The following is a 72,089-nucleotide window of genomic DNA, read 5'->3' on the forward strand; positions in this document are numbered from 1 at the left end:
GGCGCCAATAAATCTCCCATATTTGTTGCTGCCAGTGAATAGAAGAGGTGCTGGACCAGGAACTAGGGGCTCCCCTTTTCCTTGTGGCTGGTATGAGGAAATAGCAGCTGGATGCATTGAGCCTTCCTAGAATGGGTGGCAGAAAAGAGACATCAATCTACATTTGTACCTTATGGTGATGGTGGTGGTGATAGTGGCACAGTGAGCGACTTTTGGATCTGTAGAAACATACATATATAGACATGTATTTATAATACTAAGTTGACCAGTTGTTCATTGTTCATTCCATGGTGTGCAACCAGTTCTAATACATATGCAAAATGTTGTCATTACAAAGCTCTGAGTTGATATTAAAAGAAGAAAACTACGCAGGTAGTGTTGACATGGACTACCAGAATCTGCGATTTTCAGCCAAGATCCCAGGCATCTCTCATCTCACACTTTCTTTCAATGGGCAAGAGCTCACTGAAAGGATTGGTAGGTAAATTAGCCTGTACTATGTAAGTCATTTTTCTCCCACTCCCTGACCCTCTCTCCTGTCCAAGATGAACAGATGAATTTGGGGAAATTAAAAGCTCGCATGATATAAATTAAAAGCCCTGTGCCCACCAGTAGGAAGGGTCCAGTACACTGAACCTGCTGCCCCAGGAGCAGACAACCTAACTCCAGAGCATGTGTCTGCTCCTAGCAGAGAGCACCGCCTGGGGCTGCTTCACACCCCAGTTCCCTGCTCAGATGAAGCCCAGCCTTTGCTGGCCCTCTCTTCCCAGGGAGCCGGACTTGGTCCTTGTGCCACTGGCTAAAAACGGGAGCCTTTCCCATCCAACTTCTCCTGAATCGAGGTGTAGTCATCCACCTCACTATGGCCACCGCCTCTGCTGTGGACTCCTGGCTCCGTGCCCTGCCCCTAGAGCCAAGGCTTTGGGAAGTGATGTCATCTCAAAGTGGACATGAGGTCATTCTGCCCATGAGCAGCCAGCAGCTTTTTGGAAACCAGCCCTACAGCTCAACTAGCTCCCTCGACCCTGGATCTAGTCATGGGGTAGCAGGAGGCATTCAGTACAATGAAGTTCAATGGCTGATGGGCTGGCTGGGAGCCCATGAGTGACAGGTTTCAGAGGATCTGCAGCTTGACCTCCTTCTCCCCACTTCCTTGGTGGCACAAAACTATAGACGAGAGCAGGGTTAGTCAGTCTGTGTGACCTCCATACATATGTTGGGTAGATAACTAGGGAGAAATGGGAATGTGAAGAGAGCACCATGAGAGCAGGGATCATGGTACTCGTTTTCTCCCTGTTTTCCTAAGTCCTCGCATAGTGCTTGCAATGTAGTAGATGCTCACTTAATATGTGTTTAATGAACGAACAAAGAAACTAATAGAAGTGATGAGTGTTTCTTCATCTGTGTTCCTGCCTGTCTCAATATCCTCTGAGCCTTGGCTCTGGAGGACCAGCAGGTCACGCCTGTATCTCCAAAAGCAACACTTCTCCTTTCAGGCTTTCCATGCATTTATCACATCACTTAGGTGAGTCTACACATATAATTGAATTACATCACTCCCAAAGCCCCACTAATGACACCCGCCACTGTGGGGCCAGTGCTGGCATTCCCAGAGGCGCCTGGCTGATCTGAGTGACATGGCCTCAAAACATCCTTCACATCTCCAATGAGGAGTGACAGCACTCATCCATCTTGCCTTTCTTCCCTCCTTCCTGCCACCTCACCACAGCTGGCAAGAATCCCAGAGTGTCCTCAAGGTCTTTCTAGGTCACACGTAACCCCTGGGCTTGCTGGGTCCTGGGACTTCCTCACTGTCCTTTCGACCTCTAGCTCAACAGCCTGTGACTCTGTTTCTGCCAGCTCCATCCTGCCTTGCTCAGCCTGTATGGGGCTGGATCCAGGTGAGTGATGGACATTCACTAAGCACCTACTTTACAGGCTTTACGCAAACCCCGGCTCCTCGGGCACTACAATCTGGTGGAGTCTCTCCTGAGATTGAACATTTCCTTTCCCTCCAGTACAGATTATGCCCAGAGCACCTTCTAAAGGGGCTTTGCATAAGCCACATTCTGCCCCACCTAAAACATTCTATGCAATGAAACTAGGTTAAAGGAAACAGAGGGCACCTTAGGGTAAAGGCAGCTGTGGGAATGCAGGTAAGAGGAATGAGCGTTCCAAAGGTACCTGACTGCGGGTGGGCTGGCTGGCTGTATATGAGGGTACAGACCTTTGGAAGCACCTACTCACAAAGGCAACTTGCCCAAATGGCTTTGCCTACCCAGGCTCCTCGGGCATCAAATCGCATCCACCCCGGACCCTGTCTTACTTTATTTTATTTTTTTAAAATATATTTTATTGATTTTTTACAGTGAGGAAGGGAGAAGGATAGAGAGTTAGAAACATCGATGAGAGAGAAACATCTATCAGCTGCCTCCTGCAGACACCCTACTGGGGATGTGCCCTCAACCAAGGTACATGCCCTTGACGGGAATCAAACCCGGGACCCTTCAGTCTGCAGGCCGACGCTCTATCCACTGAGCCAAGCCGGCTAGGGCTCCCTGTCTTACTTTAGAACTCAGACCTGCACGACGCCTTTCAGTGGTCACCTGCCTACCTTCTGGCCCCATGCAGGAATCCTAACATCCCCGACAGCCAGTCAGTTGTCTTGTGTGCCCACTCAGAACCTTTCCAACATGTCCGATCATATGAATCATGAGGACACTTGTAAAAAGCTCACCAACTATTCACACCCTGCATAAAAAGGGCCTGCGCATCTGAATATTTCACCAGCATCCCTAGTGAGTCTTACCGTGAGTCTTACAATTAAGTACGTTTCTTATGTGCCTATAATGCAGCGGTTCTTGACAGTGGCTGAATGTTAGAATCAGCTAGGAAGCCTTAGGAAAAAAAATCAATGACAGGCCTTTACCCCTAGCTATTCTTATTTAATTTGTCTGGAGTGAAGCCCAGGGGGTGTAAATTTTTAAAGCTCCCAGCTGATTCCAAAGTGCAGTCAGGGTTAAGAACTACGGCAATATCTTTCCAGACCAATGGTAAGTTCTTGGAAGACAGTAACCAAGAAATATGTACCCCTTGGTACCCCTTACCGAACCCCACCACCACATCAAACCTGTTACAGAACATACTCCATAACTGCTGAGTTGATCTGATTTAACTAGCTGTTCATCCATCCAATACACGTTGTAATTTCCTGTATTAAGAAGCTGTGTACTTCCACTTAGCAAGTGGCCAGAAAATGGAGGCTAAGATTTCCCATGATTGAGTACACACACACACAGAGGCACGCACGCTTGCACACATGCAGGCAGATCCCCAGCCATCCCTTTCCCCAGACGAACCAGCCCAAACAATGCAGAAGCCTCATGCCCCAATTCTGTCCTCTGCCCCCGCCCCTCGCCAGCTCTACTCACATTGTACAGCACGGTGGTCCACCCTTCCATGGTGATGCACTGGAAGACAGTCAGCACAGCAAAGAGGATGTTATCAAACTGGGTGATCCCGTCGTTGGGGCCGATCCAGTCCCTGCATTCATAACCAGCTGGGCAGCCCTGCACACCACACGGGTGAGGGGGGTCAAATCCTTCTAGAATACCTGCAGGCACATGTGGAGGGAGGGGAATAAACCACGTGGTGTTTAACATGAGCTGGAAATGACCTCAGGAAGCCACAAGCATGCAACTCGATTTCCCACAGAAAGGTGTGCCCTTCGTTGTCTCAGGCTCCCTCCCATCTCTGGCCTCTCTACACCTCACGCTCCGCATACCACGTGTTCAACCCGGTGTTTCTCAACCTCCTCTGAAAATGGAGTCATTCCTGCACGTGGCCCACCTACTCTCTGCGGCCACAGCCTCCACCGTCACCTGCGTACCAGAAATTTACAGGACGGGGTCACACAGAAAGGTCTGAGGTGAAGGCAGAATCTCACTGATTTTCTAAACCTCAGACTCTAGGATAGATCCTGAGTTCTTTCTGGGCCTCTTGGGGACAATCATAAGCTACAGTCCCCTTGGTGAGTCTTAACTCTTTTAATTTTTCTGGCCTAAATTCCTGGTCTTGAATAAAACACAAAAATCAGAAATCAAAATCCAAGCATAAGGTGTCCTTTAAAGATTCTGTTCATAAAAAAAAAAAAAACTAACACAGTACCTAATTGGGCTCCTTCAACCTCTCCCCATCCTCTTTCCTCCTAGGGCACGCTACTCAACTTGCCAAGAACAATGAGATACAAAGAGATAAGAATTTGGAGTCTGGGTACCCCACCAGTCCCCAAGGCCCCCTGCCAAGCCAGGCTCAGAGCTGCCTCCTTCCGTCCATACTGTGTGTGGGTCACAGCAGAGAGGAGGAAGGTCATGAGATGGGCCACGAAGGAAACACGTCTCCATGGAACTCCTAGGTCTCCCTGGCCTGTGGGTTGAAGAGGCCACTGTACACAGGGTCTTTCTTCAGACAGACAGTTTCTGACAGCCTCCTGATAGCCTTCTGCCATGCACAGGGGAGCTGAGACCTCCTGTTTGACATCCTCCAACTGTAAACCTAGGAGGTTATTAGCTTTGCAATCTCAACAGGGATGCTTAGTCTGGGCTGGTTGGGCCTCAAAAGATCTGCTGACTAGGAAGTTTCTGGTTCTCTTTGTAGGGTTGGAATAGAACAGACTTTTCCAAGCTGTTTCTCATTAAGGCCCTGAAATGACCAGTGACCCGAGGGGAGAAGAAGGGAAGAAGCAGGGGACAGCCTAGGAGCGCACCTGAATTGTTCATGAAGCATGCGCGGTGCAGCTTCCCGCTGTAGAACTCCAAGCCGATGATAGCGAACATCAGGATGGCGAAGAAGAGCAGGAGGCCGATCTGCAGAAGGGGCACCATGGCCTTCATGATGGACTTCAACACGATCTGCAGGCCTGGAAGGAAGGGAAGAGGATGACAAACGGAGCCTCACTTGGCACCCCTGCCAGCGCGGGCTCAGTCTCCCCTCTCCCAGGAGGAGGGCAAGTGGCGTAGGGAAAAGAACCATTGGTCCTGAAATGGCAAAGACCGTCTGCAAAGGGATAACCAGGAAAGTCAAGCCAAACTGCCATCCTGAATTCCCCCACGGATCAGTCCCTTCCTCCTCCTCACCCTGACCTTGTACATGCCTATTGCCCTTCATTTATTTCACCCGTGTTGTCCTTCAGGCTCCTCTTGTAGGTTACACTCATTACAATGAGCCTGTGAGTCCTCGCCCTGCTGGGCTGTGAGTCTTGTGAGAGCAAGGTCAGAGTTCATCTTCCCCATCCTCCTATCTCAGCCCCGGCCATCCCAGTCGCTGCTGTGAGAGCAGACTTAGTGTAACCAGTATTCATAAAATATCTCTGACCCGGAAATTGTACTTCTAGGATTCTAGCCTAAGAAAATAACCAGAGATGTGAATAAGATCGAAGCAAAAAGATGTCTGCCCCAGCACTATTCCCAGTTGGGAGGAAAAACTGCAAATAGCCTAAATATCCAGCAACACAGCAATGGCTAAACAAGTCATGACCCCTATGACAGACTATAACACAGGTTTTAAAATTATATTTTGGAAGAATTTTTTAATGTCAGGAAAATTGAATACTTATGGCAGGATCTAAAACTATATGTACAGAATGATCACAATTATATTTAAAATGTACAGAAAAAAATATACAGAAATGTTAAAAGTTCTTTCTGGCCCTGGATGGTGGCTCAGTGGTTAGAACATCGGCTCTCGCACCCAAGGGTCTGGGGTTTGATTCCCAGTTAAGGGCATGTATCTGGGTTGCAGGTTTGATTCCCAGCCTCAGTCAGGGCGTGTGTGGGAGGCAACCAATGGATGTTTCTCTCTCTCTCTCTCCCTTGCCTCCTTCCCTCCCTTCTACTCTCTCTCTAAAAAAAAAGTAAGTCAATGGAAAAAAATATCCTCAGGAGAGGATTAACAAAAAAGAAAAAGTTATTTCTGATAAGATAATGGGAGCTTTTCATTTTCATGTTATATCACTTCATGTATTTTCCCAAGTTTCTATAAAGATCTTTCATTATGTTTAAATCTAAAAAAAAAAAAAAAAAGCTGCTAAGTTTCAAAAAGAAATGTTATATCCGGTTGTTGCATCCACACTGTTTATTACCAGGGGAGCCAACTCCCAGGAGACACTGTCTCTTATTTACCCCACATTCTCTTAGACGAGGATCAGACGAGGACGTGTCAGGAGTCTATTAGCAGAGTAGAAGGAAGAAAGATGGTGCTTACTGGGTATCCCTGACACAAGCTTCAGGGGCCTCAGGACACGCACGGCCCGGAGGGTCCTCAGGTCCACATGTGTGTTGAAGTGGGTCCCCGCAGTGGCCAGGATGCTGCAGACGGAGACACAGAGGGTCAAGGTTAGCAGGGTCTGGCTCTCTTCCCTGTCCCAGGGGGGAAGCTGGGTTAAAGAAGGATCAGGCGGGAAAGCACACTGAGCTGACGCCAGCTGTGTGTGGGCGCACCTGTGCTGGGGTGAATCACCAGTGGTTCCAAGTGGAATTAAATTTAGCCCCATGGGTTTCGCTTTGCAAAGAAGGAAAACGTATCATCAGGTCAGAATCCTAGTTCCAAATCATGATCTCCAAATCCAGGTCTCCAGCATCTGTCCCATGCCTGTTCCCTGCACTGCTCTCTGCTCCTTGCAAACCTCCTTCCCCGCTTTCCAACCCACCAAAGCCCTCACATTTCTTATTTCAAAATTGTCTTAGACGCCCCTGTCTCCTATCTCCTTTAGAAAATTCCTCTGGATTAAGTACAATAAAGGAGTAACTCACCCTTCTCCACCTTGACACTTAAATTTAACTAGACAAATCAGTCACACGGATGGGATGCTTATAATTAAGGAATAACTCTACTGGTCCCCATATGGCATATTTATACTTGTTTAGAATCACTGTGTGACCTGGGTTTGGTTTCTTTGCTTCCATTTTTCCACATTCCACAGCCATAGCCAGAAAGAAGTGTGCGGGCATGCACACACACACACACACACACACGCTATAAAAATCCTATTAAATTGTGGACACCAAGTTCCTTGTCTTGAGGAGACAATTTATTTCATATAACCTCATGACACTGCAGATACTTTGGAGAGACAAAGACACTTAAGTATTAATGGAAAACTCAGCAAAAGGCCCAGAGTCAAGAGAACTGGGTATTAAGTCCTGAACTGGGCAACTTTAGGCAAGTCACTCAACCTCGATGAGGCTCACTAGCCTCGTCTACAGAACGGGGGAGTATCAAGGCCTAGGTATAAAAATAAAATGACAGGGTATTGAATATCAAGAGAGCTCTGTACACTATAATGTGCAAAACAGACATTGCATCCAACACAAACATTAATGAAATTGCTTTTGCAACTCTAATTTTAGCCTTCTCTCTGTGGGATAGTCCCTGACCTCCCTCAGAACCACTCTAGGACAATTTCAGCTATCTGGAACCGTTGGGGGATGAGTCATTTAGAAAAGTGAATTATCTACATAGTCAAAGGGTGCCAAGAATACTTCATTCCACTTAATTATTTTTGGTAGAATCCTCTGAAACATTTCAAATATTGAAGAAGATACTTGAAGTGCCTTCAGTACTTGAAAGAGAATGTGAATGAAAGCCTTATGCTATACAGTATCTCTAAGAAGCAGATAGAGAGTCCACAGGAACAAAGCACAGAGATCCAGGACATCAGAACCCTGAACAATAACTTTGAAACAGGAAGAGCTGCCCAGAACCAAAGCAGTCTGCTTCCTAACATTAAAAGTACTCAACTATCTATTAGGAAGTTAAGAGGGTTCCCACTTGGGTTGAAGAATATTTTAAAGGACCAATGGAGATCTCTTTGAACTTTAAGATTCTGTAATTCTATACTAATCCAACCTCAAAATAAGAACCAGAAAGATATCCTACTCTCATTAAGGATCTCGGGAGTAAGGCAAGACTCCCAAGTCTTCTCCATGTCTCCCAAACTTCCACACCCTCATCTGAGAAGGAGAGACTCAGGGAGTGGAGTCTCTGCTTTTGACTCTCTCTTCCAAGGCCAATGAGGGGGTTTAAGGGGGAGGGGGGAGTGATGTAATTTCTAATAAGTAAGGAAATTCTGAAGAGATGAGAGATCAGAGAGAAACATGGAAAATAGGACAGAATTTTAAAAAAATAATAAAGAGGCAAAGAGAAGCTTCAATGATAGGTGGAGATAGGAAACTGGAGAGGCAGAAATGGGGTCATTGTTCAGTTGATTCTGAACAGGGGAGGGAACCTTGAACTTGGGGTCTCTGAGGTGCACATGGAGCCTCTCCTTCACTCTAGTTCGCTCCGTCTTAGTTCGCTCCTGGGTAGAATCTGCCCAGGTCAGGGTCCAGAATTATGTTTCCTGGGACACGCAGACACACAGGAAATGTCCTCCCCAGCCCTTGAGTTGAACAAGATACATTTCAGAACACGGAGGTAGGGGCAGAAAGACAAAATTAAAAGGCAAAAAGGCGCAAGTGTAGAGAGAGAAGGAAATGGTAGAGGGAGAGGAGAAAGAGAGGAGAGGAAATTGAGCAGTGAAAGGAAACATGGAAATGGAAACAAGATAGAAAATAAAAAGAAATCAAAGCTGGTGGAGAAGCAAGTGTCAGAGATAAGAAAGCTCACGCGGGAAAGAGAACAAGAGTAAATAAAGCTAACCTACAGAGAGAAGAGGAAATATGGTGTCTGTCTGGAGGCCTCGGGTAGCCAGCCAGGAGATAAGTTCTTTTCATTAAGTGCAGCCCTCGGCTGAACTACCTGCTCCCCAAGTCCTCCCAGTCCCACTTCAGCCAGGGCCAGGTAGCCTGTGGCCCGTCTCCCCTGGCCCTTACACTTGATTTTCTTCCAGTGCAGGGGGCCTGTCTACTAGGCTGAGGCAGTCTGGCCACTCGCTGCTCCCTACCTCCCAGTGTTCAAATCGTCCTTGAGGGTGAGAACTACGATTTGGTTCCCCTGTCCATCTGTTAGAAGCGGGAGCCATGGGATTCTTAGGGGGAGAAGATAATTGAGGAAAAGGACTCTGATTCTGTGGGTCCATAATTTTCTGTGCCCACTGCCATCATGGTCCTTACCGACTGGGAGAGAAATTCTCTGTTTCCACATCTGTCTCTCCCACGAAATTGGGAGCACCTCAAGCAAAGAGACTGTCTTCCTCATCTCGAGGTCCCCCACACCCAGCCCAGAGTGTGGCAAGTACGAGGCTCAAGGGATGACTGAGCACTTGGACTGCACCGATCGAAGTAATAAAGGCACACAATACCACAGAAATCCTGGAACTCGCCAAAGAGAGGAGCGGGGAGCACAGCTGGGATGCTATTCGAACATAGACCTGTTTGGTCGTGCAGGAGTGTGCTGGAAATCTGTCCTTGTGCATTTTAGGGCCTAATGATCACGGCCCAACATAGTCCTAAGACCCCTGCCGCCAAGCAGATGCACAGGATGGGCTCTGCCCATAGTCAGTGGAGAGTTAGAGAAAGAGAGGAATTGTTTATAAACAGCAAGACCAGGGGAGAGCAGGAGGAAGACGCAAGATGTAAAGGCTCGTCATCTTCAGGCAAAACCCAAGTCCTGAAGTGCATACAGCACAGGACGACTCCGGGCCTCGGAATTAGCAGGCCCTAGGCATGCAGCCAAGGGAATGTGAACGGCAGAAAACGGCCCTGGCCCCGTCTAGTGGAAGTAGGCAGACACAGAAATGAAATAATTATAATTCACCGTGAAGAGTGTCATAACAGAGGAGTTTCCAAGGTCCTATGAGCATGGGAAATGCTGCAGTGACAGACACAGTGCTATCTGCTAGCACTTTCAAATATTTTATCCCATGAAATCCCCCAAAATATCCTCATATTACAATTGCCTCCATTTCATAGAAGAGGAAACTGAAGCTCAGAAAAAGTGACATTGTTTATAAACAGCAAGGCCAGGAGTTACAGTGAATTCTCTCTTGATATCAAAGCCCATCTCTTTCGGGCTCTGCCATGATGCCTTGCGAGGTCTTCTCAGCACTGAACAGCTCCCGATTCCTGATCCAGCGTGTTTCCCAAATAATACCAAGGGCACAATGTTTGGCCCCCAAATAAGCCATGAACTTGGTTCCCTTCACTGCAAGGCCGCAAGCCAGAACCTCCCTTTCCCCCCTCCAGACTTGCCACGAATCACTCTCAAGACAGGAGGGTGGGGGGCTCCATGCACCTCGGGTGACGACTATGGCAATTATCTACACATACACCCAGGAAGAGACATGCGCCCCAGAGTCAGAGTGAGGCCACGGAGGATAACTCCAATTCTGAGTTAATGAAAGCCTAAGCTCTCTGCCGTCCCAACAGGCACATGCGAGGCTGTGTTTTCCATTTCTTTTGTCACCATGAGCACAGAGCCTGGTGGAGAGCTCTGTACACAGGAGTGGGTGCTTAATTACTACTTTACCCCCCAAAGCAGAGGATAGACGGAGAACAAACATGAACCTCTAACCACCACCAGCACAGACGCAGTGTTCTGCACACGGTAAATGTTCAAAAGCTGGTTCCTGAAGGATGTGGTGGCTCAGCCCTACCTCCAAGGATTTTGCTTTTAGTTATCAGCAGGTAAGAAGAGAATGGCGGCTGCTATGTCCTGAGGGTGTGGCGTGGCCATCACTATTGTGACCTGGCAGGGCAGATGATGGCAGGGAGGCTCTGGGCAATTAAAATCAAATGGTCTCTCCCCAAGACCGTCGCCCAAAGAATTCTTCAACCCTGCGATCCTTTTGACCTTGGGTTCTGTCTTAGCCACCTTGTCAATCCAGGTCTAACAGTCTTTTTCCCACAGGCATATTTCACTGTACAAGTCCATGGCCGAAAATACCCTGAAGCATTATACAAACATTGCACTACAATTATCCATTGTTTATCTGAAATTCAAATGTAACTAGGCATCCTGTATGTTTATTTAAATCTGGCAACTCTATTTAAGGGATGAGCAGGAACAACCAGGTAAAGAGCTTCCCCCTCAGTTGTTACTCCCGCCCTAAACACATGGGCAAGTCTCTGAGCAGAGACACAACCACAGGTCTGCTAACATTAGGTCCAGGATTCCCTCCTGAGCCCCACAACAACCCGTTTTGTCTCTGTCCATACAGACTGCAAGGGAGAAAGAACCTTATTAGCATTCAAAAGGCAAGTTGCTGGCATCTGTGGAGAAGGGCTGATTAACACCAGCAAATTTCCAACACAGAGTTGAGTCATTTCCATGGGTCAACATAAGGGAGTTGCTGTGTCCACTTAAAAGTGCCCCATAGATGGTTGGTGTCTTCTATTTTACCTTCAGTGAGGCACCAAAGTCTATCATCTCCTTCCGTTAACACATGTCTTGGATTCACCTCTTACTCACCTGAGCCTCCCTCTTGCCTTAGATGCCCCTCCCTCGCTTTCTCTCCCGGCCTAAATAACATGACCCAGACTCCAGAAACCAGAGGGCAACCTACCTGTCCCTGGAAAAGGTTTACAATCAAAAGAGACTTGCACTGGGGTTCTGAGAAAGTAGGCAAACACACGCTCTCACTGGCTGGTTTCAAATCCCAGTTCCATCAGTCACACTAGCTGTCCGGCTTATGCAGTGGCGTCTCTGAGCAATAGTGCTTTCATCTATAAAATGGGAACAGTGCCTTCCAAAGAGGGTTGATGTAAGAAGTGATTTTCAAATACTTTTGGGCCATAGCCAACAGTCGGAAGTATATTTTACATCACAAGCCAGAGTGTATTTACATATATAATTACATAATGCTTTATAAAATAACTAGAGGCCCGGTGCACAAAATTCATGCACAGGTAGGGTCCCTAGGCTTGGCCAGCGATCAGGGCTGGCTGGGGCCTTCCTTCGTTCTGCACCACCCCCTGGTGGTCAATGCACATCATAGCGGGTGGTTGAACTCCGGATAGGTCGAACTCCTGAGGGGACGATTTGCATATTAAGCGTTTTATTATATAGGATACTTTTTCTATGTGTGATAATGCTCATATTTTCTCTTAAATTCATCTTTTTCTATTTTTTTTTAATGTTGCTTGCAACCAACTAAATGGTTTCCATGACTCTCTAGTGGGGCTCACCCACAGTTTGAGAAGCCCAGCCACAGAGACCAGACAGTGTACTGCTCATGCTCTCTAGGGAGACTGTTCTAAAGAAGACAAAGTGGACCCACATGAACTGCTGCCTTAATAGCATCGTGCACCTCTTGGTGCTTTCTCAGACAATGAAACAGTTTGTCTTGAAAGATTTTGCACTTTTCCAAGAACCACAGACATATCCTGGGAGAGCCTGATCCAGCCAATGGTACCTGAGGCAGCGCCAGCATCTTGCCCTCCTCCAGAATGGTGCTTCTTAAAGAGATCTCACACCCCCCCCCACCCGCCAACTTCAAAACCATCATGAGACTGTGTGTTTATGTGTGCGGTTGAGCTAATATATGGCCAAAGTAGAGCATGGATAGTCTTCTAAGCTCACAAACAATGCATAAAATATTTTTCTGACTATAGCAAATTATGTTTGATTTGGTTTAAGTTATTATTTAATAGTGTTTTTTATTACCTATTTTTTCCTCTTTTTGTCCTTCCACTATTTTTTTTTTTTATTATTGATTTCAGAGAGGAAGGGAGAGGGAGAGAGAGATGGAAACATCAATGATGAGAGAGAATCATTGATTGGCTGCCTCCTGCATGCCCCCTACTGGGGATCGAGCCCACAACCCTGGCATGTGCCCTTCAGTCCACAGGCTGATGCTCTATCCACTGAGCTAAACCAGTTAGGGCTATTTTTTTATTCTCATACCTCCAGCCTTCTCCCCTTGGTCAACCATTTATACACACACACACACACACACACACACACACACACACACTAGATGTAGCCAGGAAGCCCTAATATTTCTTAGGAGGATGGGAAGCAGGGTAGGTCAAGTTGTCCTTTCCCAATAAAGGAGATCTGTGGCCTTTCCAGGAGGGAACAAGTGGTTCTGTATTTAACAAATGTGAGGCAACCTTTTCAGGAATTCTAAGTGGGGTTCCTAATTAAGTTTCATGAGAATCTTCGTGCATATGCAGTGGTCTCAAAATATGCCTTTTGAGGAATAGAAAAATCATGGCCTAAAAATCCCCTTTCCTTTCTCGCCAAAAAAAACAGTTCAGCAATTGGACCATGTCCACCAAGGAGAGGAGGTTGTATTGACATTTGAGACCAGATCTTTGTTGGGGTGGGGGAGGGGGGAGCTGTCCTGCGCACTGTAGGATGTTTAGCAGCATCCTTGGTCTCCACCCACTAGATGCCAGTAGTAACTCCTCTTCCAACCCCCCCTCCCCCGGTTAGGACAATGAAAAATGTCTCTAGATATTGTCAAACGTCCTCCGCGCGGCACCCCTGGCTAAGAACCACTGTTGTGGGAGAACCTCTCAAATAGCAATTCCTCCATATGTTAAATGCCAGGCACCTGTTTCACACCTAGTCCCTACCCACTCTCAGAGAAACACTCACAGCCCCTCTCAGGGAGAAATGAGGAGGTTGCCGAATGACCCCTGGCCACAAGTCATGGTTTTGAGGGACTGTCAGCAATGATGGAAATGCCCTTCTGTTTTCTTCTTTAAACATCATTTGGAGTTGCATGAAGCTTAACCCAAGCGCATCTCCGAAGGAAGCCTTATTCCAAAAGAAAAGTTTCCCCGGATGATGGGAGGTCAAGAACAAGAAAACATACAGAGGGTTTTAGTTGCTTAACCTCAGTATAATGGAAACAAATGTCGAGTTCCTACCAATGGTTCTGCGTTGCTTTCTTTTTTTGTGAGAAAGTCTTGATTATTCCCTCACACACAGCAAAGAGAAATGCCAAGTGATGGGCAGACACTCTACCATTGCCATTCAGGTCCAGAAGATGATGACGACAACGATGATGATAAAAATAAAACTACCGCATTGTTGTTTTGGTTTCCATAGTTCCGTTCCATACAGATACCATTACCTATTGTCTTATAAGTTTGAGAATTCAACCTCAGAAAGAGAAATTGGCTAGCCCAAGGTCACTGAGGTAGTAAATGGTTAAGCTGAAGACTCAAACCCAGAAATTTAGTTTCCAAATTTGGAGCACTTTCAGTAGCTACAAAAGGTAACGGCTAGAAATATATCCCAAAGGCACATGTATTTGACAAATGCCTTTCTACAAAGACCACAGAGCTGCCTCTCCGCAGAGCATTATGGTGCCCTGTGATTGCAGCATCATTTGGGTGTTACCAAAACTGTGCTTCGGAGAGTCCGAAAAGATGGAGAATTGCTGGAGAGGGAAATCCCACGTTATAAGAACTCACCCACATAAATACATGTTCTTTGAGTTGTTTTGTTAGTAGTGGTGTGGGATTATCTGTTAATCTACCACCCACACACTTTCTCTCCCCAGGTCTCCCTCAGGACCAAGATGGCAAATCAGGGGTGGAGACCAGCTGAGGCAAGAACCCAGCTCACTATTCATTCACCCAGGCCCCTAATAGTGGCCTCTTGGAAGAACGCACTGGTGAACTCCGGTATCAGATCACAGAGACCCACTGTAGAACCCAACACTGCCACACACAGCGGCCACCGATTGCACTGCCAGTTCCCCGTCTTCCTCTGATAACCACACTCCATCCCCTTGTCCTTTTCATAAACTGCAATGGTCTTAAGTGTCATTGCGGGCCCGTTCACAGGGCAGAGGCAGGGGCAGGGGCAGGGAGCTCCTCCCCTAGATGTTTGCACAGAGTTTGGTTGATCTCTTCAGAAGCAGCTAAGGCCATGATACAAAAGGCCTCAGGGGCTGTCATGGGTCGTGTTCCTCTTACAGAATAAAGCTGGCTACAGTGAGAGAGGAGAAGAAAGCTGCCCCTGCGCAGGGAGGAGGAATGAAAGAAGGAAGGAATTCCACTGGAGCCAGCACCCTGATCCTGCGGTTCCTGAAGCCTGACTACTTCCTGACATTTCTGCAACTTGGTGGTTCTGGGAGATACCCCTTCCTTGAAAAGCCTCTCTTTCCTAACACTCAGTTTCGGTTCCTCGCAGTGACCCATTACTCACCCATCCTGTCCAGACAATAACATTTGGATAAGAAACGAAGTGAAAGCTTAGACAACTGGCAAGGCCAGACAAGAGCTAAATAAAAGACATGAAAAACAAGGAAAAGCTCAGAACCATGGCCCTGGCATGGAGCCGATATACCAATTAGAGAATGTGTAAGCTTTTTCCTTGATGTCACCTTAGCAAGTGGCGAAGACACTGAAACTCTGGGCTCTCTCGTCAGCTTCAGAAAGACCGAAAAATTATACGCATCCCTGACCCTGGAGAGAGCCAGAGTCCTCTCCTCAAAACTTCAAATGCTGATGCCAGTGCCATCAGGTTAACACAGGTGGAGGGTTCACTGGGGGGATCCTTCAAAGTAAAAAGTAAAGAAAAACCTAAGCAATAAAACTCTACCTTCTCACAGTAGGGGGAGGGGCAGTGGAGGGCTTTAAAAAATATCTGGGAAATAGCTGGCTGAAAGAATATGAGTTTATCAAACCTTAAATCAATGACTTTCAAACAAATCATGGGTCATTCATTTTAGAAAAAGTACATTCGCCCATCATTCCACTTCCCTGCCTACAATGTCCGAGAGATTGATCTGTGTGGCGAACCTATGCCATCTGTCTGCTAAGATGTCAAGTATTTTTTAAAATGCCCAGATTATTTCCCATACAAACCTCCAGTTTCAGTGTATGACAAAGAAGCGGCCATAAACTTGCTCTAAAATGCCCACTGTCTACAGAGCAGCCGAATGGACCAGAGCCATTGGTCAGAGAAAACAAAATGATTTTAACTTTTTAGAGCAGCCGTGGGCAAACTACGGCCCGCGGGCCGGATCCGGCCCATTTGAAATGAATAAAACTAAAAAAAAAAAAGACCGTACCCTTTTATGTAATGATGCTTACTTTGAATTTATATTAGTTCACACAAACACTCCATCCATGCTTTTGTTCCAGCCCTCCGGTCCAGTTTAAGAACCCATTGTGGCCCTCGAGTCAAAAAGTTTGCCCACCCCTGTTTTAGAGTCATGAAACCAAAATTCATTCTCGTGCATCTGAGTCATTTCCCATCCCATGCCACTTATTTGGAATACAATAAAATACACACCATTTTAATAATTAAAAAGAATGGTGTCTATGTACTGGAACTCTTTAACTATTACCCAAATCTATTTGACAAAGATAGGAAAACACGAGCAAAGTAGATGGTTTTCTTTTAATATATTTTCATTGATTTCAGAGTGAGAGGGAGAGAGAGAGAGAAACATGGATGATACAGAAAATCATTGATCGGCTGCCTCCTGTACGCCCCACACAGGGGCATTGGCCTGGCATGTGTCCTGACCAGGAATCGAACCATGACCTCCTGATTCCTAGATCAACGCTCAACCACTGAGCCACACCGGCTGGGCCAAGGCAGGTGGTTTTAATTCTACTCTCATTGTGAATAAATAAGATGCTGAGCTGCTGGAGGAACCCAGAGGTTGCTCTCCCAGCAAAGGAGCTGAGTGGCATGGCCATTTTCTCCGAAAGGAATTTAAAAGAGCACCTTTTCTATTTATAAGGAACAATGGAGCGCGCTTATTAATAAAGGAGTCCAGACGAAGGGGCCGCTGTCCTTGTGGAAGGACTGGCGCCCAGGGTCCGGTTTAACTTGACGGCGGCGATCTTTCTTTTCAGCTCCGAAGTTATTTTTACCTTGCCAGCTATGCAAATGAGCTCATGGCCTCTGAGCATGAAAGAAACCAGGCTGAGACCAGGTTAATATTTCATGAAAATATTGTAAACCGCTGTTCCTGGCACCGAGCTTCGCATCCTCTGTAACTGACCCTGTCTGGGTACAGCCGCGGCTAATGTCTGTGCCAATCTGGCATCAAAAAGAACAAGGTTATCGACAATTCACGAAAGAAGAAGCACAGGCTGTTTAATGATTGTATGGAAAGGGTCAACGGCAAGAAATTCAAATGAAAAGGACACAATCGCCTTTTCTGCTTATGGAATTGCTACCACTAGAAAGACAGTGAATTGGTATAGCCATTTTGGAAAAGCTATTGGACAGTGTGTACACAGGACAATGCAGATGTTTACTCTCTTGGATGCAGTCGTTTTCAGAATTACTTTAAGAACACACTCACTGTGTCCTCACATGGCAGAAGGGACAAGGGAGCTCTCTGGGCCCCTTCTTTAAACAGCACTAATACCATTAGCTAATCACGTTCCAAAGGCCCCACCTCCAACTACTGTCACACATTGGGGATTAGGTTTCAACATATCAACTTGGGGGGCACAAGCATCCAGTCTATGGCAAGGCACGAGTAAGGGCTCAATAAATGTATGTTGCGGGAAAGAGTAGATCAGCTTCAAGTTGGAAATGATCTTGGAAAATATCAAGCCCCAACTCCCAGCCCCGATTTAATGTTTTGGGGCTCACATCATCCCACCCTATTGAACCCTTGCAGGAATGGGCAGCTCTCAGCCTCCCGAGGCATCCCCTCCCCAAGCCTGGCGTTATACAAAGAGTGTAGGGTCCTGAACAAGATTCAGGCTGGTTCTACTTTTAAACTCAATCCTGGTTTTTGAAACAGGCACTGCCTTAAAGAGACAGAAAGGAGTGGTTCCAGATAAAACTGTCCAGAATAACTAGAGATTGGCTTAAAGAAACATTACAGGGAAAATGAGAGAAGAAACCGGGAGGTAAGCCTGGAAGATTAAAATAATTCCAGGAGCCCATGATGCTTACCTTTGAACATGGGAGGGACAGTCTTGCAGCTACATTAAGAGGCGTTTCCTCTGTAGAACTCCAGCAGCGGGGGGCAGCCCAAATGCTTGTCTCCATTCCCGTGACTAGGAATCTGAGCCCCTCAGACCTGGAAGTGTCCCTCCATATGACCACAGTACCTGCTCATCCACCCCCCACACACCCCTGCTCGACTTCTTCCCATCAGCCCCAAACGTGGCCAGGCCATCCACCCTCCCAACCAATGCAGTATTGGAAGTGGATCTGCAGTTCAGGGAGACCCTCCTGGGGGAGAAGGTCCTGGTACTACCATTATGAAAAGTAGTGCACTCAAAAGAGCAGGGTCCACAGGGGTTCTCTGAGGGCAGCTGTCCAGGGGGATGAGCCAGCTGCTCCCCCTCCTGCCTCCGCAGTTAAGGTCTGTTGTCGTGCTGTGACCTTGCAGGGAGCCCGACTTTCTGCTTCTTCGGGATATCCTTGCTTTCGAGGTGGCTATTATGGGGACATGGGGAGTCAGGGGGATCTCTCAGGGGTATCGTGAAATAAAAATGTATGGGAATTCACTGTCCAGCAAACCCTGCATGAAGGTGTACCGTACTCCTTCCCCCCAGAGGGATAAGGGGTGTCTATACCACACTGCAGGGCATCTGGTGAGAAGACGCCCTGGACCACTCCAGTCCATAACCATATTCGAGGCAGAAACCCATCCTGCATCCTTACACCTGCAGTGCCCTTCACTGGTGACAGTTCACAACCAAAATCTTTCGCTAGTTTAGGCGCATGTTTCCACCAGTCTCAGAACATTCACGTTCTTGCTGACAGATGTAAAGAGTAAAGATTAGTGGAGCTTCTGATGAACTCTTTCTGGGAGTCCTCCTCACAACGCTTAAGGGCTGCATATTATCCAGATGGGGAGGGGCCACAGTTCCCTTGCAAAAGAACCTCCTCCCCCCCCCCCATTCATTCCTTCATTCCCGCATGTATATTCGCTTACACTTCACATGCACCGGGTGCCAGACAACATGAGCAACTAGGTAGGATGCAATGGTAACAAGAAGGCCGTGGTCCGGCCCTCCCAGAGCTTACAATCCAATGGACCATGACTTTGAAGGGGTGGAACAGGGAAGCTCCTGGCTCTGCCCATGTCGTGGCACCATGGACGTCCTTGCCCATCCTTTTGTGCCTTAGTTTTCCCAATGAGAAAATAAGGCTGCTGGTGCTGCAGAAGTAAAAAGCTAGTTGCTCCCTCCCACAGAAGAAACCTCAGTGGGCACCAGACCATCCTGCTGACACACAGAGGGAGGGAGGGAGGAAGGAAAGAGAAGGGAATGAAAATCAATGCCTATGGCCCCTCCTTCCGGGATTGATGTGGCTTGCTTCTAGGAGGACTTCTGCTAAGGAGAGCAGGCAGGGAAGCTGTACTCTGGTCCGGAGAACTCTAACAAGAATACCCTCTCCCACCATGAGTTTGCAACTCCCATCCTTCCACCTTGAGCACACGCCAGTGGGGAAGGTGGCCGGTAGGTAGCCCTCTCTGGGTCTGATAACCAACATTCAGCCATACTTCTGTGTGTCTTATAAGAATATAAAATAACTTAAAAGGGGTAGGACATAGGACACATTCTGTGCAAAGTGAAACCCAGATATGAGATTGTATGAGAGACAATACCTAACCATGTTAAATAATAACAATGGCCCAAACAGGTCTGGAACTTTGAAGTCTGGGGGCATTTTACATAAACATTCTCCCACAAGAGCACCTCCATATCCCTAGACATATTCAGTGAAGGGATGACTGTCCCCATTTGAAAGGGGAGGAGGAGACCACAGCTCCAGAAGGTTGAGAGATCTGCTGTGAGTCCCATACAGCAGCAGAACTGGACTGGAAGCCAGTCTCCAGCTCCCAAGGTCAATGCTCATTTAGACTCAGCATTGAAAGGACATCCAAATGGGCAGCTTGTAAGAAATGGGAGATAAAATCAAAGACCTTAAAAACCTGAGCAAATATCTTGATTTCCAAAAAAAAGAAAAAGAAAAGAAAAAGAAAAGGATGATTCTAGAATAATAACGAGTGAGCTCACTGATAATCCCAAAAGAACTCGGTAATACTTTGGTAAATAGTTTGTGAGCAATGAGAAAGCAAGATGATCAAATCATGCATGGGAAGAGCTTAGCTCAGTGCCTGGAACAGGTGAGGGCTCAGTAAACGTGAAGACTGTGACCATCACTATCAGCATTATTTCGTATTTTTAGGAATCAGCATGGATTGCTTGGAACAAACCCATCTGAGCTAGTTTTGTTTCTTTTTTTAAAACAAAATTATTGGAAGAACAGATCAGGAGAATGCTAAGGATGTGGGATCCCTGTATTTCAGCAAGCCCTTTGACAAAATCACTTATTCGATCAAAATGGTGCAGAGTACCACTGGGTGAGTTTCTGACATTCGAGAAACCTTGCCTAAATTACAGTGATCAGTGAATGAAACTTATAGTTCAAATACTCACATAGCTATTTAGAGCCTGTGAAATCTTGGACAATTTACTTAACCCCTCTGTGGTTCTACTACCCCATCAGAAAAATAATGACAATAATAGCAAACATCTCAGAAGACTAGTGAGTATTGATTAGCTAGGTAGACAGATAGATAGAATGTAATTATGTTACTAATTTCAACCTATAGGGTGGTCTCTAGACGTGTGTCATGGAATTCTATCATCATTTTTGTCCATTTCAACCTATTTATCAACAGCTTAGATGACCACAGAAAAAGAAAAAAGAAAAACCCAGAGGACAATGACAATTGTTCAAATGTAAAAGATCTGGGATTGACCAGCACGAGCCTCCTGTCTGCCAGCAGTGCGATGAGGGGGCTAATCAACAAGCTCAGACTGTGCACAGACACGTGGGATCATCTGAAAGAATCTCCATGAGGCAGACCAGCTGGCACACTATGTGCAGTACGAGTGCCATATTTCTCTACTGAGAAACTTTGGGGAAAGGGGCAGCGCAGGAGGTCTTGATATGATGTCAGGTGAAAAGTATGAATGTTTTGTATGCTAGTCCGTGGCTGTCACTTGAAGACTTACACTGTTTTCCTGGCATTACTTGAGCTAGTGGATTACATTAAAAGGGGCCAGATTTTGTCCAGAAAGACAGACAGGGAAGGAGGAGGGAAAGATGGGAAGGGGAGAAAAGGGGGATGGAGGAGAATGGGAGGGAAGGGGAAGGGCCTAGGAGCTACCCAACAATGGAATGGTGTGCCTTGCCCAGTAGTGAGCTCTCCATCATAGCGTAAGTCCAAGCACCTGCTTGGCAACCAGCTGTCAGGGATGTTGTTGAAGAAACTGATGAACTAGATGCCCTTAAGTCCACTTTCAGTTCCCAGAGGCTATGGTCCCACCCTCTCTGCCCTGCACAGAGCTCTCCTCCACACACTCCTTCCCCGACAAGGTCACTGTGAGGCTCCTAATCTCCTGAACACCGGACCAAATGTGGCCTGTGAGATGCACATTCAACAATGGAGGACTCAGCTGGCTGAACTGGCCAGGCTGTCTGAAGATTTCAACCCGGCAGCCCGTGACCTTCTGGAATCCTAAACAGTCCACAGCATCAGGAGCCTGGGCTCCTAGCATCCTGCATGGGGGACCTCAGCCACACCAGCCAAATGCTGCATCACCACCTCCCCCCACCCGCCTACCATCACCATAGCAACCACTGGGCTGACTACCTCACAAGGCATTTCAATTCAGGCAGAGGGAGGCCCAGATTTTCCGGCAATTTCCCAAAGTAGTGAGCCCTAAGGGTGTGTGGGTAAGAAGGAGCGGTTCTCCCACCCTTCCCAACAGGCCTCCCTGAGGCCACTGAGACAAAGCCTGTCTTCCATAACTTGACCTTGGCATCATCTCACTCTAACCAAAAAAGAAAAAAAAAAGAAAAAACAAAACAGGAGAAGGAAAGAGAACCACTGGGAAATTTCATTATTTTTAGAAGCACAATCACTTAGCAACCTAAATGTCCCATTCCTCCCCACCCCTCCAAAAGCCCAGGGAAGTAAATACAGTATCGAGGACCTCAGTGTTTGGCTCTGAAACAGTGTGAGGATGTAATAATAATAATACTTGCTATTTACGTAGAAACAAAGCCTGCCTTCCAAGGAGCTCAGATTGTCTGGCTAAGATTAAGGCACGGATCCCTCCCACCGGGCCCCTCTGCCTCTTGGTGCAAACTGCCCCCAGGCTGATGGTTCTCTGCTCTTGACTGAAGCCTAAAACCGGACGAACTTTAGGTAGGGAATCTAAGACAGAAGCAAAAACACTTGCATGCAGAGGGGCAGAAACCTGTACATCACTGCCTGCTGCACTGATTTCTGGTGAGAGAGCAGAAAAGGTCAGTTCCTCAAGCAAATGCCACCATCTGACCCTGTGAACCATTTCCCTCTGGAAACTCTTACTTCATTTCCCTGCTAATGGTCTCCACTCATCTGCCTTCCCATCTGCCTGTTGCCTTGCAGCCTGGCTCCCAGGTCGCCTGGGTCTTCCCTACCTGTGTAGTGAAAGGTCCCCTGAATCTCTGCTGGGTCTCTTCTCTCTGCCCCTCTCCTGGGGCAGCGTGACCAGGTCTGACCCAGATCTACGATTTCAACCACCAACCACACCCCAGATGTCCACACCAACCCCTGTGCTGGGCTCCACACCCACTGGTCCGACAACCATATCCCACCCAATGAAGACAGGATCCTCCTCGCGCCCCTCTCCAGACTGCTCCCCATCCCGTGCGTTCTCTCCCAGTTTGGTGGATCAGCAAACTGAGATTCATCTTTGATTCTTCCTTCCGCTTCATCCCCCGATTTAAAGATCCCTAAACTGTATCTGTCTCCTCCTCTCTGGTCCCACTGACATAAGCCACGTTCACACCTCCATCTTTTCCTAGACAGTAAGACATGTAAAGGGTAGGCCCTAACACCCCAGTCTCCCCGATTCGTCTCTAATCATCACCCCACCCACACATACACCACAATAGGAATTTAAGCCTCTGAGAGTCGGGAGGTCTCTCTATCCAGGGAGTCTACCACTCTCTTGCTTTAAAAAAAAAAGAAAAATCATTTTTATTGAGAGAGAGAGAGAGAGAGAGGAAGGGAAAGGGAGATAGAAAAGTTGATGAGAGAGAACATCGATTGGCTGCCTCCCCGAAACCCAGGCATGTGCCCCGACCGGGAATCGAACCAGTGACCTCTTGGTGCATGGGTTGATGCTCAACCACTGAGCCACACTGGTTGGGCAAACACTCTCTTGCTTTAAACCCTCTATTGCTTTGTAATAAAATCCAAACGTGTTCCCATGGTGCACAAGACTCTGATGTTCCCACTGCCTGTTCGGCTACCTCTGGAACCACTGGAACCACCCTCTCATAGGCTCCCTATACCCAGCCCTGCACGCAACATACACGCCATTCTCCAAATGCAGCGCCTCTGCTCTGGCCTCTGTGCTTTGCTTGTGTTCCTTCTCTGGGGCTTTCATTTCCCGCCCAGCACACAGTCAGGAAAGCCCTTCTGAACAGTCTCTGCTCAAGCAGCAGGGTAAGTGGCCTCTTCCCGGACTCCTCCGTGGGATCCAGATGCCTCCTCCCTCATGCTCCCTGAGCACCTTGTACTGTCCTCCTTACAGTCTTTTCGCCCTGGTTGCAATGGCTGGATTCTTGTCTCATTTCGGACCCTGCATCCTACAGGAAGAGGCTGTGTCTTCCATCTTTGTGTCCCCTGAACTTTTCACAGGGGACTTTTTGCTATCTATACATATAAAAGCCTAAACGACCGAACAACCAAACGACGGGTCGACCGGTCGCTATGACATGCACTGACCACCAGCAGTCAGATGCTCAACGCAGGAGCTGACCCCTGGTGGTCAGTGTGCTCCCACAGCGGAAGCACCGCTCAGCTGACCAATGGGTGCCAGATGCCAGGCTCACGGCTGGCAAGTGCAGCTCCAGTGGCACAAGCCTCTCCTGCCTCCGTGGCAAAGCTAACAAGCAGCGGCAGCAGGGCCAGGATCCCTGCGCCGAAACCAGCAGTCCGAGGGGTCCTGGATTGCAAGAGGACGCAGGCCAGGCTGAGGGACCCCACAGGCCTCTAGTTTATTAATAAGCACTTAAAAACTCCTGTTAACAGAGCTCTGCACTGTTGTGCCACCTCCCCTGAGGGCATTCCAGATGGTCAGGATCCTCATACAGCCTGGCACCTTCAATGAGCTGAGCACATCACTTACGTGGGGTATGAAGTCAAGAGAGCATGTGTACTATTACTGCCTTTCCACTGGTCTCCATCCTTCTACTATTGCGAATAACTGCAGTTAAACCATGAAAACACCTGTCCTTCCATCTGCATTGCTGGGAAGTCATAGCTCTGCCACCTGGCTCTTGAGTGATTCAATTATGAAGTCCTCATTCAGGACTTGACAACCTATCATTTAATCGTTTATTCGGAGATTTTGTGAACTAAGCATGGCTACTCTCGCCCTTCCCCCACCAGAAAACACATGTCCAGCCCCACAAGGCTCCAGCTACTATGATGGGAACCCAAGGGTCATCCCCCTTTTCCTTCCTCCCCCTTTGGAGAGTTCACTCCCAGATATTTCCAGAAAGTTCTAAAACTGAGGCAATACCATTTTAAGGAAAAGAGATATATGAATCTGGAAGCAGCCTGGAGGTAAGCTGCTGTATCTACACCTCCCCACCCTGACCTGACTCCTGACCCCTGACCCCTATGACCTGTGGCATGATCCTGGCCGTCTCTTATTCTTACTTGTCTGTCCAGAGAGGAGAAGCTTCCTGAAGCAGAAGCAAATACCCCGACTCCCCTCCCTCAGCCCTTCTTCCCGCTGTCTCTCTGGCCCCTCACTGATCCCTACATTCCTATTCGTATCTATTGACTTGTTCCTTTCTTGGTGCCTCCACAGCCTGATAATCCAGTTGGGAAGGAAAGCCATGCCAGCCAGACAGAGCGGTGGCCCCACTCTCAGATCTCCTTCTGCTGCCCTCCACCACACCCCTTCGCCTCCTGAGACTGGCTTCAGGCTGCCCTAGGGTGTAGGCGGCCTTTCTTTCTTTGGGCCTCCATTTCTTTACTCATAAAATGAGATTGGACCTTCCAGCTCTTAAGAGTTGAAATCCCCCTTCTGTCTGCTTCCTCCAAAACATACCTCTCCTTCCCAGACCATTTCAGCTTGGGAGCCTAAAAAAATGATGCCTGTGCCCAGTTACCTGGGAACGTGCCTCATTCTCTGTGCCACAGAGCAAACAATTAAAATGTCCTCTTTTCTATCTGGGCTGATGGAGGGACAAAGAGATGAAGCCAACTAGCCATGGTGGATGAAACCAAAGTAATTCATTGTCTATTTGACTTTGAGAGGCAGTTAGAGACACATTCAGGGATGTACAACTGACTCTGCCCATCTGGAAACCATCCCAAACCTCCCACCCTGGCCTTCGTCCCAGCCTGGGGTTTGGCCCTAGGCTGTGCAGATAAACCACATGCGGATACGATGGTGTGAACCGTGTCATTATTTATAACATTCAATTTGACAACCATATATGGAGCACAACCCCATGCAAGAAAATGTGTGGCCAAAGAAACCCAGGGGCCATACAGAGAAAGACTATTGTCCCCAGAAGCTCAGAATCCAGGAGGAAGCAGGCCCTATTCATAATGAGCCACACGATCGAAGCAGCAATCAAGGCACTAATAAAGAGCCATGAGAACAGAGGGGGCACCTCATTCTAACCGCAAGGCTCTGAGCTCTAGACCGAGGTAAGGCCAGCACTAGTGTGGGTGGGCAAGTCCCTGTTACAACTAATGACTCAGAGGTAAGCCTTGCCTGAACTGTCCCTGAAACTCAGGGAATCAACAAACAGGTAGTGAGCTCTGTTCCAGGCCCGGAACTGTGCAAGATGCAATGGGCTATAAAGAATATTTAAGACAGTTTTGACTTCCATGCATAAAGTAATTAGTGAGCAAGGCAGTGTTACATTCTGCTATAATAAAGGGCTCGATGCGTGGAAGTGACAATAAGAATGAGATCAGACCATGATAAAGCACTCATTGCGTGGCAAAGGCGATGAATAAGAAACCCTCCACGAACACTGCTATTTACTTCCACTGTATTTCCACTGCTGCGGACAACCGCACCCCAGCCAGCTGTGGGGGAGAACACTGCCCCGTCTTTAGGCACCTGGGGCGCTGGACAGGGAATGAGAGGCCCGGTCCGGGAATTACCTGGTGTGTATCGCAGGCAGGTGACGTCCCCTCTCAGGGCCTCTGGGGAGAAGCTGGACTCAAGGATCTCCAAGGTCCTTTCCAGTTCGAGTGCAGTGTGGTTCTGATGCAGAAGCACCGCTGTGTCTGGAGGAAGGTTGAGAGCGGAGAGAGGGAGGCTGCCCAGGGGAGGCCGCGAGCAGGGGTGTGAGAGTCAGTCATGAAGGTGTGTTTCAGAGAACAGAGGTGAGCGGGTGGGGGCAGCATCACCCCCTGAGGAAGGCAGAAGAGGTCAGACCTGAGACCGCAGGACACGCAGCATCCCAGGGCTGTGTCTTGCTGTGGAAGGGGCTTTAAGGAGGTTCTCGTGACAGTCAGCAGACTGAAACCGGGGAGGAAATGAAGCCAAAGAAGCCACCCAATGAGCCATTAAATCACCCAGGTGACTGAGATGACGAGGGTGTGGGCCGGTGGCCGGGAGGATGACACTGGAGGGAAGAACAGTCGCTTATTTTAAAAGGACAGACAACGCTTGAGAAACTTGGCACGGAGAACGCAGGAAACTGAGGAGGCTGATACCTACACCTCGCCACTTCTGACCCCAGGCTAACACCCGACCCTCAACCCCCGAGTCTGAAATAATAGCCCAACACCTTTCCCCAGCATCTCATGCCCTCAGAGACCGGCGGTTGGCATGAAAAAGCAGAACAGGATTGCTGAGTGCGCTCTGGCCGCCAGACTCCTCTGAGTGGAGAAGAGGCGCCTGGAACATCGTATCTCCCACAGCAGCTGGCTCAGTGCTTGGCCCGGAATGGAGGTCCTCTGCATGATGTCCATCAACTCAGAGCCCCTTCTATGTTGAACCCCAAATAATCCCTCAGGGAACTTTAGAAACCTTGAAAGTCACCAACCCCTGCTGTGAGGGGAAGGGGACTATTTGAGGAAGAAAGCAGAGGGCACAGCCCCGCTGGGGGCTGAAGTGGAGAGATGGGGCAGCGGGACGTTGGGAGGGAGGGAAGTCGATAGGCTAAGACCTGGTGCATCTATAGGGTTGCAGTCAGCAGTCTTCGTGCGCCCTAACTTACCCTCCTCCCGCCGGGAGGTGGACGGAGGACACTGCCTGCGTTCAGACAGGAGGGCAGAGGTTCAGGGAGAGGAGGAGTTGGCAAGGGCCCGAGTCCCTTCCTTCTTGGCCAGTGCTCTCGCCAGACCTCCCTCCCTCGGGGATGGCACTCACTGGCAGGCTTCCCAGTTGGCCCGAGACTGCTTTAAACTTGATGACTTGGCACACATCCCCTTTCAAACCCAGCTTTGCATCTGCCAGGCGTGGAGTCTCCATTGACCCAACTGTCAGAGGCCAGCCTGCCGCCTCCTGGCACTCCCGTGGCTCACCCCGAGCCCCAGGTCCCTACCACAGAGGTGGCCGGCCCTCTCCCCACAGGGAGATGCTTAGAGCTGAGAGCTTTTCATTCGTCCCCACCCCAGCAGGCAGCCACCCTGGAATATATTTGGTGAGCTCCTCTGCACATCAGCAAGTGCACAGCCATGTCAGCAGGGACCAAGGAAAAACACACCTGAAGAAAACAGCAAAGAAAGAGACTGGATGAGGGTGGGGGTCTCTGAGGAAGTCTTTGGCCAAGAAACAAAAACCCTTCTCTCCTGGACATGGGAAGGGCAGGGTCTTGAAACTGATGAGGGAAAAGGAAGGAACGTGCTACTAGAGATGTCTCCTGGGAGGCAGCAGGCAGGCTGTGGTTTGCTCCTGCCTCCTGTTCTGTCAGCAGAAATTCTATCCTGAGGCTCCAGCGTTCCTGCCTCCTGCCCTGTACAGCGCAGCCGGGGTGGAGCCAGGAGCAGCCCCACAGCAGCCCCAGAGGCGGGTGGGAGGCTCACAGAAGTGGGGCCGGGCCCAGGTGGCCCCCCAGCCGAGTGCTGCCAGGCCCCCAGCCCCCCAGGAAACACAGAGCCTTCCTTTTTTCTGACTGAGAAACTTCAGATATTCAGAAAATAACAGAAGGCACAACGTACATAGGAGTGCACAGTCCCGTATGCAATGGGGTGACCATTTCCTGGTATTGGCTTCAAATCAGGTTTTAAAAGATGTGAACATTTCAGGTACAGCTAAGCCTCCGCCCCAACTGTGTTCTCCCCACCGTCCTAGAGTAAGCAGTGTGCAGGGCTTGGCGGTATCGGTCGCATGCAGACTTATTTACTCTCCCAACACAATTGAATGCTATTCGAGCTCAAAGGCTTTCTACCAGGTCCATGAACCACCTGCATGAGAATTATCTGGGTGCCTGCTTAGCATGCAGATTTCTGACCCTCACAGGGTAAGGCCAAAATTCTGCTTTTTCAACTAGAACTCCCGAGGATTATCACGCACTCTACAGCCCCTGTTCTGACTTAGGACTTTCAGCCTTTTTAAAATGCAAACCAAGAACAACAATGACCAAAACAAACCAATTAACCCTGGGAAGGGTGACCCTTGAAATTGCTATCTGTCACTTACTGCCCTAAGTGAAGGACAGCTCAGACGTGGGCTTTGTACTCTCTTCAACAACTATAATGGCCAGGGTCAGCTGCTGCTTTGCCACCACTTCCACAGCTCACTCAGAGCCACAATAAAACAATGCACCGATAAAACAATGCCAGCTATGATCTCCCTGGGGGGAAGGAGGGAGAGGAGAGTTAAGGGCCCTTCATTCCTAAATGTCCTGTTTGCATCAGCCCAACCACTGCACCATGTAGCACGTTTCTTGCACCTTGTAGATTATCATGGATGCTCTGGATCACTGGTTCTCAACCTTCCTAATGCCACGACCCTTTAATACAGTTCCTCATGTTGTGGTGACCCCAAACCACAAAATTATTTTCGTTGCTACTTCGTAACTGTAATTTTGCTGCTGTATGAATCGTAATGTAAATATCGGATATGCAGGACGTATTTTCATTGTACACGACCCACAGGTTGAGAACCGCTGCTCTGGATGGCTATTTGGATTTTTGTTGCTATCCTGATTTATAAGCTACGCATACTTCTATATACCAGCTTTACTGAGTTTGTCTACGGTCACAAAATTCTCCCATTGAAAGTGCACAATTCAGTGGGTTTTAGTATATTCACAGAGTTGTCCAGACAAAGCCACTATCTACTTCCAGAACATTGTCTTCACTCCAAAAAGGAACCCCGTATCAGAAAGTGCCCACTCAGCCTCCCCCGAGCCTTAGTAACCTCTATTCCACTTTCTGTCTCTATGGATTCGGCGACTGTGAACTTTTGATACAAGTGGATCAAACTTTCACTTATCATGATGTGTGCACGGTTCGCCCATGTTATAGCATGAATCAGCACTGCATTCCTTTTCGTTGTCACATAGTATCCCATTGCATGAGAAATCACATTTTGCTTATTTATCACAAATGGACACTTGGTTGGCTACTTTTTTGTTGCAATTATTAATAATGCTGTTATGGGCATTCGTGGGTTTTTTTGTATGGAGATATGTTTTCATTTCTCTTAACGATATATTTAGACGTGAAATGGCTCGGTCACATGGTTAACTCTATGTTTAACAATTGAGGAACTGACAAACTGCTCTCCAAGGTGGCAGCTCCATTTGACATTCCCACCAGCAATGTGTAAGGCAGGGCTCCTCAAACTTTTTAAACAGGGGCCAGTTCACTGTCCCTCAGGCCGCTGGAGGGCCGGACTATAGTTTAAAAAAAAACTATGAACAAATTCCTATGCACACTGCACATATCTTATTTTGAAGTAAAAAACCAAAACGGGAACAAATACAGTATTTGTATTTGCATGTGGCCCGCGGGCCGTAGTTTGAGGACCCCTGGTGTAAGGTGTCCGTTTCTCCAGAGCCCTGCCCCACACCTGTTGCTGTCTGCCTCTTTTATTATTACCATCCTGGTAGGTGTGAAGGGGCATCTCGTTGTGGTTTTCATTTGCATTCCTTTAAGGGCCAAGGATGTCCAGCACCCCTCCCTGTGCTCATTGGCCATTCAGATACTCACTGTTTAAAGCTGGAACCCCATTAAACAGTGCTTCTCAAAGCGTGGTCCGCTCCCCTTCACACAGGCACACACCAGCAGCAGCTCCGTCCCCCAAGATCTTATCAGAAATGCAAATGCCAGGCCCTACCCAGCTCACCCGAACCAGAAATGCTGGGAGTGGGCCCCGCAATCTGTGTTGAAGAAGCTCTTCAAGGGACTCTGCGCCAGGCTGAAGCCTGGGAATCGGTGCTAGAGAATAATGTTTCTTACAGGCGCCCACAGTGTCTCACCAAGGGGTACTTCACCAAAGAAACGTCTTGGTGACATAAGTTTGGGAAACACTGGGCTAACCCAGAATCCTTTGTTCGGGACGTCTCAGAGCCCTGACTGTGTCTAAGGGGACTGTGACTCTCCGCAAAGGAGATCCGTGTGCAGCTCTTCCCAAAATGACCTAAGGATTGCACCCCTTTCCTGCAGAGCATCTTGCAGGTCTAGTGTTCCATGGAAGTTACTTTGGGAAACATTAAAGTATTCTGCAGCAGAAATTGAAAGGGTATGTGACTATTTCTTTTATCAAATCAAGTCCGTTGTGAACAATATCCTTTATTTATTTATTTTAGTCCTTACCCAAGGACATGATTTTTATTGATTTGAGAGAGAGAGAGAGAGAGAAGAAAAAACAACATTGATATGAGAGAGAAAATATCAATCGGTTGCCTATCATACACACATACCCAGGGATCGAACCTACAACCTAGGTAATGCCCTGACCTAGAATTGAACCTGCACCCTTTTGGTATATGGGTCGATGTTTCAATCAACTCAGCCACCCAGCCAGGGCAGTGAACAACATCCTTTAAACTAGGTCTTTACAATGTCTTTTGTTCAGTTGTCTATTGCTGCACAGCGAAACTTAGTGGCTTGAAACAGCAATAAGCATTTGTTATCTCACACAGTGGCCAGGGATCTGAGAGTGGCTTAGCTGCACGGTTCTTGCTCAGAATCTTGCTGTCAAGATGTCAGCGGGGACTTACTATCCGAAAACTTGACTATTCGGGATTTCCGAGACATCTCGCTCGCCGGCTTTGGCAGGAGCGCCCTGGACCTCACCACGTGACGTTCCCCAGGGTTCATTGCGTGTCCTCATGACATGGCAGCTGGCTCCCCCCAAAGCAAGTGATCCAAGAGAGCAAGGCGGAAGTGGCCACGTCTTTCCTGACCGTGGCTCAAAAGGCACACACTTGCACCGGCCTGGACACATGTACAGAGCGCTATGCAAGGACATGAAGACCAGGAGGTGAGGGTCACTCCACTAGTACGTGGCTGGCCTGCAGCTTGACCCCGGCAGTCCAGCTTGACTCGAGTGGCCTCTCTGTTCTTCTTACCAAGTGTGCTCTCTGACGTTCCTTTAAGAACAGATAACTCAAAAAGACCAGCCTTCGCGGGTCAGAACTCAGCATGTGTTCCTCTGCGTGGTGTCAGCCGGTCCACACGCGTCTGCAGCTGCTGCCAAGCACTGCAGCTCGCCCAGAGCGCAGGACTGGAGCTGCTCATTAGCTAATTAGGCTCTTCTCAGCTAATCCGGGAGATGAGCATCCATGTGCGTCTGTGTGTGCTCTCAACAGTCCTGCCGCTGCTACCAGAAGTCCTGTCCCTTTCTCTGTTTCTCTCATTGTCCACCTACCCTATGGGGAGACTCACAACTCCTAGCACCTCTAGCTCCTAAAACCCTGCTCCTTAGAAGTTCCCTCCAAAGGTGCAGCTTTAACTGCCATTATTATGGCAGTAGAGCGTGGCGGAGAAAGCCCCGGCTCCTTTCCAAATGGAAAGCACAAGATTTTGCCTGAAACCATGGTCAATCTTGGGGCATGTAAGACCTTAAAAACATTCTTGAAATATCTGCCTGCCTTCCTAAATTCTTCCTCTTTTCACATCTGTTACACATCCATTGGCTTGTTCACCAAACATTGCTGGATGATCCTGAGTGCCAGGCACACAGGGCATAGAGCTACCGACATAAACAAAGTCAGACAATGCAGCATCTGCCTTCAAGGATGGCGACTATGGCCGTGAACCTAGGAGAAATCAGGTGCAGGTGCAGGAGGCTCCCGAGGATGAGGCACTTAATCAATGGCCTCTATCTCTGTTGTATTGTCTTCGAGGTGAAGGGAGTAAGAAGTATAAATTGGCAGTTATAAAAATAATCGCCAGGATGTACAGTACAGCATAGGGAACATAGCCAATAATATTGTATTAACTATGTCTGGTGTCAGATGGGCCCTAGCCAGTGGTCGGCAAACTGCGGCTCTTTGGCCCCTTGAGTGTGGCTCTTCCACAAAATACTGACTTCTGCGCATGGCCCACAAAGTTTCAATCGCACTGTATGTGCGCGCCCGCACGTGTTATTTTGTGGTATTTTGTGGAAGAGCCACACTCAAGGGGCCAAAGAGCCGCATGTGGCTCGCGAGGCGCAGTTTGCTGACCATGGCCCTAGGCTAACCCAGGTGATCACATTATAAGTTATAAAAGGTCTAACCACTGTGCTTATACCTGAAACTACTATAATACTGTATGTCAACGGTAACTGAAAAAAAAATTTTTTTGAAGATCCAACTCAACAAAGTATATAGGAAGCGTGGCTGCGCTGATGTGGGTTTGGTGAAGACAGATCCTCCTCCCTCGTTATCCACAGGCTCGGCTTGTGCTCTGTCCCCCCACCACACTTCAGGATGTCGCTCCCAAATAGTAGGTGTCCACTGACTATCTGCTGATGGTCATGATCGGGAGGATAGAGACCAAACAGGGACTAACTGGGAAACAGTTTTATTTGTTGTAAGAATGAGGACCTGACATCAGACATCCTGGTTTCCAGTTTCACCTTTGTCCTAGTTTAACGTCAGGTCTCAGATCACACAACACAGCTTCACTATACACCGCTTCTTACCTGCGGCCACCGAGAGCCAAGTCTAGACTCTGGGTCTATCCTCTGTGGTGAAAAGAAGTATTAACAGGAGTTTTATCCTGTAAGTAACGTAATGGTTTTATATCTAATATTCAGAGGTTAAGCCTTCAGAGGAAGGATTTCTATTAACCAGGGGGAAAGCTTATCCGTTTTCTCAGGTTGCTTTTCCTCTGCTCCAGGGACGTGCTGGTGGGACGGAGACACGGTAGGATGCGTGGGATTGAAGGGCTCACGTGCTGCCTTGGAAACGTTAAAAGGAACGTTAGGGAAAGGAGAAGGAGCCTGGGACTGCTCTATTCTTCCTCCCATGAAGGTGACCCTTGGAGGAAGACTGCCTCAACCTGGCATTTCTCCACTGGACCTTAAGAACATCCTTGAAGTATTTTGTGGCCTTCTTATATTCTTCCCACTTTCATATCTGCCATTTATCAACGCCTTCATTAGCTTGCTCAGTCCTTCATCTTTTTGCAACAATATTTGCTACCAAGGGCCAAGCACACAAGGAGGTCAAATAAGAATAAGATATAACCCCTGTCCTTAGGGCCCCCAGCAAGCAACCCGTCTAGTGAAGGAGATACTAAGCAACGGTGGCTGTGAAGTTGGGAGTGAGCCTGGTCAGGGAGGAAGGAAAGGTGGAGGGAAATGAATTAGCCAAAGGGATGGCAAAGCTAAAAAGCATGTTTGAAAGGAAGGAGGCATGAAATAGCACAGAATTCAAAGAACAGTTGGAGAGCAGGCTACATGTTGTCAAGCAGGAAGGATCTTGGATGGCTCCTGCACTCTGCCACAGACAACAGCCAAGGACAGGAGGGCTTTAAGCAAAGTGTTTTGTAATCATGTTGCATTTTGAACATCCTTAGTTACCATCTTCTGCAAGATCTTCTCTCAAAATTCAACAGAAGCCTTTTCAGATTAACATGATATATGGCTGAGCACATTTCACTTTGTAGATTCTCAGGATTTTGCAATTCACTTTGCTTTCTATTGGGTGACATCCTCCCCTTTCCCCAATTGAATGTCCTTTCTCACAGTCTCCATGGCAACCCCTTACCCATCTTCAAGACCGAGCTTAAACAAACATAATTTCCCCTGTGATATTTTCTCCCCCAAACACAGTCCCCTCTCCTTCCTCCATGATCCCAGGATACAGACTATAGAACGTCACTGCGGAGCATTCCAATCACTTCTTACAAGTCTCTGTCTCCCATTAGATTAGGGGTCCCATGAAGGCAGACTTGCATTCTAATTTACATATATGTGTCTGCTCATGTACTCAGCAGGAACTTATCCAACGCCTGCTCTGTACCACGCATTGTCCTGGATGCTGGTTTTCAACACAGCAGCACTGAATGAAGGAACTTTTTCTCATGCAGTCCATGTAAATGTGTCTGCAATGTATATGTACATGTTTATGTATATGAAAATTAGTGTAAGTTCCATGGAAATCAATTATCTTTTTTAGTACTCTGAACATAAAAATTACCAGCTACTGATGTTTAAAAACTCATTAAGTTATTTGTAATCATACCACGTGACAAAGCAGAAGAAGTTAAAATGTTTTCAAGGACCAGAAACCCAATACCTAAACATCTGAAATGTTGAGCTGGCATAGAGGGAACCAAGTGGGTGACGTCCAGAAACCCACAGTTATTGTTATTACATAAGAAAACCTCCAACGACTTCTACGTGACCTTCTGCAGACCAAGTGTGTCTTTTTATTCATTCATCACAGACTTATGAGTGCTTGGTACCAGCCAGCCCTGTTGTTGGTTCTGAGAATAATAAAAGCTGCCATTTTTGTGTGTGTGTGTGTGTGTGTGTGTGTGTGTGTTTTAATATGTTTTTATTGATTTTAGAGAGAGAGGAGGAGAGAGGGAGACAGAAATATAGAAATATCCATGAAAGAGAAACACTGATTGGCTGCCTCCTGCATGCCTCCTACTGGGGATCGAGCTCGCAACCCGGGCATGTGCCCTGACTGTATCGAACCCACAAGCTCTTGGTGCATGGGATGTCACTCAACCAACTGAGCTATACTGGCCAGGCTTTTTGTGGTTTGAATACCTCTCAATGGTGATGTTAACTGTTTTACATATATTAATTCAACAATCCTCAAACTAATTCTTGAAATAGGTTGCCAATTATTTTAGTAAATTTCTTAACTTCTCTGTGCCTCAGTTTCTTCATCTACAAAATGGCAATAACAATAAATATCACTGGGCTGTTGAGGAATTAGATGAGTTCACACACATAAAGTGTGAACTTAGAGAATAATGCCTGACACATACCATACTTTCAAATATTAGCTAAGTATCACTACTACCATCACTACCACCACCACCACCATCTCATTTTGAACATGAGAAAACTGAGGCTCAGTGAGTTTAGAAGCTGCCCCAACCTCTCTCTCAGACAGGCAGATATGATGTGGCCTCTTCTCCTTCAAATGCCTAGAAACCACTTTACAAATACAAATACAATAGCCATGCCGGGAAGCAAGAAGGAAACAAACCATAGGTAGACTAGAGGTTGTGATGAATGCCTGCAGGACAGAAGGTGCATGCAATCTGATTTTCACACAGAAACCCCAGCTCCCAGCCCCAGTGGAGGAGGCGACCGCCATGAATGTAGACTGGCCCCATGAGTGCTCTCACCTGCAGATGATGGACCTGGGATCTAGAGGGATCCAGGGGTGACCAACGGGTGACAGCTTGGATAACAGAAAGATCAAGCAAGTCTTTTACTCTCTCCTCCATATCTCCTTCCCCTTACATCCTTGGACCAGGCAGCAATAAAGGACCATCTGCCTAGACGATGGAGCCATGGGCCTGGATGTTGGGTGAAAATGTGGGCAGTGCCCTTTGTGCCATTCTATGCCTGAGAGGGACAGGCAGCTGGCTGTCAGAATGACCCATCCAGCAGCTGCTCTCACTCCTCCTACGCTCTCACTAGATTGTTAAACTCAGAGTCTACTGTCCCTTCAAGCTCTTTGCACGGGCAGATATGACAGATGACGTTGCAATCAAGAATCGCCAAACCCTAGAGGGAATTCATTACCACAGAGAGGAAATAAACTCAACAAAGAACATACACTCAAGGAAAATGAATACATGTAATTACTAGCTTAGGGGAGAGTGCACGAATATTGCAAACATTTAGAAAAATTAGCTACAGATAGTGCAAATGAAAATTTCAATAACTGAAAATTTTAAAAATGACTGAGTAAACTGAATGGCGAAATAGCCGGCCGAATTAGAGAGCTAGGAAATGAAACTAAGTAAAGTTCCCAGAAGCCAACACAGAGCAATAAAGACCTTTAAAAAGCAAAGTTAAAAGACACGAAGGTTATATAGAAAAGTCCCAACATCATGGGTAATGAATGGTAGAAATAAAGAATACATAAAATGAGGAGAAAGCAGTATTGCTTTAAAAAGAAGAAGCAATTTGAAGGGAAGGAAAACAATTCAAAAGTACTCCCCAGAATAAAAGATATGAATCTTTGGATTGAAAAGATCTCCCAAATTGGCATGAAAATTTTAAAAAATAAATAAAAATTATTAGTGAAATATTACAACACCAGAAGTAAGGGAAAATGCTAATTACCTATAAAGACATATTCAGGTTAACATTAGAATTGTCATCAAACACAAAGAATAAGAGACAATAATAGTAAGATGGGTTAAAATTTTAAAAATAATAGTGTGTGTGTGTGTGTGTGTGTGTATTGAAATGATATTGAACTTTCTTAAAAAGAAGGAATTGTGGCTGTATTTCGTTTAAAACCAGCTGGAAATCTCTTTAATAGTTATCCTTAAATATTTAAGATATTTATGCTGATATGACATAAAGAGGTATAACTTTTACATCTTCTTGAATGATTTTTTTATCAGAATAAAACAGTCATCATTGTTCCCCTTTAATGCTTTCACATTAATGTTTTTTAAAAACTGTTGTATTCACTTTCTTTTGGTTAGCAGTTGTCTGGCATCTTTTACTACCCTATTTTCAATTTTCCATTATCATTTTTATTTAGCTAAATCTTTTAAACATAAAAATTAAAGGTTAAATAAAATCACAGCTCTCTATCTTTTAAGAAGTAAGCTTAATCTATTTCCATGTGTTCTGATTGCTAATAAGTTAGGACTTAATTCTACATTCACATTATCCATTTGTCCTACTAATTGTTTCTTTTCTCTCCTTTCTTGCTTTTTGATAGACTTTCTGACTTTGCTATCTTTTTTCTTTATTGGTTCAATTTGCCTACAGCTTATATTTCAACTTGTGGAATACCAAACCTTATTGGCTGTGATTAAAAATTGTATGTCCATCATAGCACATAGATTTCCATTGCATAGGAGTCTTAATTTAGTAAAAAATTTTGTTTACACAATAACACCATATTGTGCCAAAATGATATGCATCTTATCACTCCAAAAATAAGTTTATTGCTAATGTTAAACTTTTAAACTGAAATTTCAATAGCATCCACAATACTTTCAAGTTCAACCTTCTATAGAATAAACTTCCCAAACCGTTGAGTTTATAAATTAAATTAAAATATTGAGCTATTCATGAAATTTATTCTTTACTTCCTTTATAAAGGGGTATCCACCATAACACTATAACAAACACCCATTGTAATGGTGAAGCTTTAAAAAATATTCCCTTTAATATGAGAAACAAAATATAAAAGCCTCCATTAATGCAATTTTTCAACATTTTCCTAAAAGACCTAGCTAGTGCAGTAAGAAGTATATGTAATGGATGAATTGTAAATAAAGAAATATAATAACATTTATTTGCAGTTGACATAATCTTCTACATAGATAACTTAAGACAGTGGTTCTCAACCTTCCTAATGCCTCGACCCTTTAATACAGTTCCTCATGTTGTGGTGACCCCCAATTTCATTGTTACAAATTGAACATAATTAAAGCATAGTGATTCATCACAAAACAATATGTAATTATATGTGTGTTTTCCGATGGTCTTAGGCGACCCCTGTGAAAGGGTCGTTTGACTCCCAAAGGGGTCGCAACCCACAGGTTGAGAACCGCTGACTTAAGAGAATCTATAAATAAATGATTTTAATTAATGAAAGGATTGACATAATTGCTGGATAAAATATCAACAAAACAAAGTAATATCCCTATACACTAGCACCTGCCATAGGGACCCGCTCACTCTGCAGACACCGGGGAGGAGGGACAGCAGGAGGTTGGTTCCAGGGTGTGTCTGGCCCATTTCGCCCACTCCCACCCTGCCGGCCACCTTCTAATTAATTTCCATTCAATGTGCACGAAACCATGCACCGGGTCACTAGTTTCTTATATATAATTTTATTGCTCTTATGAATGAATTAATTTTACATAGAAATAACCCTAGTAAAAGATATGCATGACCTAAATGGAGAAATCTCCCACAACTCTTCTAAGACCTAAAATGTAACCCAAATTAAAGAAGAGATATTGGTAAACTCAACATTGTAAAATGTTAATTCTTTCCAAATCAGTCAATAAATATACCACACTTCCAAACTAAAATTTTGCAAGTTAATTCTAAATTCATATGAAACTATAATGCCCAAGATTAGCCAATTTTAAAGACAAATGGAGAGATGGTTAACACTATCAGTTATCAAAAAAATTATAAAAATACAGTCATTAATTGGATAAATAAATTATAATCAGTGGGATAGAACAGAGAGCCTAAGAACAAACCATGCATATAGGGGAACTTGGCATATGAAAAGAAGTGACATTACATGTCAACAGCAAAAGATGTACCATTCACTAAGTGCAGTTATGAACCTATGGGAAAATACAGGTATATTCATGCCTCAAATACACAAAAATTCAAGAAGGATTAGGACCAAAACATGACAAACATAATTTTAAAACTGTACTAGAAAATACAGGGAAATATCTTTATAACTTTCAGGAAAAAACTGCCTATCACCATCAGTTTTGCATTTTACTCATCCACTGCCTCTGTCTCAACTCCCTATAACAACATGTGGAGTCTGATGGCCTAAAAGACAATGAACTCTGTTCAGGTAACACAACTATTTCTTCTTAGTTGGCCTCCAAAACTTGGGGCATATTGAGGAGCTTTTCCCTTACAAAGTGACCAATTTTCCCTACAAAATGACTCACAGTGAGAAGGTTTATACAAGTTAGGTATCAACTCCATGTCACATGCACACAAGTATTTAATAAGTTTTCAAAGATTGGAAAGAGCTATAAAATTACTAGTAACCAGGTGTGCTCCATCTCTGGTGAAGGAGATAGACAAGGACATTAAATTAGTGTAGTATCGGGGAGTATCTAGGTTAAGACCCTAGGTCAGTGGTCGGCAAACTGCAGCTCGGCAAACTGCGGCTCTTTGGCCCCTTGAGTGTGGCTCTTCCACAAAATACCGACTTCTGCGCATGGGCCACGAAGTTTCAATCACACTGTACACGCACGCCGGCACGTGGTATTTTGTGGTATTTTGTGGAAGAGCCACACTCAAGGGGCCAAAGAGCCCCATGTGGCTCATAAGCCGCAGTTTGCCGACCACGGCCCTAGGTTAAGATTAAAATGTCCCCTGACTAGGAAGGTTTAAAATACTCTAATGCAAAGGAATGTAAATATTTTGAGAATCAAGTTAGCCATCCATCTTGGGGAAGGCCAAGAGCTACTTTAAAGGGGATAAATTCCAATTTATTGATTAGTCGGACCAAAAACAGAACCACGGATCCAGAAGGACTGAAATGCAGACAACCCGAGAGAACCTTGCTTTCCTGGGAGAAGTTTCAACCCTCTCACCCTTGAGAGAATCTGGAGAGAGAGGCCACGTGCCACCTGCTCTGCCCCTCCACCGAGTCGGGGAGAAGCTTCTGACCTTTTGTAGGAGGTGCTGGACTCTCTCTCTCTCTCTCTCTCTCTGTCTCTCTCTTTCTCTCTCTCTCTCTCTCTCTCTCTCTCTCTCTCTCTCTCTCTCTCTCTCTCTTTCTCTCTCTCTCTCTCTCTCTCTCTCTCTCTCACACACACACACACACACGCACGCACACGCACGCGTATCCTGTTGCCCCACCATATGGGCTATGAATCATTCACAAAGCTGCTGAATCAATTATTCATCCAAACCAAAGACCAAACACTTTGCTAATTGTCCGGGGAGGAGGGATGCAGGGGGAAGAGCAATTGATTGAAGGAAAAGGGATCCGTGCCAACCTGACAATTGGCAGTATTAATACTTCATTTATTTTAAACAAAACACAACAACAAGGAAGCACAAAGAGAAAGGAAATCGCCTCCTCTAAGTTATTTGGATAATTAATATGGGCTATGGGCTGCCTCTGATGCCCAACAAATGTGGGATGGATGAGGAGGTGAAAAGCAAGGGTGTGTGCGTGCGTGCTCCTGGGGCCGGAGGAGAGGCAGGGGAGGGATGGGAACCAGGGGCCCAGCTTAAGCGTGGTATTCCACTCTCACTCCTCCTCTGCCCAGGTGTTCCCTGGTCCTGAGCCCACGTAGCAGGAATAACAATGTAGATCATGACTTGGTCTACAGTGTGTATGTGGGTACTGAGTTCCCAGGGCAGCGGAGACTGGCGGGGTTGAGGGTGGAGAAGGGGTGCCGTGAGTGGAGGGCCTTGATTAGGGCTGTGGGGGGAGGGCGGCATGTTGCTCCTCTCCTGTCCCCCACATCCCACATTAGTTAGCCAAGTAACTCAGAGGAGGCTATTTTCTTTTTCTCTGTGCTTCAGGATCAGGAGTAAAATAAGGGCTGACTTGCTGTCCTTGTGGCAAATTCATTTTCAAGTGTCCATCCAGGCCCAGGACTTGCATTCCAGGACTGATGACCTGGGGGAGTTTAGCCCCAGTAAAGTCGTAGGATTGGGTTAAGACGAGACCAAACCGGTCCAGGCTGGGGTTGGGGATGCTACTGGGGTGGGGAAAAGAATAGGGAGATGCCCTCCAAGCAGTTTACAGGGAGGCAGGGGAAGCCAGGCTTGAATCCAGTTCATAGAAACAAGCTCTGGTCTCTCCAAAGGCAGGCAGCAGCTTTTAAATCCTTTGAATGAAATCACTGACAGAGAGAAAGCTGCTACGGGAACACAAATGCCACGCTGTTTGCATTGGAGAGTTCCCCTTGCGATAACGTCTGGTACGAAGGAGACGGATGGAAGTATAGGTGCAGCTGAACTGGGATGCAACCTCGGGCAGGAACATATAAATGACCCCTTGGCAGGCACACACAGGGACAGAACATACTATGAGCCTGTGTCCCTCTTCTTCAAGAGTTGGAACATTTTTTATTCTTATTCTTATTTCTTATTCTCTTTCTTCTCTCCCACCTCCCCTGTGCAGCCCGGCAGCTCCCAGGAGCACCCTGAAACTTTCATGGCGCCTTCTCTGCAGCCCCAGGGCCTGAATGCAGCCAACTTCCTCGCTGTCCCCATGATTCCTTCTCCTGGGAGTAGAAGGCACGGGGAAGGCAGACAGGGAAAGGTGCCAGCAGTGGGAAGGTACCAGACACTCACATATGCCATTCCACTCGGCCTCCTGAACCCTCTGGAAGGCTCCTACTGCTGTCTAGGAAGATAGGCGACTAGCCTACATCACGCAGCCAGTAAGGACCAGGCCTCAATCAATTCTGGTCTAGGTGGGCTTGCCTCTACCACACACAACTTCTCAGCGGAAGTGACCATGTCTGACTGTCAGTTATAAAATATTCATGAAAAGCCCACTATAAATTCAGCATCAAGTTTAGTGCTTCGTATGTATGCATGTTTACAAGCCTACAAGGGAGTGGGGAGGGTGTGGAAAATAAAACAGAGGAAAAGTACTGTCTTGACAGAATTTAGTAATTTGGTTGGCTATTATAAGAATTTTATTTGTAAGATTCTAATCAATACAGAAAAAAAGGAGGAAAAGAAAAATAAAGTAAGGTCTAATGAATAGCAAACATTATAGAAGTGAAAGAAATGAAAGCAAAGATCCATTTATTACAATAAATATTAACGTGTTATGCTCTCTCAAAAGAACAACATTCAGATGTGTAATTGAAAAGCAACACACACACACAAAACAGAAGTATCATGAAATTTTGATTATATAAATATGAAGGGATGGGAAGTAAACAGGAACTAGAGAGAAAATAAAATGGACTGATTTCTTGAAATAGGTAAATTTAAAACCAGAACTGGAGATAGAAAGTTTTAAAAAGGTACCAAGGGAAAAAGAAGGCCACACACATGAGCCTGGCACTGTGAGTGTTCATAGCCAATTACTGTGTGACTTACTGGGTACAGACCTGCTTTATGATTCTTAGGAGATTGTGATCATTACGTGAATATAGTTATTCAGCTATAATTTGAAACCTATATTCTAAGTAAAGCAAGAGCTATGAATACAGATCAAATATGAAGTGATTCCGGGACCCGGAAGCCCATCCAAAATTCAGTATATTCTAGAAACTAATATGACTCACAGCAAGTAACAACAGATAAAAAATACAGGAACAGGAACTTCATCCCGGTTATATCAAAAATCTCTGTGGAGCTTAGAGTAACTCGAAGAATATATTTGCTCATTCTTTACATTTTATTTTGCAATTACAGTTGACATGCAATATTTTGTCAGTTTAAGGTATGCAACATAGTGCTCAGTAATGAAGCATGTATGTGACTTCTCAACCTTCTCTGTGCAAACTAAGGCTAAGACAGACATCTGTAAACCGAAAGGCTGGCTTTCCCTCAGAAACTGGCTCCTGATCTTCTGTGTGGAGTTGGCCAGATGTGAACCAGCAGTGATACCCAGGCCAGTGTGGCTATTTTGTAAGCAGCAATCACCAAATCAAGGTCTCTATTCAAACTAAAAAAGCTTGAGAAAAAGATATCTTTTCTGTTGGGACAAGATAGGGTATATATATATACACACAGGGTCAAGGAAAGAAGTTGCAAGCAACCCCTGGAAGAGAATTAGCCATCCAGGAAGCCATTTCTGGTCCGTGAAGACAAAGATGGCAAAGGCTGACCCTGGCATACCTGACCTTGGTCAGAGATCCGGTGTCACTGGCCCAGTTCACATCCTTCCCTTCCAGCCACTCCTAGAGACCAGAGGATCCAACTCTGAACTAGACTATGTCCTGACCCATTGTGTCCAGCTGCCTTGAGTCCTATACACTACACTCTCCTCCAATCAGACCATTCCCTTCAAGAGTGTATGCGCCACATCTAACTTCTCCTTCCCACCACACCTACCCAGACCAAATGCCAGAGATTGGCGAGCTAACTAAAATCAGGCTTAGCCACTGGCAGTGGCCTTCCAACCAGGAATGAGTACCAGGCTTACACTGGCGCTCAAGCCCCTAAACCCCTCACTGGGCCTCAGGCCCTCATCTATAACAATGGGCCAGCCTGCACCAGCAGTTCTTATCTCTCCAAGTGTGAGGCTCCCTTTTTAATGTCAAAACCCAGGGCCCATTCCACCCCCTAAAGGAGTTATTTCATTAATGCAGTCGCATACAACTTGGTTAAATAGATGTTATTACCCACCACTCACCCCTACCCTGCTTTTTATGACAGGGGGACATGGAGGCGTACAGAGGCTGGGTCACTTGCCTTGAACCACAGAGCTGGTAGACAGCAGAGCAGAAATATAAATGTGGGTCTGCTTGTCTACAAAGTTGAAATTATCAATTTAGTCAGTATGCTTGACTAAATGAAAAAAAAAGCCACTATTTATTCAATAATGCTTTTAAGCGTATTTATATTTTATAAAATAAAATGGCACCCACACACTTTAGAAAAATGATACTGTGGCACACATTTCTGGGAAACATTATTCAGGAAACTGCCAAAGCTGGGCGTGGCCACGGGTCTGCACACCCACTGCTCAGGGGGCTCCAGAGGCCCACGGCCCACACAATGCAAACCACTGGAATATGCCGAGGTGACCCTTTAGGTACATTTCTGCTTTCACGTTCTGCCTGTGGTCTTAAAATCTGAATGCCTGGGTGACGTCTTCGTGCTTAGCTTCAGTTTGCTTTCAGGTCAGTCTGTCAGATTGCCAATAGGTAGAACCCACCCCGAACAGAATTGTTTGCTGGAGAAGAGGGGCTGATGTCAATGTCACTCTAATAGACAAAAGCCTAAGGCCGGGGTGGGGGATGTCCTTAAGGCCCACAAAACCATTTGGTCTGGCCCTGTCAAGGCAGTTGGGTTGAGTTAATGAAATATCTGAGCAAATATAGCAGGCTAATTATTAAGTTGGTAATTCTGTATGGCCTGCGACTGATGTTGTAATTACCCAAATGGCCCGTGGCAGAACAAAGGTTCCCCACCCCTGCTCTATGTCCCTCTTTTCAAATGAAGAGTGGGTGGAGGGTGAATTTCAGAGCACTTGGAGCGCTCCTTGGGAGGGGACCCTAAATCACAAAATGCTATAGCCATGGTGATTATTAGCCAGGGTTCAGTTAGCATCCAGGCTCATCACCATGACGTGCCATGGGCTTCGAGAGCAGAGAGAGAGACACAGCCCATAAACAAGCATGTGGGTGGGCTTGATCTTCTATCAGAAAAATAATAACCATAGAGCAGTGTTCTCAGCAAAGCATTTTTTAAATAATTCTGTGCTGAACATTAAAAAAAACAACCCACGCACTCATCAGTTCTTACCCATTGTGTGACTCAGTAGGAGCTGCTCAGGGTGTGAACCCAGAAGGCAGGGCCCTGTCTTGGCTCGGGGCAGCGTTAGCAGATCCTCAGCATATAATAGGCGAGATGATAAGGTCTACAGGCTGAGGTCTGGCACAGCTCCAATTGGTTAAACAAAATTACAGTTGAGGGCCAATATTGGAAGGAGAAGGCAAGAGAGAAAAGATGGAAGCCTCGAGGACATTAACCCTATGTACCTAATTCTGAGCAGACTCAGAATCGTTCAGGGAAACTGTTCTAGCTTCTTTCCGTACACAGGACCCCATCCCCATTCATTTCTGCAAATCTGCCCACTTCCCTGTTTCAATGGCCTCCCAGGGACCATCCTGGGTGGTGGCAATGAGGCCCCAGTGATGTGGCCCCTCCTCCCTCTCCAAACTGCCCCAGTCACTACTTTCCGTGTGTTCCCCAGGCCTGCGGTGCCCTCTCTCATCGCCACCCTTCACATGGGCCCTGCCCTCTGCCTCAACTCCCCTCACCCTGTCTCCTTCCCTCTTCTGTTTCTGTTTTTGTTTTTTAACCAGATGCTCTTCAATCTCTAGGTCTCAATATCCATATCTTGATCCTCCTCCCTCAGATTAGGTTAAGGCCCAATTTAAAATCCTCTAACACTTCTCCTTCGTGGTCCTTTATACACCAGTAAATTTAAGTTTCATTTAACATCTGTCTTCTATGCTGGACAGCAAGTGCCAAGACCACAGAAGCGCGACCGCTTTGCAGGGCTGTATCCCTCGTCCTCAGCACAAACTGTGGCGCACAGGGGGTGCTCAGCTGTCATTGGCTGCCTCTATCCTCCCTTCTGCCTGTCCTCTCCTGACTCCCCCTATGTCTTCCCCACCCCCATATTCAAAGTTTCACATATGGGTGCTAGGCAGGCTTGGCCCTGAGTGGGCGGGGCTGCGAGCTACATCACTCTAGTCAACCCCACAACCAGAGTTTTGATTAAGACTCAATAGCAAAGGCACCCCAAACCAGTTCCGAACCAGTTCAGGCCCCCTTGCCCATTCATTTGGTCCTGCACTAAGGAAGGACTCCCCAAGGACGAGCCTGGCCCCGGATGGATGGGTGGTGGGGAGGGGGGGGGAGATGCATGAGACCCCCGCAGTGACCTCGATCACAATTCTTAATTGCAAATGCCATCTGAAGTGGGAAGCAGCCACGCCTGTCACTCTGCCTCCCAGTCACTGTCCCAGAGTTTGAGGCCATGAAGAAAAGCCATGACCTTGAGTCCCTCTCCTAACCATTCTGTTATCAAGGCCCAGGGACCTGACAGAAGAGTGGCAGCTGAGACGGAAGGAAATGACAAGGGTGAGGACATCAGAGCTCAGAGTCTCCTGTGGACTCTCCTCAGAGAGATGGCCAGAGGGCTCTGTGCAGGGCCTCTGATGCCTTTTCCTGAGGGAAAAGGGACATTCCCTCCAGCCTTCCTCTGTAACATGCCCACCCCTCCTAACCCGTGTGAAGTGGGGTCAGAAGACAAAGAAAGGGGGAGACCAAAGAAAAGAGGGGAGGGTACCCGGGAAATGTATTATTTTCACTGTTGATGAGGTTAACAACGAAGGTCTTCATTTCAACTTTCCCTCTTGGAATTTCTTTGCTGTTATTGATAACTGTAGCAGGATTTGACTACTTTGGGTCAAATTAGATACACTACTAAAAAGAACTAAGACGTGTCCTATGCTCAATTTGTCGTAAACTTCTGTCTTGACACAAAATAACAGCGAATGAAAATTTTTGAATTCACCGTAGTTCTGAGATTTGCACAAGGTTGCAATGCAACCTGTCTCGGAGGTTTGCAGGTTTTATGGAGATAAATGACTATTCGGAACGAGGTCTACAGAACCTTCCTTTCCATTTCTCTACACCTTTTGTCGAAAGCACCCGGGTGCTTTATGTGTAGATTAACATTTATCTTCATAACATCCCTGTCGTGGGGGAAGCTCTGACTGCTCCCGGGTTTCGTATTTTGCCTCCTTGTCTTTCAAAGCACTTTTGCTGAGGTGGCTACACGGTGGATCCAGCATGGGCTTTAGAATCGTTGAGAACAGAATTAAAACGCTGATCCCTCCCCTTAGTAACTGCTTGGCCTTGAGCGTGTGGCTGAGCCTCTGAGCTCTGGTTTCCCCAGTGTAAAATGGAGACGCCCTGCTCTTTGTTTCTACACTAAAAACGATACACGGAAGTGCTGAGATGGCATGTGAAGGCTTCCACCTACAGAAGGACATGCGGGATCCTGGAGAAGTGGGAGCCGTCGCCAGCAGTGACTGCGTCGTCATCATGCTATTTTCTTATCACAGCACCTGGTGAGGCAGCTAGCGCAGGTGCTGCCTTCATTTCCCAAGTGAGGCTGCGTAGGGAAATCGAGGCTGAGATGGTGTAGGTGTCACAGAGAGGAAGTGTCACAGAGAGAATGTATGGTAGGCTCAGGCCTGGGACCCAGGGCCCCGAATCCATTTATTCCACCAGATGAAACTATTTCGTGTAAGCTGTGCATATATATTGCAGCCACCTGACCAAAAACAACCTCATTTCTTAACACCGCCAGCTGGGTGGCCTGAACTCCAGCAAGCAGCAAGTAGTGCCACAGGTCATGGGACATAGCTACAGCTGAGTCCTGGATTTGGAGTGACACAAACCAGGATCCCAGCCCCTGCCCACCACTCCAGACAAGTGGCTTAGCCACTGGGGCCTCAGTTTTCTCCTCTGTGAAAACTAATTAATACGAAAAAGGTAGACAAATTCATCCGTCTCTCAGGTCTAAAATTCAGTGATTAAGTCTTAGTAAGCCCAGCCTAAACCTTCCTCTACCTGCTCTTCTCCCTGCTCACACCTGCCTGCTCCGCTCTGCACTGGCCACCTCTGCCATTTCCTGACTTCGGTGACCTGCGCATTCATTACACAGAACTGCTGCGGTTCCCACTTCCGTGACACCGTTACGCTGAACTGTGGGCTGTATTTACCACGCAGACAGTACACAAACCTCTCCCACGTGAGGAGCCCTATGTCACCCACGCAACAGATATGCAAACACTCCTTTTCATATTCACTGCTACTTTTGAGTCCGTGGATGGGCGTGTCTGCTGTGTCCGGCTCGGCTTTGCAAGCGGGGCCCTGAATGTCCAGCCGGCTCCCTCTTCCCCACACTCAGCACAGTGCTGAGCAGCCTACAGAGGGGAGGTCCGTCCCAGGACCGTGGTCTGACTCAGCACCTGGCCGCAGTCTCTTCCCCTATGTGGCCCTGAAGGAAGGTAGAGGCAGAAACTAGTCCCAAACCAAACACCCAGGGAGTCTGAAGCTTCCTCCAGGCCTTCTGGCTTTCTTCCCCTTTGCTGACACCACGGCCCATTCAGGCCCCCACTCGGTTCTCTCTGGTGTGAGCTCCTGTCAATCAGTGAGGTGGCAAGATGCAGCCTCTCAGCAGAGAAACTATCCAACACCAGTATTTCATACCCAGAAACGAATAGGCACGCAAGGTATATCTGCTGAATGAATCAATGACAAATTTCAGTATAGGAGACAGAGCACATGCAAGAGAAAACTTGTCGATCATCCACAGAGCTATCCCAGCTCAGCTGCCTGTCACCTACCACCGGGGCCTCTCACAAGGACTCTCCCTGAAGGAGCAGGTGTGTCCCTTGCGCAGAGCTAACGGGAGACCTGGCAGCTCCACATTCTGCCTTTTTCCCACCTCTCCTCGGAATCAAAACCCCATATTCGAACTGGATCTTTCCCATCATTCACCCATCTGGAGGGCAAGGCAATGGAAAGAGGAATGTTCTGATGGAAAGAGAGGCTGGAGGCAGCAGCCTGCTCCCCGGGGAGGAGCGGGAAATGAAGGAGGAGCGGGAAATGAAGGAGGAGCCTGTGAGGAGGTGGAGGTCTGCCAGGCGCGCAGCCACCAGCTCTGCGGGGAGAGAGAACTGAAGGTGCAGCCTGGCCTAAGGGCTGGCACAGCACCCCAACATCTGCACGAAGGCGTGGGACACCTCATCTACTTCTACTGACACAGCTCCTCTGAGTAGCTCCAAGCCCCTTACGCCACCTCAGCCTCAGTTTCCCCATCTGCAACTGACAAGCTTTCATACCTCCTCCCTCCACTCCATCCTTGCCTTGCTTCCCACCTCCCCACTTCGCCCACTGAGAGCAGAGAAGACGAGTAGAAAACAGGTCTGCAGAATCTTGCCCAGCTCCCTGCACAGAGATGCGATATAAATACCAAGTACTAGCATACTATCACCGCGGAGATTTAAATTGGGCCGGGGGCCCCAGGGCTGCGATCGCGACACCTCCCCCACATTCTGAGCACCCCAGAGACTGTGCTCTGAGAGGAAAAGTGTGCTTTCCTCGATCGTTAGCTGCTCAGGAAACTCGTATATTAGGGCGGCCTCCTTACAGAAACCCTCCCAAAATACCTTCGGGTGTATATTTAGCTCCAGAGAGCGTCCTCCTACCCACAGGCTTCGGGCTGCACGTCTCTGCACGTGCCACTGGCGACAAACCGGGCGGGCCATGGCAGCTCCCCGCAATTCTGCAGCATTTCCTCGGGCCTTTTCTCTTCCCTGTTCCCTTGTCTTCCCTCCCTGCCGGGTGATGCATCCTCTCCAAGGGCAGCTGAGGATATGGCCATGGCCTCCTTCTCCCTTCCATGCCCTGTCCTTGGAGTTGACTCCAGGTTAAAGCCCATGCAGCACTAATCATCCTACGCCTGCTCGAAGCCCGCAGCGGCGCCCCACTGCCCTCGGCCAAAGTACCAGCTCCCGGCACGGGCCACCCTGGCCCCTGCTGACCTCTCTAGGCTCATCTCCCACCCTTTCACCAGCCAAGTCCCCAGAAGCATCCTGCTCGCTGGCTCTCATCCTTAAGGATTTTCACATCGCACTCTTTCTCCCAGAAAAGCTCCTCTCCTTCACTGTCTAGCTCAGTGCTACCTGCCCATCCTGACATCCCAGGGTAAACGTTGCTTCCTTCAGGGCATTTCCCCAAGTCCCCCAAAGGGAGGCTGCTGGCCGTGTGGGTTTTCATGACGCGGCGTCCTGGTGGGCGGCACGCAGCCCAGCCCACCCACACCCCGCACAGTGCCTGGCGCGTTGTGGGTACTCGGCCATGTCTCTTGAAGGACTTGAAGGAAGACAGTGGGAAGGTGATCACTGGGCCCTGGGGTGATGGCCTCAGGAGAGGAAGGAGGAGAAGCCCAGCTCAGACACACCTGCCCAGTCTCCAGCGATGTGGCCACGGACTCACAGCCAAGGGTCCAGCAAAGCTGGGAAAACTGGTGGCAGAGCATGTCCTGCGCTGATTTTGTTTTTTGGGGGTTTTTTTGGTGGAAAAATAAACAACATCACCCACATTCAGCTGCAGCTCTGTAATATCGCCAACACTTCAACATACGACTGAGAATAAAGGGTTCCAAGAGGGAAGGGCAGCACAATTCTCCCCATGTGGCCTGAACCTGCACAAGGAAGCAAGGGGACAACATGACATCCCTAGGGTAGCACAGGTGACATCACTGAGCTTGGGAGGCAACAGGGCTGAGGGAGGGCACCCCGAACTGAAGGCAAACAGGCCTGAGTTCAAATTCTGACTTTGCCATATCAACCATTTGACTCTGGGCAAGTTATTGAAAGTGCCTGTGTCTGAGCTTCCCCATCTATAAAATGGGCACGGGTGATACCCAGGCCTGATAACTCTTACCTGGCAGTATGATTTTTAGGATTAGATATAACACATATATATGTCCACAGAGATAGAAAAAGTGTTGTCTCCTGCATGTAGTTCCATAAATGGCAGCTGTCATGCTAGGCCAATGCCAGGTGATGTGACAGTGCTTTCTCCTTACCCTTCCCCACCCACAGCCACCTCTCAGAGGCTGGGTCTTCATATTTAGCCCTGACTCCCTCCCATCCCGTCACTCAGGGGTTAATCCCCCTGAGAAAAATCCCATAAATAGCCCAATTACTGGAAGCAAATACTCTTCCTGGGCTAGAGATTGAGCTTCCAGCTCTCATTCCCTAACAGAGTGATCAGAATGTGAGCAAATGGGGCCGAGTCGCAGGTTCGGGAGATGGGTGTAGACACTGCCTGGCTCAGCCAGACCAGGGCTGTGAATAGACAACCCGCAGCACCGCCCCAGGCTCCCCTCAGCATCCTCCTGCGTATCCCAGAGGTGATAGGAGAATCTGGGATGAAGCAACTAATAATCCCATTAGCATTTATTAAGTGGCTACTAGAACCCAGGCCCTGGGCTACAGGGATGAGCAGGGCTAAAAGGTGCAGTCTCACCCTCACTCTCCTGACTTACCCCTGGCTCAGCAGTGCCTTTGAGCTCCTCCCCTCCTCTATCACTAGCCCATCTATTCCAGGTACTGTGACTTATTATTAAGACTAGTATATAATAATGACTTAAAATTATTTCGAATTCTCCAGGTGGCCTCACACACGTTTAGAAATAGCATCTCCTGAACTGTTACCAATACAAGAAAACATCGCCACGTGATGTAAGCTCAGTTTGTAAAAAGACACGACAAATTCCACTGATTTTAAGAAGAAATGAGAATACATTAACTTTGGTGTGCCTCGGTCCCAGCAGTTGCTTGAGTATTCAACAATACAAGTTTTGTTAAATGGATGGATGGATGGATGGATGGATGGATGGATGGATAAATGAGTGAATGAACAAGACAATTCATGAAGAAACAAGCTGCAACTTCCGATCCAGTCTTTATGCATCAAGCCACGCAAGTTATGTCTGACCTCTCCAGGCTCACCTCCCACCCTTTCACCAGCCAAGTCCCCAGAAGCATCCTGCTCGCCGGCTCTCATCCTCAAGGATTTGCATGTCGCACTCTTTCTCCCAGAAAAGCTCCTCTCCTTCACTGTCTAGCTCAGTGCTGCCTGCCCATCCTGACATCCCAGGGTAAATGCTGCTTCCTTCAGGGCATTTCCCCAAGCCCCCCAAAGTGAGGCTGCTGGCCCTGTGGGTTTTCATGACGCGGCGTCCTGGTGGGCGGCACTCAGCCCAGCCGGGGAGCTGGTACTTGAGCCAAGGGCAGTGGGGCGCCGCTGCGGGCTTCGAGCAGGTGTAGAATGGTTAGTGCTGCATGGGCTTCTTTAACCTGGAGCCAACTCCAAGGGCAGGGCATGGAAGGGAGAAGGAAGCCATGGCCATATCCTCAGCTGCCCTTGGAGAGGATGCATCACCCGGCAGGGAGGGAAGACAAGAGAATTGGGAAGAGAAAAGGCCCGAGGAAATGCCGCAGAATTGCGGGGAGCTGCCATGGCCCGCCCGGTTTGTCGCCAGTGGCACGTGCAGAGACGTGCAGCCCGAAGCCTGTGGGCATTCATATTTACCTTCTTAACCACAGGCCAGAAAGCTGTATTCCCAGACCACAGAGAGATACCTGGGGCCCCGGTTCTCTTCAAGTCACCATGCGCCTCACCTTTGGGCCAGGGGCAACTGTCTGATTTCTCCCCTCCTAAGCCCACCCCACATGCTCCAAGGGGAGGAAGGAATGTGCATTCAAGGAGCTACAGACCACGAAGCCCATAAAACTGCGAGGTGACTGCCGGTGGGAAGGTGAGTGTCGAAGAAGGAGCTTGGAGCCAGAGCCAGTACCCGCCTCCCAGTGGGTCACAGGTCCTCTCTGAACCTCAGTTTCTTCATCTATAAAATAACAAGATCTCATAGGGGGGATTATGAGGACTGGATGAATAATGTACACAAATTAACTTTCACACCATGAACTCCCCACAGCTTCCAGGCCTGAGAAAACTAAAGGTTAAAAGTTCAGAGGTGCAGGCAGAATGTGGCAGCCCAGGAGCCTGGATAGGCAGGAACCGAGAAGGAACCTGCCCTGTGCTTGGCGTAGTCGAATGGGAGAATTTAGAAGAAGACATGGACTCAAACCCAGCCAGCCCAGCAGAGCCGTGCGGTGCTCCTGCGTGCTCTGACAGTGCCCCATCTCTTAGCATCTTAGCAAAGGTCAGCGACAGAGGCTTTTCACTGAGCCAGCTGTGCGACACCTCAGCACCCCCGCCCTCCTTCCACTCCAGTCACACACCGAGAGCTGAGAAGCCGTGCGCCGGAGCCAGAGGCGCTGTGTCGCACTCCGGTACCTGTCACTCCTCTTGTGCACTGGAGGACAATGGGAGGTGACGCCTGACGCGGAGGTGGGAAGTCAGAGCTGCCGGCAGGGACAGCTGTGCGGGTGGTGTCAGGCAGCCTGGAGGGGGGCTGCACGGGGCAGGGGTGAATGCACCAGCCCTGGGTCACAAGGCACAATGGCAACCCCTGGACCTGCTGTCAAGAGGCAGGTGATCTTGGGCTGCGCACTTCACCTCTCCGAGCACCAGGTGACTCGATTCCCGGGCCTACTCTGCCACCTCCCCGGGTCGGTATCACAACGCATTTCACACATCTCAGACCCCAACAGCTGTACGATGCCCCATGATTTTATGTACCATGAAGGAGAAAGAGAAATGCCGTCAGTTAAACTCCAGCATGCCATCACTGTGCGACAGGCTGGTTTCAGAGATGTTGCAGCCTGAGAAATGTGCGCCTGAGAGGCACTGTGGTGGACAGCAGCACCGTGTACACTAAGACGGGATCCGATCACCCGGCCCCGTGGGATAAAACCGCGGCCTCAGCGCCCATCTCTAGACGCCAAGCCCTTCCCCTGAAGCATGTTCACATGTGAGTTAAGAAGACAGACATCAGTAGGTGCAGGAAGAACGGGGCGAAGGGCCACTGGCTCAGGGGGACAGCAGTAGCCTGTCAGCAACGTCTGAAGAGCCACTAAGAATGAGAGACGCGAGGTCTGGGTGGAGAGGGAACAGAGGGGACAAGTGACTTAGCCGAGGGCTCGGCACCGGCGCCCCAGACGTGCAGGTGAGGACACAGAGGACCTTCTTGGCCAGGCTAACGGAAGGACCCTGCTGACCCCCCAAATCTGCTCCTCCGGCCACACGGCAACCCTTATTCAAAGGCAGTGCTGGGCTCCCGCCTGTCTGCCCTCCACCTTGCCTCACACAGCCTAGTCCCAGACCCTGTGCAGAAAACAGGCTCGCCTTTAGAAGCACTTCAGCCTGTCACAATGCCTCTTAAAGCGTGACATCCAAACCACGTACGTTGGAGCATCCGGAATAATTATCTGTAATACCAATCTAAGTGTCAAATAACTGCAAAAATGGAGAAATACGCTGTGTCTATCTACTTAACAAAATGCTGATCACTCAGTACGGATTTTAATGACAATAAGGAGTAACATATAAGATGCTCTTACTATATTGAGAACAGGCAGCAAAAGTGCAAGCATTGAAAAGGGAGCTTGCTTAGCATTCAAGCGCTGGGAGGAAATACCACAAAACAATCAGGAATTTTTTCTTAAATGGTGAATTGTTTTTTTCCTTCGTTTGACTTTTCTGTATTTTCTTTAATGAACGTGTAATAGTTTAAAATACAAGCAAACAGATGAGATGGGAAATTCCACATGGCATCTGACACGTGCTTCTTGGGGAGACCAATACGTGTAACACATACACGTCTCAGTGCTTTTCTTCTAGACAGAATCACTCTTCTTAGTAACTGAGCTTCTCATCTATGCCTTTCACTTAGATAGCATGTATTATTGGTTTTAGGGACATTTATCACCCAGCTATTATCAAAAAATAAATAAATAAATAAATAAATAAATAAATAAATAAATAAATAAGCGTTGGTGAGGTTATGGAGAAAGGGGAACCCGTGTGCACTATGTGGATGGAAATGGAAATTAGTGCCGGCCCTGTGGAGAACAGTATGGAGGCTCCTCACTGAATAGAACTACCATATGACCAGCAACTCCACTCTGAGTACATATTTGAGGGCAATACAATCACTGTCTTGAAAAGACCCATCTGCACTCTCACATTCATTTCAGCTTATGCACAGTATCCAAGATGCTGGAATAGTCTAGGTGTCTGTGAACAGAAGAACGGATAAGGAATGTGGTGTGTGTGTGTGTGTGTGTGTGTGTGTGCGTGCAGTATACACACCATGGAATATTACTCAGCCCTAAAAAAGAAGGAAGTCCTGCCGTTGGTGACAACATGGATAAACCCGGAGGACATTATACTAAGAAATAAGCCAGACACAGAAAGACAAAGTCCAATACGATCTCACTTGTATGTAAAGTTGAAAAAAAAAAAACAATCAAACTTAGAGTACCCCGGAAAAGAAGGGTGGTTTAGCAGGGGCTGGAGCGTGGGAAAAGGGGAGATACCGATTAAAGGGTGCAAACTTTCACCTATAGATGAGTACATTCTGGAGACCTAGTGTACAGCATGGTGACATAGTTAATAATCATGTATTTTATACTTGAGATTTGCCAAAAGAGCGATATCAAGTGTTCTCACCCGCCGCCCCCGCCCCCCCCCCCCACACACACAAAAGGTAACGAGGTAAGGAGATGGATATGTTAATTAGTTGGATTGTGGTAATCATTTCACAATGCATTCGTATATCAAAACATCACATGGCACATCTTAACTATATACAATTTTTGTTTGTCAATCACATCCCTACAAAGCTGGAAGAACTTAATAATAAAACATCACCCAGGAACGCTGCATTTTCTATGACCACGTACTTCTGAAACACTATGTATAAATTGTATCTTTATACACCAACGTATCTTAAATGCAGAATTTTCTTTTAGAAAAATAACCTTCAGAAAATCCTTTTGTAAGGCAACAGGTGTTTTCCCAACATAAATAATCATCTCTGTTTATGTATCTGTCCCCTGTGTTGAGCTGGCTGCCTACGAGCTTCCATTTGTAAATTCCAGTCCATTGCACCTTCAACCTGATCATTTTATCACAATTGGTGTGAAGGTTAAAAATAGGAGTATTATGTCTATTCCAGGGGGAAATGGATACATGCAAACATTTCCAAGGTCTTACCTCTCTCAGCTTTGCCCCCCCCCCCCACGCCCCTGGCTATTCCCTGGAAGAAATTTCTACTCTGCTCCCCTCCCCTTTTGGTTTATCATAATGGGGGCTCCTATTTCTCCCCTCCACGTTTCTACTCCATCTTCTTCTTTCCCTCACAGGTGTGAACTACCGTCTGCTAGACCCTGGATAAGAGGACTTCTATGCCCCGTCTCTAGCTGCCACACCCGCAGAGGACATGGCTCCCCCAAGGGTCGGGCTTGCCCCACCCCTGCAGGCACCAAGAACCACCTGACACAAAGACCAACAGGAAACCACAGAAGCCAAATGAGGCACAGCCCTCACCCCCCAACCCAAGCACATCACCTAAGCTGCCAATGGGGTTGGATCAGCCCCAGTGCAGGCATGCTCTATTCATTTCCCACAGGAAAGATGATCTGTCAGATACTGAAATGAATGTGCCACCCATGACTCTGGGTCAGCTGCAGTGTGGCAGTGCTGTATTAATTTCCAAAGGAATGATTTATCAAACATTAGTGAGACTCCATGTTATGCCTCCTCCTGTTGAAAAATCTGCAAATCATAAAAAACTGTCATCAGAACATGTGTCTCATTCATCAGTTCAGAAGATATGGTTGGGGTCTTCTCCAACCTCTGAAAGAAAACTGCACCTGATGCATCTTTTGGCGCATCTTTTGGGGGTGCCCCTCAGGCTAAGACCAGCCGGGACGTGTGCTCAGCACTAGCCCAGCACAGGTGGGAAGTCAGAAGCAGCGGCAGCCTGACCTTGACTCCATGGTTCCGCTGCTCCGCGGACTGCCACCTGCACCTGCACAGAGGACACGCACTCCCCTGCAGGTGGTCCTCTGTGGCCCAGCCCCATGGGAGAATGTTATCCTCAAACTTCTCCCTCAAACTTCCTGTCCCATCCCCTCCCCATCCCAGGGTTCACTGCATCAGCCACTGCAGGACACCGCAGCCCCCAACACCAAGAAGAGACCAGAAGACTCACCCGCTGAGAACCACGATGAAGTCCATGACGTTCCAGCCGTTGCGGAGGTATGAGCCCTTGTGGAAGATGAACCCCAGGGCCACGATCTTGATCCCAGCTTCAAAGCAAAAGATCCCAATGAAATAGGGTTCCGTCTTCTCCTGTGGGATGAGGAGCAGAGGTGCCGGTCAGCGGAGGGCTGTGCTTCGAGAGGAGAGGGAGGCAGGCGAAGGCACGCCCCGGCCTCCACTCTGCTCTGGCCTCTCCTCTCTCCTGTGGGACACCTGCACAGGTGGGAAGCGAGGGGGCTGGAGGACAGGGGCTGTGAGCGTCCTTCGTCCTCTCCCCTTGACCTCCCTTGCTCACGTCACTTCACAATCCCTTAGGAAGGGAAGGAAGGGACTGGATCCTGCCCCTGCCCTTTCTTCTTGTCTGGCCGCCGTGGGGTGTGCACACGGCGTCTGAAATGCCCTTAGAACTTGCTGGGAGCAGGAGTCTGAGACGTCAGTCATTTTGCCCTAATGCATCCCAATGGGGCTCCTCCTAGCCCTGCAGGTCAGAGAGGACGGAAAGGGCCGGGTGATGGAGCAAAGGAGAAGGGAACCGGAGAAGAGGAGGAGGAAAGAGACGCGAGAGGAGGCAGGCACATACCAGTCTGCGGGACATCGGGGTCTTGTCATCCTCAGGAAGATGCTGCTCCAGGGCCAAGACGATGCAGTTGGCAATGATGGTGGCCAGGATCATGTACTCAAACGGCGTGGGAAGGAGGAGTTAAGGAGCAGATTCACCAAAGAGAGAGCGGCGCAGCCTCCTCGATGGCTGTGCACATAAACACAGTAACCTGGTCAACCCCCAGGGTGTCTGTGCCGCCTGCGTGCTCCGCTCTAGCACACAGGACGGCGGGTGGTCCTCAGCCCAGGAAACTAGGACCATTTCTGATCGGGTGCTGAACGCAAAGCATCTTCTCCAAGAAAAAAAAAGTGGAGCCAATAAAATACTACAGTTGGACATAAGGTGCTCTCCAGTTCCATAGTGAGTTCTAGGACACATCCTGGAATTAACTACAGCTGAACACAGAAGGAAAGAGGAAGAGTCACTGACACCATGCAGACCCCTTTTCTTCCCGCTCTGCACACCGCTGGCCTGTGTGGTGCCTGGGCGAGGACACCGCTGTGGCTGCTGCTGCCTCTGGGAGTCACAATGGACCCTCCTCTAGGACCTCGGTGCGCCTGAGTAGGAGGGCTCTTGGAAGAGGAACTCCCTCCATGTGAGCTCTCTTCTGTGTTAATAGCCAATTCAGAAGCACATGTAAAGGGGCCAGGAGAAGCTTGCTTTGCCTCCGCCTTATTCTCCCCACAGAAAACAGACAGATCATGAGTCTGAATCCAGGACAGCAAAGCCAGGGCCTCGAGGAACACAACAACCAATGAATGGATAATGCATTCAGACTTTTTTCCCTGCTGCATTTTTCTAAAGACAGGTGAGGGGGCCGCCTGGGCCTTTTAGGAAAAGCAGCACTGTGAGTCTGGTGCCAGCATCCTGACTCCCGCAGAAAGGTTGTGCCACAAGCCCAAGGGGAGGCGGAGCGGAGACAGTTAGCAAAGCGAGAGCGAGGGATCAGCGGCTCTGAGTTGAGTCACTCTTCATGCTGGATTTTATTGTTGTGACAAACACAGGCCAGCTGTTGCCACTGGTCTTGCCGAGCAACCTATGCTCTGGCGGATTCTGAAATCCCGGGCGGGAGAGAGGAGTCGTCGATCTGGCATAGTGGAGGGAAGGGAAGGGACTGCTCTCCTTGTCCCCTGACACGTCCAAGGTGGCTATGTAAGGGGTAGGGCCCAGAGCCCTTTCTGGGGAGCCAGAAGGAGGGCCAATCCTAACATGATGCCTCCCTGTCCCAGCCATGACCTCGGTGCCAATGAACATCAACGGCAATGAGCACTCAGGGTATTGATAAAATGTGGGGCTCAGCTGGCTGCTCACCACGGCTGGCGGCTGGCGAGGCCCCATGCAAACTGGGAAAGCTGCTCCACACGAGCAAGGAGCCCAGGCCAGGGGCTGGGAAATGGGACAGGGAGCGTGCACGGTCTCACTCGAGCTGCAGAGGCCACGGGCTCTCACTGGTCTGACTGAAGTCCCCTGAAAACCTTAAAGTGATAGACTTACACGTAAAGGAGCTCTTAGTTGCTGACCTGTAGGCGAGACGGGTTCTGGCACCTGCCCACCTCCAAGGCCTCCACCCAGCAGTGCCCACCGGGATTGCTGCGGCTCCTCTGCGGCCTCCACTCCTCGCTCTCACTCACACACCTGCATCTTCCTAATCAGATGAGATGAGTGTACAGCTCCCTGCTGGGATCTTTCAACTCACCTAGCTGCAAGCCCAATGCAGATGCATGAGGCTCGGCAGGAAACATGGGACTAGACTCAGGAAGGTGTGGCATCACCACTGCAGGTGCTCAGGGTGCTCAGGGCAGGAGGACGGCTCTGGGCCCCCTGCTCCTGCCAGGCGCCGTGACTGGCCAGGTGTCGGGATGGCTGAGAATTCAGGAGGTCTCAATGAATGGCGCTACCTAAGGCCCGGAGGCTAGAATCTAAGGGTGAGAGTTTGGTAATTCAGAGTTTCTCTGACAAGACCTCATTTCCGTGTCCCTTCCCCATTTCCACAATCCTCTCTCTCTGTCTATGGTCTGACATCTAAAGACCCATTCAGAGCAGCGATTCTTTGGCTAACAATTTTGAAAACTGTCCAAATACACATACCCTTGAGCCCTCCCTTTAGGCCTCATAGATCATCTACAGCTCAGGATAAATTCATGTCTGGGGCAATTAAAAGGTGAGATACGGATGCAGAAGGAAAGATCAGGCTCTGGGCGTGGCATGTGTCTCTGGACTCGATGAAAGGATGGCGAAGGAGAAATCGTAGGTGAGGACAGCAGGAGAGGATATGAGGTTCTGGCTGCCCCACCCCTCCCCCTGACAGCCCTTCCTCCATCCTCCTGTCCACTTCTCTTTCTGATAAAAGCACAGAGAGGGGGCACTTGGTGCTTTTGCTTCCTCCTACAATGGCTTTTCTCCTTCTCTCCGGTCATATGTCAAGATCAAGTTGAAATATTACCTTATCTGTGAAGGTTTCTCCCTCTGCCCATAGCTCTTTGATTATGCAGTTTTATTATTTCTCCTCATATTTATCCCCCCCCCCAAAAAAAAACCCCCATAAAAAACACACAACAACTATCTCTTGAAACAGGGACAGTGTTTTGGCCATCTCTCATTGTCAGTGCTTACAGGACTCCTGGTACACAGTAGGAGCTTACTCAATGTTAAAGGCAGACATAAATGAATGGGAGCAGCAAACACTGTTGAGGAGCCATCACAAGTCAGGGTTGTAGTCACTCATGGCTCAGGCCAGGGTTTCCTGCTCACCCCCACCTCTGGGACTGACTCAGGGGCACCACTCCCCTCTCTCCTGCTGGTAGAACCTCAAGCCCAGTAGAACCTCTACTACATTTCCAAAGGGAAGAGCCTGGACTCAAATAATGGCCCATAGGTCAAGTGAACGCACCTCACAGGCTAAAGGTGTGACTTGGGAAGATCAAAGGAAGCTCCAAATTGTCAAGGCCTCAAAGAACCGGCCTGTCCTGGGACAGGTGGCTGGAAAGCTGTCTGGGACCCTGACTTCTTCTGCCCAGGGGTTCAGCGATTCCCATCCCATTCTGCGCCTGACACTAAACACATTTTGGACAATCTCTCTCCCTGGTGTCCGCAGTGATTTGAGGTTCGAAATCTTGAACAAACAGAGCTAACGAAGCAACGAGGTGTGGAAGCCTTGGGACAGGAGCTTTGCCTGTCTTATTCACCTCTGTGCCACTGGGGACCAGCACACAGGGGGCACTCAGCAACAGCACAGGAAAACCAGAGCCTGAGGTATGTCCACAAAAGGTACCCTGCACCTTCTCCACACTTTTACCCATTTGAACACACACACACACACACACACACAATCTATGTTAAAAAATTTTTTAAAAGACAAAGGAAAAAGATCTGTCTTGCTAGAAGGAGGATGAGTTTTCTTGGGGTAGTGGAGTTATTTTCACTTTCTTCTTTACTCCTTTATGCATTGTCTGGGTGTTAAAATGAGCATGCATTCATTTCTGATTATAAAATCACTTAGAGTGATATGTATTCTGAAAAAGAAAACAATGAATACAAAAACCCACCCCACCCTGAGGGTCATGGAAATCAGTACAGGATTCCTCAGAGGATCAAACACGGTAGAACAAAGGGACCAGACCAATGAGGGAATGGCCTTGAAAGTGCTTTGAAACTTGCAAAAAATACCTCCTCTCCCTTATCTGTCTCTGCTGCTCCCGCCTCATTTCATAAACTTTCCTGGCAACCTCCCCCCAACACCCCTTCACTCCTCTCTCCCCCTGAGCCTGCTAATGAGGACCTGTGTTGCTCCAACTTTCTTTCCTGTCTAGCAGCTCTAAGACAATCATTAGGGAAATGATAAAAATAGGTCCACTTATTGATTTATCTCCTTTACCCAAAGCTCCTTCCTTCCAATGGTTGACTTGTTTCCTTAGCAACACAGCTAATTTGAGCAGCCCTACTTGGCCTGCACACCTGCCATTTGTTCATTTCCTTCCTGAAGCTCAGAAAGCTGGGGCGAGGGGAGGGCTGCCCCTCAGACTACAGTGGTGGTGGTGGTCCTGCTTGTCAACAGAACTGAGCCTTCCCTCTGCCTGGCCCAGCAGAGCCTTCGTATCCCCACCGCTCAGGGACCGGACTGGGAAGAACTTAGCCTCAAGCAGCAAACCCGGGTGCCCCAGGGGGAACATGGAACACGCAGCCCTAAACCCCCTGGGTCCCCTGTGCTCCCAGCTGCCAGCTCTCAGACTGTGGCATCAGAACAGCACGGAGAATGAATGCGCTCAGAGGGGCTGAGGGCCACCAGGGACCGCAGGCAGACAGAACGCTGTGCTCTCTCCCAGACTCCAGGCCTAATGGAGATGGCACTTTCGTGGAGAGCAGCCTGTGGCCACCCAGGCATTGCCTGCGAACTCCTGGGGAGTCTAGAGTAGCCCACAGTCTCAGGGGAAGCATGCCTCAGCCTCCTGTACCCACATCTGCCCCTCGAAGGATGTCTGTCTCCTTCCACTCCCTTCCATCCCAGCCCCCTGCGTCTGGATGTCTAATGCTAAGAGCCTAAGAGTCTCAGAAGGCGGCCCAGGTGCTTTTGTGCATATCTTTCCGCCCTTCCCTCACCTGCACATAAATATCATTCTTACAAGTGGGATGTTGACTGGAAGACTGTTACAGGGAAGGGCCCTGTCTAGTGTGCTACTCCCACAAGCACTCCTCCTAAGAGAACATCTTAAATATGAACGGTAGTGAAAGGCAGCTCTCCAAGGCTGGCATGCTACTGTTCTCCTGTGAGAAGGCTCGGCATTTCCCCGAGACCTGCCATGCAGTGGGGAGAATGAGGCTTGGCAATGGAACACCGGAGCCAGGGTTCTCACTGCAAAAACCGCCCAACATGGTACTCAGGTCAGGGAAAGCCCCCCGGCCACTCCCACAGAGCCAAACAAGAAATACAAACGGATCAGATGATGAAGGCTTTTTGGAAACTGTAAGGTGCTACACAAATGCACGTTTTTTATTATCCGACTGAATCAATCTTTAAGCGTCTGCTATGGCTGAAAGAGCTTTGGGGTACGCATCTGTGCATGGTCGCAGCCTCTGGGAGCGGCCTGGCTGGCTGCAGCGGGGGCAGACGCTCAAGAGGCCCACCGCCATGAGGGATTTAAAAGAAAATTATGGTAATGGGCCTCCAGGAAGAGCGCGGAGACATTTGGCCCAGAACCCCCCAGGACTGTGGAAAGCACATCCAAACACCAGTCCCGGAGGAGGATTTATGAAGCCGATGGCTCCGATGTAATTTCTCCTGGTGATTAGAGGGGACATTAATCACACCAAGGCCAGGGCTAAGCACCGGAGGGCTGAGCCACCACAGAAGCCCGGCTCCAGCTCCTGCGGACCCTGACGGGAGCGCAGTGAGATCATGCTGGTGAGATCATCCTCCCCTCGTGTGGGCTGCGAGAGCCACACATTTGTCCTGGAAGGACCGACCCGGCCGGCAGCATCCAAGAGACAGGACCTTGTGCCTAAAATGCAGACCCAGCACGAGCCACCACCAGCATTTCCAGAGTGTGTCTGCTCCCTCCTGGTCATCCTCGCCATCCTTAGAGGCTGGTGTGCCTGGCCTGTCTGTCCCCACAGGCCGTGAGTGCGGTCCTCAACCTTCCACAGTCTGCAGAGGAAGTTAAAGCCAGCCCTGTTCAAACGGGCCTGGGCCAGCGGTCCTTCCAGAAGGCTGGCTGTGTCACTCTGCTCCAGACCCCTCTATGAAGCAGGAGTGAGTATGCGATTCCAACAGGGTCTCTCCTCAAGCCTACTCTTCCCCACCCTGCCCCCCCTCCCCCCCCCACCCCCCACGGTGAGACATCAGGTACACCAGGTAAAGGTAAGCAGAGGTCCAAGGAGCCTCAGCCCAGAGCCTAATGTGCGTCTGGATGGACTCCTTCTGGACTTCCTTGCACTCATGCCTGGGACTGACCTAGCAGGACATTGAGGCCCCAAGGAGACTGACCCGGGAGAAGGAATCAGCATGGGAGCTGCATTCCTTGATGTTCTGAGGGGCCACAGATGAATTTTTCAATCGTCCGAACTTATCAATGTGTGGCCACCCTCATATCTGGAGCAAGTCACACCCTTGACTCCATTTCCATGTCTTTTCTCAGTCCTTAATTTCAGGTTTCCAGTCTCTGTCCTGGGCTGATGGACAAAGGGGGATTGTCACCTAACCGCAAGGGAGAAAGCCCTGCGACAGTCATCAGTACACAACTCTGGCCCCACACCTGGAAAACCGCACTGCATTCCCCGCCGTGCCCACCCCCGAAAAATGAGGTGCAAGCCCTGCCTACTTGGTGTTGGCCCATTTAATGATCTCATCACTTTCCTCATTGCAATTTTTGTCACCACCCAACCTTGCCTTTAAAAAAATAAAAAATAAAGAAAAAGATCAGACTGAAAAGCAAAAATCCTTTTCTTTTGTTTAAAAAAAGAAAACAAAACAAAAATGTATCATGTGACTTCCAGCCTTAACATCAGTTTTTTAACTTTGGTTTCCATGGTGGTGGGATGCAACCTGCCATCACCATGACAACAGCTGCCTCTGTTCGAATTCACCATCTGACAGGCAGTCCTGAACAAACACACACTCACATCTCTCCTCTCTCTTTCTTTCTCTCTCTGTAGCTGTCAAGAAGATGGTAATGCCATTACACCTACTCCTAAAGACTTAAATCCTAATGAATGAAAGACAAAGAAAAGCAATGATGAGAACACAGGAAAGAGGCCGAGGCCCAAGAGCCTTTTGTTGGCCAGGACCATCCACTGCTCTTAGGGAGGTCAGTGAATTCAGTCATTCAAAACAAAAGATCGTGAGCATTATTACTCTTTGAATATTGACGTCAAGGTGCATTTAAACTTTACGTCATGCTTTTCCCAACGCTTTTAGACCAAAGAATTCCCATCTGACTCCCATGCCTCTGCTCTCTGTATAACACGACTGAAATTCACATTATTGCTACTTTGCTTAACCAATACCGAGGTCAATTCCAGACTCACCCGACCCCAACTGCAAAGGCAGGGTGGGCAGTGGCGGCTCTAGGGCATGAAGACAGTACCCGCTTGTCTGGTCTTCTGCTCCAGTTACCGTCAGCCAGATGAATCTTAACAAATTCACTTTTTACGTGTCTGACTGAATCCTGGACTCAAAACGCTGTCATGCGATGCATGGTTTCGGCGAGCAGGAGACAGATGATTGAACCGTGCAGAGAAGGGAAGAAAGCAAAGGGGAATATCAAAGGCCTCTGGAAGGAAACAAAACAGCAGTGGGAAAATTACCTGTTTTAGGAACCACACTGTGCTTGGATGACACTCTGAGGAGTTGGAGCCCATCAAGAGTTCTGGCAGGAACGCGGGAAAGAGGAGTGTGGGCTGCAATCAGCAACCACACCCAGGACTACACCCTAGTTCCTACTGACACTCACTTCGCGGGGCGTCAGACTATACAAAGAAAATGAAAAGCCTTTTGTGAGAGTCCAAAGGTCGTCTAGAGAATTTTGTTTGCCTTTGAAAACCCTGCAATGTACCCCAGAGTTCAAGGATACCTACTGAGCCCCCAGGTCACATGAGAAAACACAGAAGGCACGAAGGATGCTCAGCTTGGAAAGGGAAGACTTGAGAGGGACCCCATAGGTATCTGCAAATATCTGCAGGCCTAGCTTGTAATCGGGGGTCAGATGTTGCCTAAGTTATTCCGAAGGGTAGGACTCGGATCAAAGGGTGGGATACCCACCCAGAGGCAGACTGGGGCAACGCACAGAAGTCTCACTGTTCCACAGGTGAATGGACTATGTATTTTGTTAAGTAGTAAACTAAGTGTTATACTAACAAGTGTTTACTGACGAGACAAAAGCCCTGATGTGTAGCACTTGGCGGTTTCTGGAGTGTAAATGGTTCTCCATGGCCACTTTGACATCAGTGTGCATGGAATTGGGAAGAGACACGCATGATAGATACCTAGGAGCTGGGATGAGCCCGTTCCAGAACATCACTTACTATAAGTTCTGTCTCTCTGGGAACCCTTAAAGGATACTGAGGAAGAAATCTCTGTATCTGATAGCAGTAGAGCTGGATCAACCTTCAGATGCACACGGGTTAGTTAACAAATGGATAGGAAGCAAGGCTAGCGAGTCTTCAGTCACTTGCTCAAGGGCCTCTGGGTTAGCATGGCTCACTCTGGCTCTGTCCCTCAGCCTCAAGTTGTCCCCTTAGCTAGACCTGAGTTCATAATGTCTGCAGCATCACCCTTATCACAGAAGGCCGGTGCCTGTGCAGCTGGGTGTATGCCAGAAGCAGCCATAGGTGAATGGTTTGCTGGTGCCATGAAACGTAAGAATTAACCACCCCATTCTCTCAGGCTGAATTCGTGAATACCCAGGGGGCTCCTGCTATTTCACCATAGCCTGCAAGGGACTGAGATGAATCAGCCAGGACACATGATGAAAGCGTAGCCGAAGAAGCAAATCGGGTAAAAAGCTCACACCTCAATCAATGGATCTCAGGCACGGCTGCACAGCCTACTCAATAGACTGTCCTTACCTCCTTTGTATGTTCTTGCCAACTTTATCAAATATTAATTGACCATAAAGGCATGGGTTTATTTCTGGGCTCTCTATTCTGTTCCACCGATCTATATGTCTGTTTTTATGCCAATACTATGCTGTCTTGATTACTATGGCCTTGTAGTATAGGCTGATATCAGGTAGCGTGATTCCTCCAACTTGGTTCTTCTTTCTCAAGATTGCTGTGGCTATTCATGGTCTTACATGGTCCTACATAAGTATTTGGAATATTTGTGTGTGTGTTTCATAGGAATTTCACTGAATCTATAGATTGCTTTGGGTAGTATGGACACTTGAATGATGTCAATTCTTTCTATCCCAGAACACAAGATGTGCTTCCACTTATTTGCTTATATCTTCCTCTATTTCTTTCTTCATTATCCTATAATTTTCTGAATACAGGTCCTTTACCTTCTTGGGTAAATTTATTTTTAGGTATTTTTTATGCAATTGTAAATAGGATTGTTTTCTCAGTTTCTCTTTTTGATAGTTCATTACTGGTGTATAAAAATGCCACCCATTTCTAAATGTTAATTTTGTATCCTGCTACTTTACTGAATTCATTTATCAATTCTGCTAGTTTTTTAGTGGAATCTTTAGAGTTCTCTATTGTACAGGATCATGTCGCCTGCATATAATGACAGTTTTACATCCTCCCTTTCCAATTTGGATGCCTTTTATTCCTTATCATCTGATTTCTGTGGCTAGAATTGTCATTATTTTATTGAATAAGAGTGGTAAAAGTGTACATCTCTGTTTTCTTCCTGATCTTAAGGGAAACACTTGTTGATTTTGCCCATTGAGTTGGCTGTGGGTTTGTCATCTATGACCTTTATTACATTGAAGTATGTTCCCTCTATTCCCACCTTGCTGAGAGCTTTTATCGCAAATGGGTGCTGGATTTTTATCACATGCTTTTCCTGCATCTATTGATATGAACATGTGGTTTCTACCCTTCATTTTGTTTATGCAGTGTACCATGTTTATTGATTTGCAAATACTGTATTAATAAACTTTCATCCCCAGAATAAATTCCACTTGATAATAGTATATTGTCTCTTTAATGTATTGCTGGATCTGGTTTGCTAATATTTTGTTGAGGATTTTAGCATCTATGTTCATCAGGGTTACCAGCCTATAATTTTCTTTTCCTGTAATGTCTTTACTTGATTTTGAAATTAGGATAATGCTGGCCTTGCAAAATGAACATGGGAGTCTTCCTTCCTCTTGTATTTTTTAGAAGAGTCTGAGAAAAATAGGTGTCATTTTTTTCTTTGAATGTTTGGTAGAATTCAACTGTGAAGCCATCTGGTCCAGGACTTTTGTTTGTTGGGAGTTTTTTAATTACTGCTTTGATTTCATTAGTTGTAATCTGTCTATTCAAATTTTCTGATTCTTCCTGATTCAGTTTTGAAAGACTGTATTTTTCTAGGAATTTATCCATTTCATTCAGATTGTCCAATTTGTTGGCATACAGTTTTTCATAATATTTTCTTATAGTCCTTTGTATTCTTTGGTTACTTCTCCTCTCTCATTTTCTTTATTTATTTGGATCCTCTCTCTTTTTTTCTGGATGTGTCTGATTAAACTTTGTCAATCTTGTTTATATTTTCAAAGAACCAGCTCTTGGTTTCATTGATGTTTTGTATTGTTTTTTTTTTTTCAGACTTCATTTTATTTACTTCTTCTTTGATCTTTATTTCCTTTCTTCTACTTATTCTGGGCTTTTGTTTGTTGTTCTTTTTCGAGTTCCTTTAAAGTGTAAAGTGAAATTGTTTGAGATTTTTCTTGTTTCTGGAAATAGGCCTGCATTGCTATGAATTTCCCTCTTAGTTCTGCTTTTGCTTTGTCCCATAGATTTTTTTTGGTTGTTGTATTCTCATTTTCATTTGTTTTAAGGTATCTCTTGATTTCTTCCTTGATCTCATTGTTAACCAGGTCAGTGTTTAGTAACATGCTATTTAGCCTCCATATCTTTGTGTGTTCTTCAGTTTTTTGTGTGTGATTGATTTCTAGTTTCATACCAATATGGCCAAAGAAGATGTTTGATATGATTTCAATCTTTTTAAATTTATTGAGACTTGTTTTGTGTCCTAACAAGTGGTCTATCCTGATAAATGTTCCATTTGCACTTGAAAAAAAAATGTATAGCCTACTGTTTTGGAGTGACAGTCCTACTTTTACTTACGTCTTTTCTTATTAATCATAATCCCTATATCCAGCCTCCTATGCCCTGACCTAAGAGAAACACCAAAAATATATACTTGCTAACTAATAAAAGGAAGAGAAATCCCCAGGCAAGGATGAGGGGCTAGAAGAAAGGTGAGTGTGCAGAGAAAGGGTACTGAGGAAAGAAAAGAGGAAATGTGATCAAAAGTAGCCCTGGACTTAGAATCAGGAGCCCTGGGTTCCAGGACCTGCTTTGTACTAAAAGACCTGTGGTCAGTCATTTAACCTGGCTCTCAGCTTTCTTACAGAGAATTGAGGGTTTAATTAGAGTTTCTGTTGGGTCCCTGTAACTCTACTATTCTGTTATTCTGTGGTGCTGATAGGTAACAGGATGGGAAGGGAAATCAGGGAGAAAGAAGGAGCACCCATTATTACAATTGAGATAAACCATTTTTGGTGAAGTTGCTAATGAGGACATCCAACAATAACATCCAAAATTGAAATCCTGCCACACCTAGGAATACCTTTAAAATATATAAGTCAATGGCAATATTACTAAATTTTCAAGAATAGGAGCTCCATGGCAAGCTGTACTGGTTAGAAACATCTCTAAGAGATGGTTAATGATAGCTTAGAATCCTCAAAATGGTAGCCTGGGGGTGAACATAAGGCTGCTTTTCCATAAACCTATTGCAAGCCTTTTCTATTCTATTTGGATATTAAAGTGTGTTTTTTTCTGCAGCCACCTGTGCCCTCAACACCTATTTCCTTAACAAGCTGCAAAAACAGAAGCATTCAATAAGGTGCAAGTTCAAGAAAAAGTCATTAAATTGCCTCCTCCACACCACACTATGGGTGCCCTGCAAGGGAGGACTGATTAAGAAAATATTCACAAATTTTAATAAAAATCAAGGTCCTTTGCCGAGTGACAAAGGAAGTGTGACAGTGGGGCTTTTGGTGGAGGGAAGACAACACAGCAAAGGGCCCCAATTCCAACCCAAGCTCACGTCCCAGTGACACCCAGCACAATGTCTCAGACCCATTTCATGATGACTATGATGCTGGGTAAGAGATCTCTGCTCTTCTCCCATCTATCGATCCTTTACTCCTCCATGGCTTTAGTCTCATAGGCAGTGGGTCCTACAGGTGCAGGCAGGCAGTTCACAGTGTCGTCCTAAAGAGGGAACAGCGCCTGCTAGTCTTCTGGCCTGACCTGAGGCAGTGCTGTACACAGAATGGGAAGAGAACAGCCAATGGAATCTGTCAGACCACATCTACCAGTGGCCTTGGGCTAACCACCAATAAAATGAGAACACAGAACTGGATTAAATGCTCTATGTCTCTAAAGCACACTGTAGAGTGTCAGCCAAACAACAGGCATTCATTATGTCCTTTCCAGGGATACACACTGAAGAATGGATGACTCTCCAGGCCTGCACCATAACCCTAAAAAATATTGGTAAAATATCATGGCAAAAATACATGAAGGTAAAAGAGAGATAAGAAACCTCATCATTGTGCAGGGTTGTTCCAAACCCAGCCTCTTTCACAGTGGAAATGTGGGAAGCTGTTGGACAGTTCTCATTTCCCCAAATCTATTCCTTCATTTTGCTCTTTGAGCCTGTCTACTGATGTTTGCGACAGAAATGAGCTCAGTCTTTCTGAGCCTGTACATTCAAGGTGGGCATTTGTCTGTTACTCCCTAGTCATCACCATGGAAAGAAGTTACTCAGAGGAGATGTAACATCCTTATCCATAAAACTTTGTGGGAGGAAGGGCAGATGGTGATCTCAAAAATAAATAAATACATACATACACAACTATCTATGAGAAGGGAGCATTATCTTGCCAAAATGCCCAGATCCTCTGAGTTTCATCGACCCATGTTCCCCAGAACTGCCCCTTCCTCATGTTACCACCCACCCCACCTCCAGACAAGCCCACACCCTTCAACTGCTCCTCAGATTAACAGGCCAGAACACATGCATCCTTGAGCATCCATATGGCTGTTATTTCATAAACACAAAATCCCATGCAATTACAATCCAAAGTTAGCAGAAAGAAGAGGCAGCTTTTCTTTCTTTCTTTTTCTTTCTTTCTTTCTTTCTTTCTTTCTTTCTTTCTTTCTTTCTTTCTTTCTCTCTTTCTCTCTCTCTCTCTCTCTCTCTCTCTCTCTCTCTCTCTCTTTCTTTCTTTTTTTTCTTTTTCTTTCTTTCTTTCTTTCTTTCTTTCTCTCTCTTTCTTTCTTTCTTTCTTTCTTTCTTTTTCTTTTCTTTCTTTTTATTTCTTTCTTTCTTTCTTTCTTCCTTTCTTTTTTTTTTTTTGAGGTCCACTCCCTAATTTCTTTTGGGTCTTCTGCCTGGTCTCCAGAAACCAAGGGGCACACCCTAGAACTCTATTCACACCCACACCACTCTCCAGTTTCCTCAGGTAAAATGTCCTCTAGTGTCCTGGTCAGATGACCTTCAACAGGTTTATTAGGCAAGTGTCCAAGGTCTCCAAGACATGGAGAGTTGATACCTCCCTATCACATCCCTCCAATCTTTTCAGAATCTTCCTCCGTAGTTCATCGGGGTCCAATCATGGCAGGGACACTAAATACCCACCAACCTGCACAGACAGGGAGTAGTCAGCTAGGAGCCTGGCAAGCCCTGAGCAGAAAACTGCCCAGAGGCCAAGGTGGGTCTTCAGGACGGATCCTTTTATATGCCACCAAACAAGCCATCTGAAACTTACGCACCAACAAAAACAAAATTGAGTGAGCTTGTTTCAGATTGATGGTTTTGAATATCTGATCCATTTTTATCAAAAAGTTGCTGGAAAAATTCTGTACCATTATTGTGCCTGAAGATATTTTTCCTAGGTTATAAACCCAGTGTGTCCTTAGGGATGATATTGGTATAAAATCAGCAGTAGAAACATACACAGAAGGGCAGGTTCTGATGTAGATGTTTAAAAACTTATCTTACAAAATGTAAACCCGGTAACTTTGAGAAGAGACAGAATGACTCGTGTGAAGACCCCCTAGCTATAGTGGTTGAGAGCTGGGGTTCTGACCCAGGCCTCCAGCTCTCCACTCCCTGAGTAAACGGGCCAATTTGCTAACCTATCCAGGCCTTAATCTCCCAACTGTGAGATATAAAAACAAAATACAGGATGCTTATCTCTATAGGAATAAATGCAATAGCACATGCAGAGCAGTAATCTGGCACCTCATAAATAATGTTAGAAATCTACGATCTTTGTGAACATCAACATTAGCACTAATATCTAACATGTTCATGAAGGGCTTTCATACACATCAGCTGAGGCTACCGCAAACATTCTTTGGGAAAGTGACCTCACCAAGGTCACACCTGAAGACTCCGAGGCTCAGAGAGGTTACGAGACCAACGTGAGGTCACGTAAACAGTATCTGGCAGTGCTCATGTTGGGAACCTGACAAGACTCAGGAGAAAGTAGATGGTATTGTCAGGAGAAAACTTAGCTGCACAGGCTTAACACTGACTCATCCAGAACTAACCAGATACTAACAGCTAAGATTGATGCACAGCTTACTTCGTGCCAGACTCTGTTCTAACAGTTTACATGTGTTATCTCATCTGATCCTCACAGAAATCCTAGGAGAAACACCCAATTCCCATTTTGTTTGAGGAGTCGGGGGCACAGCAAGGTTAAGAAGCTCCCCTAGGCACACAGCTAGGAGGTGGTGGAGACAGTACCAACATTTGAATCCAAGGGCCATGTTTTGAACCATGATGCTCTAATGCTCCCAACGCTGGGATGGTAAATCCTAAACTCTAGGGCAAAGCCTTTATCCGCTGGGTCCAGGGCTAGATGACGTCTAATATCCATTAAACTCCTGAGATTCTAGGGTTTGACACTTTTATTGTAGTGTAAAGAGATAAAATATTGTCTCAATGAGTCTCTGGAAATGATATCTACAGTGGACTTTGAAGAAAGCAAGTTGCTATATTCCAGCCTAAAATAGACATGAAATAGTCATAAAAG

The 72,089-nt window shown here is 47.3% G+C and overlaps 1 protein-coding gene across 1 annotated transcript; it reads right to left on the minus strand.

Annotated features, from left to right (window-relative positions):
- Positions 1–799: 799 nt before the first annotated feature.
- On the minus strand, positions 800–57,407 carry LOC118673273 (voltage-dependent R-type calcium channel subunit alpha-1E-like). The gene is made up of 6 exons (XM_036343867.1): positions 57,307–57,407; positions 56,677–56,816; positions 6,262–6,365; positions 4,766–4,918; positions 3,432–3,613; positions 800–907 (listed from the first exon to the last, which is right to left on the minus strand). Exons 1-6 carry the CDS (start codon positions 57,397–57,399, stop codon positions 800–802), a joined length of 780 nt encoding a protein of 259 aa, XP_036199760.1. The 5' UTR covers positions 57,400–57,407.
- Positions 57,408–72,089: the final 14,682 nt, after the last annotated feature.

Source organism: Myotis myotis, unplaced genomic scaffold, assembly GCF_014108235.1.
Source record: "Myotis myotis isolate mMyoMyo1 unplaced genomic scaffold, mMyoMyo1.p scaffold_m19_p_18, whole genome shotgun sequence".
NCBI classification, from domain to species: Eukaryota; Metazoa; Chordata; class Mammalia; order Chiroptera; family Vespertilionidae; genus Myotis; species Myotis myotis.

What these genes read in the sequence shown, in the direction of transcription:
- LOC118673273 (XM_036343867.1), bottom strand. Translation starts at nt 57,399, where the DNA reads ATGATCCTGGCCACCATCATTGCCAACTGCATCGTCTTGGCCCTGGAG. An exon ending in CCCCGATGTCCCGCAGACTG is followed by an intron (nt 56,817 to 57,306) that starts GTATGTGCCTGC and finishes CTCATCCCACAG; the next exon opens with GAGAAGACGGAACCCTATTT. An exon ending in GCTTGTGTCAGGGATACCCA is followed by an intron (nt 4,919 to 6,261) that starts GTAAGCACCATC and finishes CCTTCCTTCCAG; the next exon opens with GCCTGCAGATCGTGTTGAAG.